Source organism: Meriones unguiculatus, chromosome 5, assembly GCF_030254825.1.
Source record: "Meriones unguiculatus strain TT.TT164.6M chromosome 5, Bangor_MerUng_6.1, whole genome shotgun sequence".
NCBI classification, from domain to species: Eukaryota; Metazoa; Chordata; class Mammalia; order Rodentia; family Muridae; genus Meriones; species Meriones unguiculatus.
This window is the reverse complement of record NC_083353.1, coordinates 20,723,471-20,795,559: the sequence shown is the minus strand read 5'-3', so window position 1 is coordinate 20,795,559 and position 72,089 is coordinate 20,723,471. Positions and strand designations below refer to the sequence as shown.

Here is a 72,089-nt window from a genome sequence, read left to right as displayed (position 1 = left end):
AGCAGACATGGCTGGCAAGAGGGAACAGGGTAAAAAAGGGAGCAAGGAGAGTAATGAGGGTTGGGATCAGATGTGGGGAGGGCAGAAGCAGGAGGAATAGAAGGCTTGCAGAGAGAACAGAAACCTTCAGCAGAGGCATCTCTGTGATAAGCTGGAGACCTATGACAGGTTAGGCTCCTGGGATGATATGAGGGTGACTCCTGCTAAAATTCCTAGTAATAGGGGTCATGGAGACTGAAGAAGCCACCTTCTAACTAGACAAGACTCCTAGCTGTGAGTGGGAAAGACCAACCCAGTACAAAACTTCTACAAAAAATTGACCCTGCATACAAGATATGTAGGGGAAAAAAAGCAGAGATGGCATTATGTTCAAACAACAACTGCCCCTATCTGAGATTTACCCCATAGGAGACAGCCAACCCCTGACACTATTAAAGAAATGCTGTTATGCTTGTTGACAGAAGCCTAGCATAGTTATCCTCTGAGTCGCTCCACCCAGCACCTGTAAACATTGGGTGGAGTGCAAGGAGTCTTGTGGAAGAGTGCATTAAGAAAAGAAGGACCAAAAGGGGAAAGGAACTCCACAAGAAGACAAAGAGATCCAACTAACCAGGTACCAAGATGGCCTCTGCAGAATGAAGCACCAACCAAGGGCCTTGCATGGTCTGTAATTTGGTCCCTTGAACAGATAAAGTCAAAAGGAGGCTTAGTCCTCATATGGGTTCCCTAGTGAGGGAAATATGGGATGACTCTGACATGGCCTCTGCTGCCATTTTCCCATGTCAGGGCTAGCTCTCTGGTACAAAAGTGAAGAAGATATGCTCAGTCCAGATGCAACTTGATATGCTGGGGCTAGTGGATAGGAGGTGCTCCTCTTGTCTAAGGAGTAAGGGAAGGGAGATAGGGGAAAGAGGGAGGAAGGGTGGGATAACCTGGAGAGCAGGGAAGGGGCTTTGGCTGGGATGTAAACTGAATAAATAAAAATGAATTAAATTTAAAATTATAAGAGACCATGGCTGTGGAGGACATAAGGCCTAAGACATAACCTACCATTGCTGTTTTTTGCATGGGCATGGCATCAAAATGCTCTGTAATCCTTATATGTATCTTCAAAGAAGGGTGCTATTATTAGCATTCATTCTAGAAGCATATTTAGTTTGTAGACATTGGATAAAGCAGAGTTTCACAACTGGTCAAACTACTGAGAATGATAACTGTGGGATGCTCATACCTAAATGGGATGTCTCCCTCCCGACAAATCGAGGACTTCATAGAAGAAGAGGCAGAATGAACATAAGGACCAGAATTGTGAAGGAGTGCTGTGAGACAGTGCCTTTTGGGAATGACAAGACCCTTGCACTCATGAACAAATTGCCAGGGTGGATACTTGCACAAGACTTGAGCCATCAAGACCTTCTCATGCAAGGGGAAGCTGCAGATGTGAGCTTCATCCTTCACTGAGTTACCTCACTCAGGATGATCTTGTCTAGTTCTATTCATTTGCCTGCAAAATTCATGATTTCCTTGTTTTCAATTGCTGAGTAGTATTCCAATGAGTAAATGTACCATTTCTGTATCCATTCCTCAGTTGATGTACACCTCGGTCTTTTCTAGATTCTGGCTATTACAGATAAACCTGCTATGAACATAGTTGAGCAAATATCCTTGCTGTATTATTGAGCATATTTTGGATATATGCCCAGGAGTAGTATAGCTAGATCTTGAGGTAACACTATTCTTAATTTTCTGAGAAAGCACTAGACTGATTTACAGAGAGGTTGTACATGTTGCCATTCCTACCAGCAATGAAGGAAGGTTCCCCTTTCTCAGACTCTGTTCCAGCAGGTGTTGCATTTTCATATAAAGCTTTTTCATACAAAAAAATATGAGGCATTGAACCCATATTTTTTTACTGTGCTCTGCAAATTCTTTTATTGCTTTTTCAGGCAGAAGGGGGAAGTATGCAGGGTCAGGTCAGTGTTTGTGCTGCAGACAGCTGGAGAGACTCTGAAGGAGGTTTTTATTGGAGGCTGAAGCACTGTGGGAGGATAGCTGTAACCCTGCTGACAGTAATAAACTGCCAGGTCTTCAGCCTGCACACTGCTGATGATAAGAGTGAAATCTGTCCCAGATCCACTGCCTGAGAAGCGATCTGGGACCCCAGTGTGCTTGGTGGATGCATAGTAGATCAGCAGGTTAGGGGATTGCCCTGGTTTCTGCTGGTACCAGGACAAGTAGTTCTTTTGGTTTCCGGTGTTTAAAAGACTCTGACTGGACTTGCAACTGATGGTGACCTTCTCTCCCGCTGACACAGCCAGGGAGGATGGAGACTGGGTCATCATGATATCTCCACTGGTACCTGCAATAATGAGGAGATATTGAAAATGCATACATACAATCACAGATTATGAAATGACAATTGAAATTTGTTATTTAATACAGAACCCAGGATTCAGAGTCAGGCAGTTGTCTGTGAGTTTGAGGCCAGCCTAGTCAACAAAGTGAGTCAAGGACAGCCAGGGGTCAATTACACAGAGAAACCCTGTGTAAAAAAATAAAAAAAAGAGAAAGAGAGAAAGAAAAATTAAAAAGAGAGAAATTTAAGAAATTTGTATTTAAATGTCCTTAGCATATTCTAAAGAAATTATTATGTAAGAAATGCTACACTCTGGTACCCATTCTAAATTTCTTTCATACAGATATGTGATTCTGAAATGATAATAAATTAAATTTCTCACCAGACACCCAGAACAGCAGCAACATGAGGACGTGGGTCTGTGACTCCATCTTGCTCCCCCTGCCTATATGATCCTACTCAGTTCACATGGAAAAGGGCTGGTTTATAAATTCTGAGCAGCTGTGCTGTGCTGGAGAAGCCCATGCAAAGCAGTCAGCAAATACAAAAGCATATGTCTGGGCATCACAGAAAGTGAGCAGTTAGCAGCTCTCAAGCAGAAATGTACAAGGTGCTTGAAAAGCACCTTTGGGTTAAAATCCAAAACAGCAGTTGACTTTTGCAGAAACTTTAGGAGTTATCTCAGATTGACAGTCCTAGGGAGATGATGTGTTCAAGAAATCACCACCACAAATAAAGAAACAGAATGGGAAAACATGCAATAAAAGAAAGTAAGGGCAGAGGTGAGGAAAGAATTGCAAAAGAGGAAACTGGGGCTAAATTTGTTCATTGCCTCCCCTCCACAAAGCCACTCATACTGAGGACAATGAACAGGGTCACAGATATGTGGGCTTCTGTTTCCAGGCTACACATGGGGCACAGATAAAGAGAAACCAGAAATTCTGTTGAAATTCTAAGAGATATCAATTTAATCCTGTCACCAGACAAGCTTTAATCTCACAACAAAAGTAAACCTAGCAAAAACTAAGTATTTCCCAAACAACTTTGTGGAATTAAAAAAAAGAGCTCTAAAGTGAGAGAATGGAAGGAGAATTAAACAATCCAGATTTCCTCATAAAATCATCCCTGTAGACCAACCTTGGCTAGAGTGTTTAATCCCAGAAATTCATCTTCTAGGGTAACTTAGAAATTAGCAATATGTAAACCGGGTTGTGATGGTCTTGCCTGCACAGTAACTAGATTTAAAAGCACATCTCTCAGTTTGTTAATATGGTGGATAACATTGATGGACTTCCGTATATTGAACCACCCCTGCATACCTGGGATGAAGCCTACTTGGTCATAGTGGATGATATCTTTGATGTGCCCCTCAACTGAAAATGGATACAGAAATTATGGTACATCTACACAATGGAATATTACTTAGCAATGAAAAATAAGGAAATGAAATTTGCATGTAAATGGTGAGATCTGGAAAGGATCATCCTGAGTGAGCTGTCCCAGAAGCAGAAGGACACACACGGTATATACTCACTCATATAGACATATAATATAGGATAAACCTACTAAAATCTATACACCTAAAGAAACTAATAAAGAGGGAGGACTCTGACTTTTATAAAATGCTCAATCCCCATCCCAATAAGCAAAGAGGATGGGCATCAGAAGAAGAAGAAAACAGGAAACAAGTTAGGAACCTGCCACTGAAGGCCTCTGAAAGGCTCTGCCCTTCAGACAATCAAAGCAGATGCTGAGACTTATGGCCAACTGTTGGGCAGAGTGCATGGACTCTTATGAAAGAAGTGGGAAATAGTAAGATCTGGAGAGGACAGGAACTCCACAAGGAGGGCAACAGAACCAGAAAATTTGAACACAGGAGTCTTTCCAGAGACTCATACTATAACCAAGTACCATGCATGGAGATAACCTAGAACCCCTGCACATAGTAATGGAAAGAGGAATTGCCTCTGACACCAACTGATTGGCCTGCTCTTTGATCACCTCCCCCTGAGGGTGGAGCAGCAAAACCAGACCACAGAAGATGACAATGCAGCCACTCCTGATGAGATTTGATAGACTAAGATCAGAAGGAAGGAGAGGGGGACCTCTCCTATCAGTGGACTTTGGGAGGAGCGTGGGTGAAGAAGGGGGAGGGAAGGTGGGATTAGGAGGGGAGGAGGGAGGAGTTTATGGGGGGATACAAAGTGAATAAAGTGTAACTAATAAAAGTTAAAAAAAAAAAAACAAAACACACATCTCTCCAGAAGGGGTAGCACAGCATGTTTTTAAATATTATTTTAAAAGTTTTTTAAGATTTATTTATGTATTTTATGTATATGAACACTCTGTTTTCATGCACACCAGAAGAGGAAATCAGATCCCATTGCAGATGGTTGTGAGCCACCATGTGGTTGCTGGGAATTGAACTCAGGACCTCTGATAGAGCAGTCAGTACTCTTCACCTCTGAGCCAGCCACAAGTTTCATTTGTTTTGTTTTGTTTTTACCTGGAGCTGGCTTACAGTTTCAGAGGTTTAATCCACTGTCATGATGGTAGGGAGCATGGGGCTATGCAGCAGACATGGTAAAGAGAAGTAGCTGGGAGTTCTACATCCTGATCCTCAGGCAGCAGGAAGACAGAAACACTAGGCTTAGCTGGGCTTTTAAAATCTCAAAGCCCACCCCCAATGACACACTTCTCCCAACAAGGCCACATTTTCTAATCCTTCTAAAGTAGGGCCACTCTCTGATGACCAAGCATTTAAATATGGGAGTCTATAGGGTCCATTCTTATTCAAACCACCACAGTCCCCATCCTGATCCCCTCTGAAAGGTTCTGCCATGCAGACTATCAAAGCAGAAGTTGAGACTCATGACCAAACTTTTGGCAGAATATAGGGAATCTTATGATAGAAGTGGGAAATAGTAAGATTCGGAGAGGACAGGAGATCCACAAGGAGGGTAACAAAACCAAAATATTTGAACACAGGGGTCTTTCCTGAGGCTCATACTCCAACCAAGTACCATGCATGGAGATAACCTAGAACCCCTGCATAGATGTAGCCCATGGTAGTTCAGTTTCCAAGTGGGTTCTATAGTAATGGGAACAGGGACTGCTTCTGACATGAACTGATTGGCCTACTCTTTGATCACCTCCCCCTGAGGGTGAGCAGCCTTACCAGGCCATAGAGGAAGACAATGCAGCCACTCCTGATGAGACCTAACAGACTAGGATCAGAAGGAAGAAAAAGAAACTCTCCCCTACCAGTGGACATGGGGAGGGGCATGCATGGAGAAAGAGGACAAAGGGAGGGATTAGGAGGGGAGGAGGAAGGGAAGTAGAGGGGGGATAAAAAGTAAAGAAAGTGTAATTAAAAATACAAATTAAAACAAAACAAAAAACAAACAATGCTTTGCAAGGAAAAAAAAAAACCCACTAATCAAAGTGGACTTTGAGCTTAAATTGGATCTCTTCACCGAAAGACCAATTATGACTTATGTCTTAAATAGATACATGCCTGCAAGTATGCCGAACTCACTGAATTTGGAAACATTTTTTTCCTCATTAAATGTAAATTATTTGTGAGTAAAGACCAAGAGAATATGTCCTAAGCCTAAAATCATTATGTATCTCAGTACAGGGGTCAACACATGAACGAGCCATCTTCCTACTACATCCAAACACAAATGGTTTGCATGGGAGTGAGTGCAGAAGAACAGCCTAGTCCAGGGAGAAGAGGGACAGCATTTTTATTTTTTGCAGGATAATTCTTGGGGCAGTGCTCTCGGGAGAACAAAGAAAGGTTAGGAATTTTATTCTGGGAAGCTATATGTACTCATGCAGGAAGGCATGTGGAACACAGCCCTTTTAAAATGAAGAAATAATCATTAGATCTTTATAAAAATTTATTCACAATTTATTAATTACATATTCAGATTGAAGCCCCTTTGTAAACTCTGCCATTCCCACCATCTTCCCTTAACACCCTTCCCTTAGTCCCCTGAAAGGGGGAATTCTCCTCTGTTTCCTTCTGCCCATAGCGTGTCAAGTCTCATCAGGACTGCTTGGATACTCTTCCTCTGTAGTCTGGCAAGGCTGCATCATTAGGTGTAAGTGATCAGAGAGCAGACAACTGAATTTATGATAGAGGTATACCCTGCTCCCCTCACTCAGAGATCCACATGGACTTGTATGAAAAAAATGTCAAGTGTCTGAAGAAGCAAATAGAAGATACCAGAAAACAGAAAAATATCCCATGCTCATGGCTTGGCAGGATTAACATAGTAAAATGACATCTTACCAAAATACCAACAAAGTTCTTCACAGACCTTGAAAAAAAATTCTCAGCTTCATATGGAAGAACAAGGAACCCAGAATAGCTAAAACAATCCCGTACAATAAAAGATCTCCTGAAGGTATCTACATACCTGATCTCAAGCTGTACTAAAAGCAACAGTAATAAAAATTACATGATACTGGCATAGAAACAGACTGGTGTATCAATGGAATCGAACAGAAGACCCATAAATAAACCCACACACCTATGTACACATGCTTTTTGACAAAGATGCCGAAACCATACAATGGAAAAAAGATAGCTTCTTCAGCAAATGGTGCTGGTCTAACTGGAAATCCACATGTAGACAAATGCAAATAGACCCATATATATTGCTCTGAACAAAATTAAAGTTCAAGTGGCTGAAAGATCTCAACATAAAACCAGGCACACTAAATCTTTTTGGGGAAAAACATTGAACTCATTGGCACTGGAGACAATTCCTGAAACAGAACAACAAGGAATATTTTTAAATAATTTTTAAAAAATTTAATATTAATTACAGTTTATTCACTCTGTATCCCAGCTGTAGCCTCCTCCTTCATTCCCTCTCAATCCCACGTTCCATCCCTCATCTCCTTGCATTCCCCTCTTCAAGTCCACTGATAGGGAAGGTCCTCTTCTTCTTCCATCTGAACCTAGTATATCATGTCTCATCAGGACTGGCTGTATTCTGTTCCTCTATGACCTGGTAAGGCTGCTCTGCCCTCAGGATGAGGTGATTAAAGAACCAGCCACCAAATTCATGCCAGAGACATTCCCTGTTCCCCTTAACAGGGAACCAACTCAAATAATATTTTTTTAAAGACCAATAGACCATAGCATCAGAGAATGTTATGATCCAAAGAGAAAGTCTTTGAGCATGAATAAAAATGTAAACAATAACAAAAATAAAGGACATTGAAAGTTTCATATTAGTGAATTATGAAAAAGATGTATAAGCAATAAATTCTAGACTCAGTATTATGTACAAAGTACAAGAAAAAGCAAATAAATAGAAATGTGATGGGCAAAGAGCAGTGTTTGTGTATTCTGGAAGTCTAAGGATAGAAAGGTTTCTATACATCTGGGATGCAGATGGCTGAAGCAGAAAAGAGAATGTTTTATTCTTGAAGAATTGTTTATGGATCGGAGGTAAGTGGCAGACCAGAAGTAACATGGTATAGGGAATATATCAGGAGTATGTAGTGACCTACGATGGAGGGGGCTGGCTGAGAGTGCAGAGATGGGGAGTGGAGATGGGCAAGTTTCTCTTAAAGTGAGGTATCTATGGATGGTATGAGAGAAAATAAGAGATAGGTGACTTGGGGAGAGGAGTGTTGTGCTTTGGAAGGTGAAGCCTGTAACCTCTGGAAAAGAAAAAAATTGAGGAGTGAGATCAGACTGAATATTAGAGAGAGAAGGACTGTAAAGAATGAGGTTATCTATATACTGAAGCAGGTGAGAGGAAAAGGAAGAAGGAAGGCCAAGTCTACAGTAATGCTTGGCCAAAAGATTGGGGACTGTCTCTGAATCCCCGTGGAAGGACAGGTGAGGTATCTGATCACAGGGGTCTTTTCTGAGACTGATACTCCAACCAAGGACCATTTGTGGCTATAATCTAGAAGCCCTGCTCAGATGTAGCCCATGGCAGCTTAGTATCCAAGTGGGTTCCAGGTAAGGGAAACAAGAACTGTCTCTGACATGAACTCAGTGGCTGGCTCTTTGACCACCTCCTCCTAAGTGGGTAACAGCCTTGCCAGGACACAGAGGAGGACAGTACAGCCAGTCCCGATGAGATCTCATAAGCTAGGGTTAGATAAAAGAGGAGAGGAACCTCTCCTATCAGTAGACTTGGAGAGAGGAATGGGAGGAGATGAGGGAAGAAAACTGTGATTGGTAGGGAATCAGGGAGAGGGCTATAGCTGGGAAACAAAGGGAATAAACTGTAATTAATAAATAAGGAAAAAAAGGAAAAGAAGAAAAACTAAAAACAAATTAATACTGAAAAGTGAGTGGTGTGGTCAGCAGTGATAGAGGATAGCCTAAGGATGTAAAGAGACAGCAGTTAATGAAGCAAAGATCTTGGACTAGGTGTAAGGTTCTGTTAAGTTTTGTGTTTGATTTATTTTTTTTACTGTTAATATGTGAACATTGTAGGGTAAGGAGGTAGAACATAGAAAGTATGGGTTTGAGAACTACACAAGGGTAGTTAAGGGTAGGGAGTATTGAATTTGGAGATGTATGCAGAAGGGTGTGTAAGTATAATAGAGAAAGCTTTATGATGCTCAACAGGGGAAGGAGAGGTGGCATCCCATACAGTGGGATTGCTTAAAGAAGTGGGCAGAGGATGAGAAGGGCTTGGGGGTTGAGAGACTGGAAGTGTACAGAGTCTGAGGAAGGAAGAGGAGGGACTCAGGAGTATCCTGGGAGCTGTTATCAGGGACAGAAAGGCAAATATATGTGAATTCCAGGGAAGACATCTTTTCCTAGTAAGGGAATAGGACATTAGGAAATGAGGAGAAAATATCCCTGAGAGGAGAAATTTAAGGAAGAAATCTGGAGGGACCTGGAGGACTGGTTGTATATTCTGACTATGAGTGAGGGAGAGGAGTGAGTGGAGCCCCAATAGTAGCATAGAAAGAAGGAACAAAATCTGAAACAACTCTTTTACACTTTAAGTTACTCTCCCAGATGTATGAATCACTTTCTCAGGCTTTCATATCTTCAGACCTTAACACATTTTCTTGTCCTAACTTCAGACCTATATGTCTTAGACCTGCATAACTTGTATCCTTTCTTTTTTCTTGACATATATAACTTAGTTGCCTTTGCCACATTACATTTAGAAACTCACATCTTTCTTAGTGAGAAGCTTGTCAGCAAGGTATACTGTATTTATGAGGTAGACTGACCAAACAGCTGGATGTTTGCTGCTGTTAGAGCTACCATCAAGGTCATCTGAAATCTAAGGAGGATCAATTTGAGTAGAAAGTAAAATTTAAATGATTTTTGTCTCACTTAAAATGACAGAGATTTACTTAGACAGTCGGTTGAAGCGTATCAAGTCTCATCAGGAATCTTCCTGTCTGGCCTGACAAGGCCACATAATCAGGGGAAAGTGATCAAAGAGCATGCAACCGAATTCATGACAGAGGCAGCCCCAGTTTTTCTTACTCAGGAAACCACATGGAGACTGAGCTGCATGTTGGCTACATCTGAGCAGGAGTGGATTCTGACAATAGAACAAAACAACAGTTTACAGACAGGGAAGTTCCTCACCAACCCAATATCTAACTGAAGGCTAATACCCAGAATGTATAAAGAACTCAATAATTTAAACACCAATAAACTATATAATCCAATTAAAAATGAGGTACAGAGCTAAACAGAGAATTCCCAACAAATGGATATGGAATGGTGAGGAAACAAACAAACAAAAAAAAAATGTTCAGCGTTCTTATTTATCAGGAAAATGCAAATCTAAAAGACCAGGAGATTCTACCTCATGCCTAAAAATATGACTAAGATCAAAAGATCAAGTGTAAACACACTTTTGATGGGGAGCATGTAGAAAGGAGAACCCTCTGCCATTGCTTGTGAGATGCAAACTTGTACATCCACTTTGGAAATCAACCTGGTGCTTTTTTGGAAATTTGGGAATAGTGCTTCTTCAAGATCCAGCTATACACCTCCCGAGCATAAACCCACAAGATGCTCTACCATACACCATGGACATTTGCTCAACTATGTTCATTGTGGCTTTATTGTAATAGCTAGAATCTGGAAACAATTGAGACGTCGCTCAGCCTGGAAATGGACACAGAAATTGTGGCACACTTACACAATGGAATACTACTCAGCAATTAAAAACCAGGGAATCATGAAATTTGCAGGCAAACAGATATGTCAGGTACCCAAGAAGCACAAAGAATATTTGAAAAATTTAATTCTGAAGGTTAAAATTGCTCCTGCACCCCACATAATATACACCACAGCCATGACATGGAAGCTCAGAATAACAGAACATGATGATTCCATAATGGCAACCAGGAAATCATTGTGATACTCTTAAATACTCTATGGAATTCTGTGCTAATCTTAACTGCCATAGGGTGACATAAGTGCAGGTGTCCTCTGAGCAGTAAATCAAGCTGTTCTGAGCTGATTTGCATGTTGAGATATTAGCTACAGTGCAGATTGTTCAAAGCATCATTGCAGGCAGTTTCACAATGCCCAAGAAGCAGCCTCCAGTCCAGCTCTCAGAGATGGAGTCAGCTGCTCTCCTGCTGTGGGGACTGCTGCTGTAGGCGTCAGGTGAGAGGTCGCAGTTTTGGGAACATCCCCTGTGACCATTAATGTTTCCCATGCCTTGCTGTCCTGATGATCAAAATTATGGCGTTTATGCAGTGCAGGCACAGGTCCCACTAGGATGAAAAAATATGTGATGGAAAGATAATAAAGATAGCAAAATGGAGTATAACCTGTGCTTTGGAGAGAGGCAGAATTAGGTTCACGATGATAGTGAGGACCAGCCTGATGTGAGTGGTCTGCACTGCCCCCTGAGGCTGTAGTGATGTTTGGACACATTCTGCCACTAAGGGACATGTCTTGGTCTATGGTTCTACTGCAGCCTGGTTCGGTGATTCAGTCTGTGGCCATGCAGAAGTCAGTGGTCTGTTTCACAGCCTGAAGCGATGTGGAGGTCTGAGGGTTGTGCTGCATTGGGGGCCACATTAATGTGACTATCATGTACTGTCCATGCTGCCACCTGAGCCCATGGTAATGTACATGCTCTGGGTGGCACAAATGGTTTTGTCTAGTTTTGTGGTCCTACTGCAGCCGGGTTGTGTTCATGATCATTATTGTCCCCAGATATCATGTTGAAGCCCATGATCCATGCTTCCGCTGATTGTAAAGATCAAGAAAACCTGCATTTATAGTGAAATGGATGATTGCAGACCTAAGTGAGAAAGAGGCACATGAAAGGCTGCTATGACAACCTCTAAAGCCATTTCAACACCCCCCCCCCCCAAAAAAAAGCAGTAGGGTAAACCAGAAGCCTTTGAAGGAAACTCATTCTTTTTAGTTTTGTTGTTGTAATTTACATAGACTACAGTCTTTCCTCTGTCCACTCATTTTAGGTCTCCCCACCTTCCTTCTGCCACACCCCCAACCATTCCTCCTCTGTTTATCTTCAAAAAATGGCAGAACTTTTAAAAAGTGTGATAAGTATGCTAAAGTTAGCTCTTCACAATTCACGGTTTCTGGTTCGGAGTGCCGGAAAGCAGCAACTCAGTTCTCTTTAAGAGGTAATTTAAAGGTTTTCTGTGGAAGATTCTACCCCTAGCATATTAAAGGACATAGTTAGATTCATAGACAAACTTTGGGAAGAGTGCCTGAATCCTTATGGAAATAGAGGGAGATAGAGAGACTGAACTACAGAGCCAAAATTTATGTGGGCCCAGAGGGGCCTGCAGAGACCAATACTACTACTAAGGACCATGCATGGAGAGGACATAGACACCCTGTTCAAAGGAAGCCCATTGCCTGTTCAGTTTCCAAATGGGTGCCCTAGTAACAGGTACAGGGGTGGTCTCTGACAAGATCTCAGTGACTAGCTCTTCGATCACCTCCTCATGGGGGGTGCAGCCTTCCCAATCTCCAGAGCAAGATGATGCAGCCAGCCTTGATAATGGTCAGATAGAAGGGGAAGATTTCCTCCCCTATCAGGGCGAGAAAAGGGAGGTTGGGTGGGACTGGGAGGATGCAAGGGAGAGGACTGCAGAGGAGATACAAAGTGAAAAAAAAGTATTATATAAGTATATAAAATAAAATTATATTCTTTTTAAAAAAAGAGAACTTAAAGAGAATCGGGTCACTGAGAGTTTGTCCATGCTTCAGTGAATATATAGAAAACATAAATTGAACTTGATATTAATTTCTTTTTCTTTTTTAATTTTAATTTTTAAGTTTGAGAGAAATAGGTCACAATGATTGGAGACAGGAAGGACTGGAAAATAAGTGTGGTGGGGTACATAACATGGAATTGCCAAAGATTCAATAGAAATATAATGTTGAAAATTTGTAGCATTTAATCGTTGCCATTTTAACAGCTTCTCGGAGTGCAGCTCATGGCTGCTGTCCTATATTCCAAATAGGAATGTTCTCTACTGGGATGCTTACAATAAATATGTGACAACAATGTGTGTTTGTGTGTTTTTCATTTCAGGTTCCACTGGTGGCATTTTGCTGACCCAGTCTTTAGCCACATTGGCTTCTTTCTCTAGGGCAGAGATACACTTTCACTGCAGTGCCACTGAACGTGTGAATTCATTTAACTGCAGTTTTATGCAGCGCTATCAACAGAAACCAGGAAATCCCTCGAACCTCTTCATGTATGCAGCATCCAACCTAGCATCTGAGATCCCTGCCAGGTTCAGTGGCAGTGAGTCTTGGACAGACTTCAGCCTCACCATCTATCCTGTGGAGGCTGATGATGCTGCAACCTATTACTATCAACAGAGTAGAGAGTTTCCTTCCACAATGCTCCAGGGCTAAAGAGAAACCTCCTTAGGCTGATATTCACTGAAGCTCAGTCTTTGAACTTTCTCTTAGATCTTTACTGTGGAAAGTTAGGAGTTGTGTTATCAAATAGGGTGAAGGTATGGGACAAATATTTCTTAAAATATCATGTATTTTTCTCATTATGTATGCTTTATAATTTTGCAATTCTCCTACTTAATAAAGATCTCCATGATACAATTTTCAAGGCAATTTTATGTTCAATACACAGACCAACAATCATTTAAAAATTGTAGGAGACTATCCTTTAATTATAACCATAGTTCCTCCAAATAACCAGAGCTTTGAACATTGAAGGTTGTTCTTGCAGACATAAGTGGATATTTTTAGCCTATGTTACATTTCCACTTCTATTTGTGTGATATTTCACAAGTTCTTCTTTAGCACATCATACAAGCATGCCTCCTGCAGCCAATTCTTCTGCTAATATGTGATCTGTTTCTCTGACTCCATCCCAGATGCTCATCTATAGTTTTAGACTGACTAGCTGTCCTTTTCAACCTTTTCATCCTTATTCAATGCTCATATTTTTCTCTATAACATCTTCACGATGTGGTAGATTCTTTTCTTGTATTCTTTGACTTTTTGATGTCTTCTCAGGTGGCAGAGTGCAAAGTCTCACTGTGTATCCTGATCTGTAAATTCCTCTTTGTTGCCAAGTGACCTCCAGCCTGCAACTCACATGCCCCTTTACCTTAACTGCTGGATTACATGACATTATTCACAGCTCCTTTTCATTTTCCACATATTCAACCTATGCAGGTGCATGAATATTAGAGAAACAGGCATGCTGAGCCATGATCATGGCTCTCACATTCTCTACTTGGACATTTGTCTCCTTCCCATGAGACTGAGAAAGCGCAACAAAATGATACATAGCATTTTTTCAGATGAATATTGCAGAGGTTTTTAAGTTCACAGCCCTAAGTCACAATAATGAAACTTTATTTTCTCATTTTCTCTAACTCAGTGTCTTCTGAGAAGAACACCTGTAATCTGGGCAGGGTATGTCTGGATCCTTTCCTCGGGCTCACATAGGCCACAGTTAAGGTATTATTAAGGTTTTTTTCTTGCTACACTAACTCCAGAAACCGTCTGTGTAGCATAAAAATGTGTTATGCAAGCATAAAATTATGCAAACAGACGAGGAGACATGTTTCCTACAGGAATTAGCGCCCTGGAAGTCCCTAGCAAAAATACCCTATTGGAATAAGACATGCTCTTATAATCCTTCTTTCTCAGATGGGACACTGGAATTGATGATCTCCTTTTTTGCTGTTTCCCTATGATTCTTGAAACAGTACAATTAACTATTCAAGGAAACATTTCTAATAGATCACTAAAAGCTTTAGCAAATAAGAGTAGAAGGAAAATAAAATTTTAGGAGAGGTAATAAATCAGATTCAGCATCAGGAATTGCTTGTGGAAAAACCAAACATTGTAGGTAGTAAAAGGACAAGAGTTTTAGGGCTTTCTAAAGAAAATGTTTAATCAGGATCTGTTAGGATAAATGCTCTGGATATTCCCACTGCAGTAAAGCTACTACAAAACCATTACCTAACACAGGTATTTATGATGAGGCAGAAAGAAGATAGGCAAACATAGGAGGTCAAAAAGTTTTTTTTTTTTATTATACTATAAGTTTTACAGACAGGCTAGCTCAAGCATCTTATCTCTAAGGAAAGATTGTAAATCCTTAGCAAGCCAAACAGGAGAAATTCCTCTCAGTGCTTAACTATAGGGTGGTTGTAAATCTTTAGCCAACTTGGTTGGGAGGGCAATGATAGCCCCTGGCCTTCCACTCACTAATTAATCCACTAGTTCTATGTTTGCTGTGCTTAAGAGGCTGTTAGGCCAAGATTTTTGTAGACACTGCTTCTACCAGGTTACTCTTTCAGTTAAAATGTAAACTTTGTATTGTTGGTAAAAAGTCTGAATGCTCCAGGAAATATGTCAACTTCAGGTGCTTCTTTATGTAATTACTATATGTGTTGGCTTGACTTCAATAAATTGCAGAAGATTGAAATCAACATTAACTGGTGTAGTCTCTGTCATTTCACCTATCTATGCCTTCCTGATACCCAAATTCTCTGATTTTCCTGCAAATGCAGGGCACCCAACAGGGCTGGTCCATGGCACGTTCTCATCTGCTGACTCAAGAAAATCTTCTTGTAAGACTGGTGAGGATTTGGTGCAATCTTTTTTTTGTTTTGTTTTGTTTTCATTTTGCAATAAGGTCTTACTTGAAACTTATTCAAAAGTCTGTGACTCTGAGAAAGTCCTGACTCAACCACTCATATTGCTATGAGTAAAAGCCTGATCCTTCCTGTGCAATGGTTTTCACAATTGCTGATGGAGCATGCATTAAGAAAATCATCAAGAATATGGAAGATTTCAAGACTACTACTAATCAGCCTGGTCCAGGTGAAGGTGGCACAACTCTATCTCCAAACACAGAAAAATAAATTCTAATTAAAATGTATAATGAGGGTTTTTTTTTCTGAAAGAAATCTATACATTGAGTCAAAGATTAAAAATTAACACTTTATGTGATTTCCATTTTTAATATAGCTGAGAAAATGTCTATGCACACATACACTTTTTAATTTTCTATTCATTTGTTGAAAGACACTTTGTTGATTTAAGGTCATACTATTGCATATAGTGCTGCAATAAACATGAATATGGAAATATATCTATTTTGTGCTGATTTATATTCGTTCAAGAACACGCCTAGTATAGGAGTAGATGAATTACATTCCATGTTTCTTAAACATCCTCCATATTCATATATCCAAGGGCTGTACCAATGTGCAGTCCCTTCAGAAGCTTATACTGCTTTCTTTTTCTGTATATTTTACTATTATTCATAGTTGCTTTTATGATTTCCTTTTTATTAGTTATTCAAATGAAGTGATTTTTATGGTTTTGCTTTGGTTTTCATTTCACTGTAAAAATAAGAAGTATCTTCAAGCCACAAAAGATCATCTAAAAGCACTACCCATTTTCAAAAGACCACATGATTTTGATATACTGGAACTTTCCTTATGTTTACAAATATCTATTCATTTAGAAGAGATTGGACAATGTACATTACTCTCCTCCATATTGTCAGGCTGATGATGGTGTAGCTGAAGGCACCATTAAGACTTTGCATGGGGGGGCAGAGCCAAGATGGCGACTAGCACACACAGTTTCTGAGTGGTGGGATACCTGATCTTCTGAGTTGGAGAATGGAAGGACCCCCAACCCAGGAAAACCACAGCGAGGCTTTCTGAACAACAGGGAACATCGCAGGAGGTGAAAACTTTGGCGTCCGGTCACCCAGAGACTTGCTTGGGGAAGGAGAAAAAGGATCCTTTGTTCTTGCGGCACTCCCTTCCCCCAGACCTCCCTCCTCCTCGGCACAGCAGCACAGCGGACTCATCTTTCTCAGCGCAGACCTAACTGCCTGGGGTATACAGCCGCTGAGATGGAGCCCCAAGCACTTTAGCGGCAGACAAAAGCCAGCAGTATGTGTCCCGGAGTCCCAGATTCTCGCAGCGGCTGCACCACCCTCCCAGGGCGCGAATCTGCTAGACGCCATACTAGCTCTGCAGGATCGCCATCACTGACGGTATAGCCCGCCCAATCCCACAGTGACAGAGAATACACTATATACTCACCAAAACCAGGCAGAAACGTCATACAACCTGGACACACCAGGCGCTGGGCCTCCCAAGCTTGGAGAGCACAACGAAGAGATCCCAAGACTTCCCAGAAAGCATTGGGACTAGCAACCCAGTCTCCAGTTACAGAGGGACATGGCAGTGGAGCAGCACTGAACTGGTGGGGCACCACAGCCCTCCAGTTTAAGACTAACCAGGGCCAAACCAGAGAACAGAGAGCCTGGTTACCCCATCCCTGCTGAAGTGACCACCCTGAAATCTCCAGCTGCAGCAAGACCTCAGAACCTGGCAGTGACAGCAGCACAGAACTGGAGGAACACATCAAAGAAGCAGGGCCAAACCAGAGAGCAGAGAGCCCTGGATACCAAGATCTCTGCCAAAAGACCTGCCTGTAAGTGAGTGCACCCTTGAGAATCTGCAGTTCCCCAGATCCTGAGTCCTTCTAAAACAGAAGCCAGGCATCGAACCCCCTCCCACCCACATACCCACTTTGGGAAACAGAGGGGCACTAGGGACATTGAAGTTCCTGCCCTGTGGGTCTAATTGAGGAGTTAAGGCAGTTAATGCCAGAAATTGCGCTGTGATCATCATTAGCGCCTGCAACATATACAGTGCAGAGCCCCTCCCACACACTCAAGGGTTCAACATTAGCCATCACTCTGTCCCTCAAAATACACGTCCACGCACACTTACACACACACACACACACACACACATACATACACGCTTGCATTTGCCCCGTTTGCGCCTGCGTACTTTCCTCCCACAGGTACAGCTAGTCCTCAGCACATGCTGAGAGTGCTCAGCTTCCTGAAGAACTCTCCAGACACCAGAGAGAGACAGCACCAGTCTGATCTGCAGAATCCAAAAACAAACAGGGAAGGTTTCAGATAAGCCAATGGCCAGGGGTAGGCAAAAGAACACTTCCAACATAAATCAGGACATCATGACTTCACCAGCAAACCCCAAAATCGATGGATACTCCAATTCAGCAGAAGCACAGGAAAATGATTTTAAAGCCATGCTTGCCCAATTATTTGAGGCTCATAAGGAGGAAATGAACAAGTCTTTCAAAGAGATGGCCAGTCAATTGGAGGCAAAGAAAGAAGAAATAGACAATATCCTTAAAGAAACACAGGCAAACATAGCCAAACAAATAGATACACAAGTAGAGGAAAAATTAGTGGCATATAAGATGGAAATGAAAAAAGAAATAGAGGCCATCGTAGAGAGACAGGAATCCAAATTCAAACACATGAAAGAAATGGTGCAAGGCATGAAAACAGAATTAGAATCAATAAAGAAAACACAAAATGAGAAAACCCTTGAGCTGGAGAACTTGGAGAAAAGATCAGGAACCACAAAAGTAAGCATCACCAACAGAATACAAGAGATGGAAGAGAGAATCTCTGGAGCTGAAGACACACTTGCAGAAATGGATACTTCTCTCAAAGAAAAAGTAAAATCAGAAAAGTTCCAATCACAAAATAGCCAAGAAATCAAGGATGCTATGAAAAGACAAAATCTAAGAGTAATAGGAATTCACGAAAAAGAAGACTCCAGACTCCAAGGTCCAGAAAATATTTTCAAGAAAATCATAGAAGAAAATTTTCCCAACTTAAAGAAAGAGATGTCCATAAATATACAAGAGGCCTACAGAACTCCAAATAGACTAGACCAGAAAAGAAACACATCACGTCACATCATAGTCAAAACACTAAATCTACAGAACAAAGAAAAGATATTAAAAGCAGCAAGGGAAAAAGGCCAAGTAACATATGAAGGTAGACCTATCAGAATCACACCAGACTTCTTATCAGAAACTATGAAAGCCAGAAGGGCCTGGGCAAGTATCATGGAGACTCTAAGAGATCACAAATGTCAACCCAGACTACTATACCCTGCAAAGCTTTCAATCAACATAGATGGAGAAAACAAAATATTCCATGACAAAACTAAATTTATACAATATCTACACAGCAAACCATCCCTACAGAAGATACCAGAAGGAAAACTCCAATCCAATGAAAACAAATTCACCCAAGAAAACAGGGCATACAGATAATGTCCCAACAAAAATGAAAAGAAAACAAGCAATGAAACAGGGTTAGATCACTGACTCCTTTACAAAAGGAACTAACATGCATTGGTCACTATTATCTATCAATATCAATGGACTCAACTCACCAATAAAAAGACACAGGCTAACAGAATGGTTAAGGAAACAGGATCCAACATTCTGTTGCATCCAAGAAACACACCTATGCAACAAAGACAAACACTACCTCAGAGTAAAGGGCTGGAAAACTGTTTTTCAAGCAAATGGTTCCAGAAAACAAGCTGGAGTAGCCATCCTAATATCTAATAAAATAGACTTTCAACCCAAGTTAATCAAAAAAAGATAAGGAGGGTCACTATATTCTCATCAAAGGAAAAATCCACCAAGAGGACATCACAATCTTGAATATCTATGCCCCAAATACAAGAGCACCAACATTCGTAAATAAAACATTATTAAAGCTTAAATCATACATTGATCCTAATACCTTAATAGGGGGAGACTTCAAAACTCCACTCTCACCAAGGGACAGATCAACTAGACAGACACTAAATAGGGAAATAAAAGCACTCACAGAATCCCTAAATCAAATGGACCTAATATATGTCTACAGATCATTTCACCCAAACTCAAAAGAGTACACCTTCTTTTCAGCACCACATGGAACCTTTTCCAAAATAGACCATATAGTGGGTCACAAAGCAAGCCTCAACAGATACAAAAGGATTGAAATAATCCCTTGTATACTATCTGACCACCATGGACTAAAGCTAGACATCAACAACAACAGAAACAACAAAAAGCCGACACGCACATGGAAACTGAACAACTTACTACTCAATGACAGCTGGGTTAAGGAAGAAATAAAGAAAGAAATTAAAGACTTCCTAGAATTCAATGAAAAGGAAGGCACAACATACCCAAATTTATGGGACACATTGAAAGCAGTGCTCAGAGGAAAATTTATAGCACTAAGTGCCTGCAAGAAGAAATTCGTAACATCACATACAAACAATTTAACGGCCCAACTGAAAACCCTAGAAAAAAAAGAAGCAGATACACCCAAGAGGAGCAGACGGCTGGAAATAATCAAACTAAGGGCTGAAATCAATCAACTAGAAACAAATAAAACTATCCAAAGAATCAATGAAACAAAAAGCTGGTTCTTTGAGAAAATCAACAAGATAGACAAACCCTTAGCCAAACTAACTAAAAAGCAGAGAGAAACTATCCAGATCAGCAAAATCAGAAATGAAAATGGGGACATAACCACAGACATTGAGGAAATCCAAACAATTATTAGGTCATACTACAAAAGCCTATATGCCAAAAAATTTGAGAATCTAAATGAAATGGATAATTTTCTTGACAGATTCCATCTACCAAAACTAAGTCAAGATCAGGTAGAAAGATTGAATAGCCCTATATCTCCCAAGGAAATCGAAGCAGTCATTAACAGTCTCCCCTCCAAAAAAAGCCCTGGACCAGATGGCTTCAGTGCAGAATTCTACAAGACCTTCAAAGAAGTGCTAACTCCAATTCTCCTCAAGCTATTCCACAAAATAGAAACAGAATGAACACTACCAAACTCATTCTATGAAGCCACAGTCACCTTAATACCTAAATCACACAAAGACCCAACAAAAAAGAGAACTTCAGGCCTATCTCTCTTATGAACATTGATGCAAAAATACTCAATAAAATACTTGCAAACTGAATCCAAGAACACATCAAAGATATCATCCACCATGACCAAGTAGGCTTCATCCCAGGCATGCAAGGGTGGTTCAACATACGGAAATCCATCAATTTAACCCACTACATAAACAAACTGAAGGAGAAAAACCACATGATCATCTCCTTAGATGCCGAAAAAGCATTTGACAAAGTCCAACACCCATTCATGTTTAAAGTCTTGGAGAGATCAGGGATACAAGGCACATACCTAAACATAGTAAAGGCAATATATAGCAAGCCTATAGCTAACATCAAACTCAATGGAGAGAAACTTAAATCAATCCCACTGAAATCAGGGACAAGACAAGGCTGTCCATTGTCCCCATATCTCTTCAACATAGTACTTGAAGTCCTAGCCAGAGCAATAAGACAACTAAAGGAGATCAAGGGGATACCAATCAGAAAGGAAGAGGTCAAAGTATCACTATTTACAGATGATACGATAGTATACATGAGCGACCCCAAAAATTCAACCAGAGAACTCCTTCAGGTGATAAACACCTTCAGCAAAGTGGCAGGATACAAAATCAACTCAAAAAAATCAGAAGCCCTCCTATATACCAAAGACAAAAAGGCTGAGAAAGAAATTAGGGAAACAACACCCTTCACAATAGCCACTAATAACATAAAGTACCTTGGTGTGACTCTAACCAAGCAAGTGAAAGACCTGTTTGAAAAAACTTCAAGTCTCTGAAGAAAGAAATCGAAGAAGATATCAGAAGATGGAAAGATCTCCCGTGCTCATGGATTGGTAGGATTAACATTGTGAAAATGGCCATACTGCCAAAAGCAATCTACAGATTCAATGCAATTCCCATCAAAATACCAATTCAATTCTTTACAGACCTTGAAAAAATGATTCTCAGCTTCATATGGAGAAACAACAAACCCAGAATCTCCAAAATGATCCTGTACAACAACGGATCATCTCGAGGTATCTCCATTCCTGATCTCAAGCTGTATTACAGGGCAACAGTAATAAAAACTGCATGGTATTGGCATAGAAACAGAAAGGAGGATCAATGGAACCGCATAGAAGACCCAGAAATAAATCCACACACCTATGAATACTCGATATTTGACAAAGAAGCCAAATCCATTCAATGGAAAAAAGACAGCATCTTCAACAAATGGTGCTGGACCAACTGGATGTCTACATGCAGAAAAATGAAAATAGATCCATATTTATCACCCAGCACAAAACTAAAGTCAAAGTGGATCAAGGACCTCAACATAAAACCAGATACCCTAAATGAATTGGGAAAAAAAAGTGGGGAACAGCCTAGAACTCATTGGCACAGGAGACAACTTCCTGAACAGAACACCAACAGCACAGGCTCTAAGAGCAACAATCAATAAATGGGACCTCATGAAACTGAAAAGTTTCTGTAAAGCAAAGGACACCGTCATCAAAACAAAACGACTGCCTACAGATTGGGAAAGAATCTTCACTAACCCTTTATCTGACAGAGGACTAATATCCAGTATATACAAAGAACTAAAGAAGCTGAAAAGCAGCAATCCAAGTAATCCAATTAAAAAATGGGGAACAGAGCTAAACAGAGAATTCTTGACAGAGGAATATCGAATGGCAGAAAAACACTTAAAGAAATGCTCATCCTCATTAGCCATCAGGGAAATGCAAATCAAAATGACCCTGAGATATCACCTTACACCCATCAGAATGGCCAAGATGAAAAACTCAAGCGACAACACATGCTGGAGAGGTTGTGGAGAAAGATGAACCCTCCTCCACTGCTGGTGGGAATGTAAACTGGTACAACCACTCTGAAAAGCTATCTGGCGCTTTCTAAGACAAATAGGAATAGTGCTTCCTCCAGACCCAGCTATACCACTGCTAGGTATATACCCAAAGTTTGTTCAAGTACACAAAAAGGACACTTGCTCAACCATGTTTATAGAAGCTCTATTTGTAATAGCCAGAACCTGAAAACAACCCAGATTTCCATCAACGGTGGAATGGGTACAGAAATTGTGGTATTTTTATACAATGGAATACTACTCAGCAATCAAAAAGGAAGAAATCATGAAATTTGCAGGCAAATGGTGGGATCTAGAAAAGATCATTCTGAGTGAAATATCCCAGAAGGAGAAAGACAAACATGGGATATACTCACTTATATAGACCTATAAGATATGATAAACATAATGAAATCTATACACCTAAAAAAGATAATCAATTGAGCGGACATGGGGTAAGATGATCAATCCTCATTTAGAAAGACAGATGGGATGTGCAATGAACGTATGACAGGAGTCTACTGAGCGCATCTGAAAGACTCTAACTAGCAGTGTTTTCAAAGCAAAGACTCATGACCAAACCTTTGGCAGAGTACAGGGAATCATAAGAAAGAAGGGGAGTTAGTCTGATGGGGAAAGGATAGGAGCTCCACAAGGACCAAATATATCTGGGCACAGGGTCTTTTCTGAGACTGACATTCAACCAAGGACCATGTATGGATATAACCTAGAACCTCCACTCAGATGTAGCCTGTCGTAGCTCAGTAACCCATTGGTTTCCCAAAGTGAGGGGAACAAGGTCTATTTCTAACAGGATCTCAATGACTGGCTCTTTGGTCTCCCCACCCCCGAAGAGAGGAGCAGTCCTGTTAGGCCACAGAGGAGGGCTTTGCAGCCATTCCTGAAGATACCTGATAAAACAGGATCAGATGAATGGGGAGGAGGTCCCCCCTATCAGTGGACTTGGAAAGGGGCACGGTGGAGATAAGGGAGGGAGGGAGGGACTGGGAGGGAATGAGGGATCGGGACACGGCTGGGATACAGAGTTAATAAAATGTAACTGATAAAAAATAAAAAAAAAAGACTTTGCATGGATGAAACTGTGTTTCCTATGGTGCATAGAACTCATATATAACTTGATGACCTATTTTTATTTCTTTCCCACAAGTTCAGAAAAATTTCTACAATGTTCCAAAAAGAAGTAACACATGATGGCAGTTGAACTTTCTAAGTAGTGAGATTTCCATTTTAGGTTAAAGCATTGTATGAGGAGATTATTTTACACCATAATAAATGATGACAACCACTGCTTCCAATCTGCTGATATTGAAAAAGAAATATGCATGTTTCTTGATCCACTGCCTCAAGATCCATTGTCTGTCAAGATCCCTAGAATCCAGTGTGTGGAATACCCCTGGGTTGTATGTTGGAACTGTGCTATCAACTGTGAAATGTTCATTGTAACATCAGGACTATAGGTATATAAGCTTGATGTAGAAGACAAATATTAGTGCATAAATAAGAGTATTTGAATCTCATTTGAGGCTATTAGAATAGTCAGAAAGTATTCACTTCAGGTATTTGTGTGAAATATTATTTAGAGTTCAAGGGTATGAGTAGAGAGCAGTGTGTTTCTCTTAAGCTACAACAGTTTTGACCTTTGGATCTAGAACAGCTCTCAATGTCCATGCAATAAACTGCTGGCTCCCCATGGCCTAACTTGGGGAAAGTGACTGGGTCAGAGAGGCAGAGCAGAACCTCACATTCACATATGGTACTTCTCCTACAATGCGGCACGAAATGTAATTTTTTATTGTCTGAGAAATAAGTCTTGAACTCCCTCCACTGATTTTCTTTTTAAAATTCCTAGCCAGCCATTTTTGTCTTTTTTCATGTTTTATTTTTATTTACATTTTTATTAATCACAATTTATTCACTTTATATATCCCATGTAGCCGCCTCCATCCTCACCTCCCAAACCCACCCTCCCTCCCTCTTCTCCACCCATTTCCCTCCCCAAGTCCAATGATAGGGTAGATCCTCCTCTACTTCCTTCTGATCATTGTCTAACAGGTCTCATCAGGAGTGGCTGCATTGTCTTCCTCTGTGGCCTGGTAAGGCTGTTCCCCCCTCAGGGGGAGGTGATCAAAGAGCAAGCCATTCAGTTTATGTCAGAGGCAGTCCCTGTTCCCATTACTATGGAACCCACTTGGACACTGAACTGCCATGGCCTACATCTCTGTAGGGGTTCTAGTTTATATCCAAGAATAGTCCAAGGTTGGAGTGTCAGTCTCAGAAAAGACCCCTGTGTACAGATTTTTTGTTTCTGTTGCTCTCCTAGTGGAAATCTCCCTTCCAGATCTTTCTATCTCTACCTTTTCGCACAAAATTCCCTGAACTCCACTCAAAGTTTGGCTATAAGTTTCAGCATCTTCTCTGATACCTAGCAGGGTAGAGCATTTAAGAGGCCCTCTGTGGTAGCCTCCTGTCCCATTCCTTGTTTTCTCCCTCTTCTGATGTCCATCCTCTTTGCCATTCTGATTGGGATTGAGTATCTTAACCAGAGTCCTCCTTCTTGATTAGTTACTTTAAGTGTAGAGATTTTTAGAATGTTTATCCAATTTTATATATCTAATATCCACTTATGAGTAAGTATATCGCCTGGGTGTCTTTCTGCTTCTGGGATACCTCTCTTAGGATAATATTTTACAGTTCCCACCATTTGCCTGCAAATTTAATGATTTCCTTGTCCATAGTAATGCTTGGCCAAAAGGATGGGGACTGCCTCAGAATCCCTGGGGAGGGACAGGCAAGGTCAGTTGTTAGGATTGTTGAGTATCAGGATACATCTATGTGAAGACAAATGCATGTTGAGACATTAACCAAAGCCAACAGGTTGCTCAAAGCACCTTTACAGGCAGTTTCCCAATTCCCAAGAAGCAGCTTCTAGTCTAGCTGTCAGAGATGGAGTCAGCTGCTCTCCTGCTGTGGATATCATGTGAGAGGTTGCAGTTTTGGGAACAGCCCTGTGGCCATTGCTGTTTCCCATGCCTTGGTGTCCTGATTATCAAAATTATGGCAATTAGGCAGTGCAGACACAGGTACCACTATAATGAAAAAATACGTGATGGAAAGATGAGAAAGACAGAAAAACGGAGCATTACCCTGTGGAGAGAGGCAGAACTGGGTTCTTGATGGCAGTGAGGACCAGGCTGATGTGAGTGGCCTGCACTGTCCCCTGAGTCTATGGTGATGTTTGGACTCATGATGTCATTAAGGGCCATTTCATGGCCTATGGTCCTATTGCAGCCTGGTTCTGTATTTATGTCAGTGGCCCATGTTGCCACTAAAAGCCATACAGATGTCCATGATCTGTGTCATAGCCTGAAGCCATGTGGAGGTCTGAGGGCTGTGCTGCTGCTGAGGGTTACATTAATGTGTCTAGCCTGTACTGCCTGTGCTGCCACCTGAGCCCATGGTGATGTAGGTGCTCAGGGCTGCCCCGATGGTATTTTCGAGTTTTGTGGTCCTACTGTAGCGAGATTGTGTTTGTGATCATTATTGCCCCCAGAAATTATGTTGAATTCTAAGATCCATGATCCCGCTGACTACAAAGATAAAAAATACCTGCTTTTTCAGTGAAATATATGATTGCAGGCCTAGGTCAGAAAGAGGCACATGAAAGTCTGCTGTGAAAACCAATACACCCATTTCAAATCCCATGCCCCCCACAAAGTAGTAACCTAAACAGGAAGCCATTGAAGCAAACTCATTCTTTTTTGTTTTGTTGTTGTTGTTATATACATACAGACTATAATTTCTCCTCTCTCCACCCACCTTCCTTCTGCCACCCCCCCAACCATTTCTCCTTTGTGTCTCCTCAAAAAATGGTAGAACTTTTAAAAAGTGTGCTAAGTATGCTGAAGATATCTCTTCAGAGCTCATGGTTTCTAGTTGGTCCTCAGGAAAACAGCTACTCAGTTCTCTTTAAGAGAGAACTTAAAGGTCCTCTGTGGAAGATTCTACTGACCACGGTATTGAAGGAAATATTGAGACTCACAGCCAAACTTTGGGCAGAGTACCTGAATCCTTATGGAAAAAAAAGGGAGATAGAAACACCTGGAGGGAACAGGAACTCCACAAGGAGAACAACAGAGCTAAAATATCTGGGCCCAGCGGGGCCTACAGAAACCAATAAGGACCAACTAAGGACTATGCATTGAGGTAACTTAGACCATCTGTTTAAAGGAAGCACAGGCTGTTCAGTTTCCAAGTGGGTTCCCTGGTAAGAGGTACAGGTGCTTTCTCTGACATGAACTTAGTGGCTGGATCTTTGATCACCACCTTCTGTGGGGTGCAGCTTTGCCGGGACACAGAGGAAGATAATGCAGCCAGCCTTGATGAGACCTGATGAGCTACAGTCAGAGAGAAGGGGAGGAGGTCCTCTCATAACAGGAGACTAGGGAAATGGCATAGGAGAGAAGAGGGAGAGGAGGTGGGACTGGGAAGGGATGAGGAGGGGCCTGCAGAGGGGATACGATCTGAATGAAATATAATAACTAAATATATAAATAAAAATTAATTATTTTAAAAAGAGAGAGCACCGAAAAAGAAGCAAGTCACTGAGAGTTTGTCCATGCTCCAGTGAATATATAGAAAATATTAATTGAACTTATATTAATAACTTTTGCTTTTGTAATTTTAATTTTTAAGTATTAGGGGGTTGGAGACTGGAAAGACTGAGCAATAAGTGTGATGAGGTATGTAATATGAAATTGCCAAAGATTCAACAATACATAATGTTGAAAAATCATAGCATTTAATTAGTGCTAAGTTTTTCTTTTTTTAATGGCTCTCAGAGTGGAGCTCATGGCTGCTGTCTATATTCTAAATAGAAATGTTCTCTACTGGGATGCTTATAATACATATGTGATTGTAAAGTGTGTTTATCATTTCAGGTTCCACTGGTGATATTGTTCTGACCCAGTCTCCAGCTTCTTTGTTTTCTTTCTCTAGGGCAGAGATATACTTTCACTTCAGTGCCACTGAAAATGTCAATTTAACTGCAGTTATATGCAGTGCTATCAACAGAAACCAGTACATCCCCCTAACCTCTTCATGTATGCAGCATTCAACCTAGCATCTGGGGTTCCTGCCAGGTTCAGCGGCAGTGGGTTTTGGACAGACTTTAATCTCGCCATCCATCCTGTGGAGGCTGATGGTGCTGCAACCTATTACTGTCAGCAGAGTAGAGAGTTTTCTCCCACAATGCTCCAGGGCTAAAGAGAAACCTCCTGGGGTTGCTGCTCCCTGAGGCTCAGTCTCTGAACTGTCTCTTACATCTTTACTATGGAAAATTAGAAGTCTTGTTTGAGACAGAGGTTACTTAAAATGATATGTATTTGTCTCACGATGTAAGCTTTATCATTTTTCAGTCTCTTAATAAAGAACTCCATGATACAATTTTCAAGATATATTAATGTTCAATACACTGAGCAAACAATTATTTAAAATTTGCAGGAAAGTATCCTCAGTCCCTCAAAATAAACAGAGCATTGAACATTGAAGGATGGTAGTAGTTTTACAGACATAAGCTAATATTTTCAGCCTATGTTACATTTCCACTTCTATTTGTGTGATATTTCATAAGTCCTTCTTCAGCACGTCACACAAGCAAGCCTCCTGCAGCTGATTCTGCTCATCTCTGATCTGTGTCTCTGTTTCCATCCCAGATGCTCATCTACAGTCTTAGACTGACTACCTGTCCTTTCCTCCTTATTCAATACTCATATCTTTATAATATCTTCAACAATTTGGTAGATTCTCTTCTTGTATTCTTTACCTTTTTGCTGTCTTCTCAGGTGGAGGGGTGCAAAGTCTTACTGTGTTTCCTGACCTTCTTTGTTGGCAAATGACCTTGAGCCTGCAACTCACCTGCCCTTTTCCCTTAACTGCTGGATTACATAACACTATTTGCAGCTCCTTTTTATTTTCTACAAATTCTTCAATGCACGTGCATGAACTCTAGAGGACCAGGCATGCTGAGCCATGATCATGGAACGTTTAATTTCTAACCTCTACCATTTGTATATAAACCTTCTTTGGCTTTTGTGTCCTTTCCATAAGATTTGGAAAACTCAACAAAATAATACTTATCATTTTCTCAGATGAATATTGTTGAGATTTTAAAGTTCACAGTCCTAATTCACAACAATGAAACTTTATTTTAATGTTATCACTTTCTTAGTGTTGCACAAAAAGTTAGCAACAACTCAGTGGTTTATGAGCAGAACATTTGTAATCTGGGCACGGTATAGCTGGATCCTTTCCTCGGGCTCTCATAGGCCACAGTCAAGGTATTATCAAACCTGCATTTTCATCTGCTGACTCAAGAAAATCTTCTTGTAAGACCAGTGAGGATATTAGTACAACCTTTTTCTTTCTTTTTTTTTTTTCTATAGGGTCTCACTTGAAACTTAGTCAAAAGGCCATGACTCTGGAAAAGTTCTCAACCATTCATATTGTCATGAGTAGAAGCCTGATCCTCCCTGTCCAATGGTTTTCACACTTGCTCATATACATTAAGGAAATCATCAAGAATGTGGAAGATTTCAAGACTGCTATTAATCAGCCTAGTCCAGGAGAAGTTGGCTGAACTCTATCCCCAAATACAGAAAAATAAGTTCTAATTCAAATGTGCAATAACTTTTTATGAAATAAATCTACTGAGCCAGAGGAAAAAAAATAACACATTATATGATTTCCATTTTTTAATTATTTTTATTAATTACAGTTTATTCACGTTGTATGCCCCCTGCACTTCCCTATCTCCTCCCCTCCCAATCCCACCCTCTCTCTTCCCCACCCATGTACCTCCCCCAGTCCACTGATGAGGGAGTTCCTCTTCCCCTTCCCTCTGATCCTAGTCTATCAGGAGTGGCTGAATTGTCTTCTTCTGTGGACTGCTAAAATCACCTCTCAGGGGGAGGTGATCAAAGAATAGGCCAATCAGTTCATGTCAGAGACAGTCCCTGTCCCCATTACTATGGAGGCCACTTGAATACTGAACTGCCATAGGCTACTTCTGTTCCGGAGTTCCAGGCCATCTCCATGAGTGGTTCTTGGCTGGAGTATCAGTTTCAGAAAAGACCCCTGTGCCCACACTTTTAGGATCTGTCACTGTCCTTGTGGAGCTCCTGTCCTCTCCAGGTCTTACTGTCTCCTACTTCATTCATAAGATTCTCTGCACTCTGCCCAAAGTTTGGTTATGAGTCTCAACATCTGCCTCGATACCCTGCAGGGCAGAACCTTTCAGAGGACCTCTGTGGTAGCCTCCTGTCCTGTTCCCTGTTTTCAACCTCTTCCGATGTCCATCTTCTTTGCCTTTCTGAATGGGGATTGAGCATCTTAGCCAGAGTCTTCCTTCCTAATTAGTTTCCTTAGGTGTACAGATTTTAGTATGTTTATCCTATATTATATGTCTATATGAGTGAGTATATACCCTGTGTGTCTTTCTGCTTCTGGGATAGCTCACTCAGGATGATCTTTTCCAGTTTCCACCATTTTTATTATCACTAAGTAAATGTCTTTGAACATATACTCTTATTTTCTATTCATTTGCTGAAAGACACTTCATTGATTAAGTTCACACTATTGTAAATAGTGGAGCAATAAATATAGATATGGGGATATGTCTATTTTGTGTTGGTTTATATTTGTTCAAAAAAAATAGTTAGTGTAGGAGTAACTGTCTTATATTCCATATTTCTTAATCATCTTCCACATTGATGGTCCCAGTTGCTGTACCAGTGTGTGGTCCCTTCGGGAGCATATACTGCATGCTGTGTCTGTATATTTTGGCCATTAGTTATAGTTGCTTTTATGATTTCTTTTTTATTAGTTATTCCAATGAAGTGATTTGTATGGTTTTCCTTTGGTTTCTATCTCACTGTCAAATAAGAATCTGCAAGCTACAAAAGGTCATCTAAAAGCACTACCCATCATCAGAAGAATACTTGTTTTTGATATCTTGGAACTTTCCTTGCCTTTACTCACATCTATTCATTTAGAAAAGAATAGACAATGTGTATTCTGTTCCATATTGTCAGTCTGAGGATGCTGTAGCTGAAGACACCATTAAGATTTTGCGTGGGTGGAACTGTGTTTCCCAGGGGGCATAGAACTCATCTGTAACTTGTTGATCTATTTTTATTTCATTCCCAGAAGTCCGGAAATTTTTCTATGTTGTTCCAAAGACAAGTAATAGTGATGGCTATTGGACCATCTAAGTAGTTAGGTTTTTATTTTACATCAAAGCACTGTGTGAGTAGATTGTATGGCTCTTTCACCATAATAAATGATGATAACCTCAGCCTCCAATAAGCTTATTTTGAGACTTAAATATGCATGTTTCTGGAACTATTACCATGGAGACTGTCAAAATCTGTAGGGTACCATCTGGAAATGGATGAATCAGTCTCTGTGGCCCATACCTGGCTTGTATTTCAGAAGTGCTGTATCACCTGTGAAATGTTCAATGCAACATCATGCATATAGGTCTATAAGTTTGGTGTAGGAGACAAACATTAGAGCATAAAATAAGAATATTATTTGAATTTTATTTGAAGCTAATTTGAATAGTCAGGAGGTATTCACTCCAGGTTCATGTGAAATATTATTTACAGTTCAAGGGTATGAGTAGAGATCAGAGTGTTTCTCTTAAACTACAACAGTTTTGATCTTTGGATCTGAAATGGCCCTCAAAGTCTATGTTATAAACTGATTGGCTCCCAACAGCCTAGCTTGGGGAAAGTGACTGGGTCAGAGAAGCATAGCAGAAGCTCACGTTCTCATGGGGTCCTTCTATATACCAAATGTATTTTTGTTTGTCTGAGACATAGGTCTTAAACTCTCTCTACTGATTTCCTTTTTAAACTTACCAGCCAAGCTTTTATGACTTTTGATCAGACTTCTTTTCCCCATGATGGAAAAGGATATGGTGAGGGCCATTTTGTTCAGTACATTATAAGACATAGCAACAGAACAGTATCCCTTTTTAAGATAGTCATTTATTCTCTGCTGGATTTGGTGAGAATGTGGAATAGTATCTAAAGTACATTTGGTGAGAATCATTACTGAAAAGAAAAAGAGCATAAATCAGTGAATGAAATGTTACAAGCAGAAGGATTAAGTATTGCGGGTCTATTAGTAAAGTGACCATAATTATCAATGATATATATATTTAACTTTTATTTTATGATTTTAATTCATGTATAACAAATTGGTAAATGATTGAAGTAGGCTATATGCTAATTATATGTACATGTACACTTATTTTGAAACATCATAGATAGTATAACCTCATTAATCTGTTAATTTTTTATCAACACTTTTCCTTTATTTCTAAATATTAAAAAAACATGACAGAAGAGATTCATAACCTACCATCCCCTTATTGAAATTTCATTGGCATTAGGACTATAGTGGATGGTAAATTTGGCATAATCTAGAATCATCTAGAAGATAAGCCTCTGGGCATACTTGTGAGATATCTCTATGAAGGTCAGTCTTTGGGAATGTCTGGGAAGGGTCATCTTGATTAGTTGAATTCACCTAGAAAAGCCCTTATAACTCTGGACAAGACTGTTCTCAGCATGTGGATATTGACCTTCATAAAATGGAGAGAGTGGCCTGAGCTCTAGCATTCGCCACACTCTACTTCTCAGTTGTGTATGTGATGTGAGCAGCTGCTTCATGTTCCTTCCAGTTTGTCTTCCACACTGCAATATGCTTGAACTGTGTTCACAAACACATCATGTTCCTAAATAAGGATCAAAGTTTCCTTGACTTGCTTTTGTTAGAGCAGTTTTTTTGTTGTTGTTGTTTTGTTTTGTTTTTGTTTTTCATAACAAAAAGAAAGGTCCATTCTTATTAACCTGAAAGTGGCTTCTTCATGATGTAGTTGTTCAGGAAATGGAAGCTTGCCACCTCTCCAGGCAAGAAGGAGAGGAAGATTGGATTCTGCATCATTATGACATCCCCCCTGAACCCTGACCTAAGAAGAGACAAGGGCAAGATTAAATACAAACACGGTATTATTCCCATGATTTACTTCTACTTGTATTAAATGAAAGTATTTTCATGTGTAAGTAATTTTGTTTCTATCTTAGTTTCAAAGAAGCACAGACTTTACAAGGCAAAAGGAGCCTTTAGGAGTCATTTACACATCCTTCTCTTTCCACTGCCCCTGTCTTCCTGGGTCCAAGGCTTCAGGAGCACATACGTCTTTATTTTTTCATGGATCTCCCTCATTCTCCATCATATCTATTTACTCAGAAGGCTGATGTTTGAGTTAAAGATATGTCTAATTGTTTTTGCATCCTGTCTGCTCTTCAGAGGATCTAGATTCAATTCCCTGCAGACATGGTAGATGACAAAAATCCATAACTCCAGTTCCAGGAGATCTGATGCCCTCATCTGGCTTCTGCAATCACCATATACATACATCGGGTACAGGTATACATCCAGCCAAAATAGTCACAGACATAAAAATGTAAAAAAGAAGAACCTCACATCATTTGTCTCTATTTATCTACCAGTATGCCATCCACAACTCTTGAAGCTGAAAGGTCACTAATGGGTTTCTCATTAGTACATCTAGGGACAGGTGTCAAAGAGCACTCATCTCTGACAGGTTGTATTAAAGTCTCTAATCTTGTCCTCTCCTGCTGACTCAGAGAACATGCTCTCCAGAGAGAAGCAGTACCTGTGGGCTTTCGGCTCCTAAAGCAGGACACCTTTTGTTCATGTCTGTCACTCTGTATAAGGACCTCCTGTATCCTGAATGCAGAAATAAACTTCTATATCCTCAGGTACCATTCTACTGATTTTAACTAAGAATAGTATGTCAATGTTTTATCTGAGTTATTGGAAATCTCTCCATGTCTACTATGTATTGGGTAGACATAGCCATTCATCCAGAGAATAAAAGATTCTATGTGCTGGAATAGAAAAGCTGAGTTCAGCTTTGTACTGTCCCAGGATAATTTGCATCTCAGACTGATAGTCCCTGATCCTCCATCCACATTGGTGTACATGGAAGAGGGTGCTGTGTCCCAGGATCTTAATGGACAACAGCTGTAGACTTCCTGAATACAAGGGCATAGCCAGCAAGTTATAGTCCATTTCTAATCAAAGCCAAGAGAAACTAATGCACCACGGCACACTGTTTAATGTTGATAAGTAACTAAGGACTGTTGGGCTTTTTATGTTATACATAACATAACTTGAAATGTTTGCCTCTTTAGACCCCATGCTCTTCCCTGGCATACTGTGAGAACTTCAAAGAGTCTGTGGATTTGTAAGATCCTTGACTCCATTTGTCCAATCTGAAGGAGCAGCTGTAAACATCATGAGAGCACAGTCTGAGCTCACTGCTGCTGTCTCATGGAAAAGTGTAAAGTTTACTGAAGACCAAAGGCATATGACAACTTGTTAGACAGTGACAAGAGCAGAGCTCCTTGTCTGTCTTATTGTTGACTTTGAGATAAGTAAGTTCCTATATCCACATATGGTCTACCTCTGTCATATAATGTTGTGTTATCAGTTCACATATGCGTAACAGAAATTATTTAAAGTACCTTAGGATGGCTGCTCCCACTTCTAGAGAGACTTGCCTGTTCACAATCTCAGAAGCCTCTCCAGGTCATATATTAACTCCCCCTTCTTTTGTATGATTCCCTGCACTCTGCTGAAGGTTTGGTTATGAGTCTCAGCATTTGCTTTGATACACTGCTAGGTAGAGTCTTTTAAGGGCCCACTATGGTAGGCTCCTGTCCTGTTACTTGTTTTCTCCTACATCCAATGTCCATCTCATTTGTCTTTCGAAGTGAGGATTGACCTTCTTACCCCGGGTCTTCTTTCTTGTTTGTCTTCTTTAGGAGTATAGATTTCATTATGTTTATCCTATCTTATAAGTCTAAATAAGCGAATATATACCATGTGTGTCTTTCTGCTTCTGGGATACCTCACTCAGAATGATTTTTTCTAGATCCCACCATTTGCCTACAAATTTCATGATTTCCTTGTTTTAATTGCTGAGCAATATTCCATTACCATAATTTCTGTATCCACTCCTCCCTTGATGGACATCTGGGTTGTTTCCAGGTTCTGGCTACTACAAATAAAGGTGCTACAAATATGGTTGAGCAAGGATAGTAGCTCCACAGGACCAAATATATCTGAGCACAGGGGTCTTATATGAGAATGTTTCTCTAACCAAGGACCATGTATAGATAGAACCTGGAACTTCTGCTTGGATATAGCCCATGGTAGCTGAGTAACCAACTGGGTTTCCCTAGTAAGGGAACAGGGACTACTTTTGACATGAACTCAAAGGCAGGCTCATTGAACTCCCCACCCCCCAAGGGAGGAGAAACCCTGCTAAGCCACAAAGGAAGACTTTGCAGCCAGTACTGAAGATGCCTGATAAAACAGGGTCAGATGAAAGGGGAGGAGGTCCTCCCCTATCAGAGGACTTGGAAAGGGGCAGGGAGGAGATGAACGAGGGAGGGTGGGCTTGGGAGGGAATGAGGGAGCAGGATACAGCTGGAATACAGAGTTAACAAAATGTAACTAATAATAAAAATAAAAATAAAGTACAAAAAAATTCCCTTATTTTGTAAACTTAAAAAACAATAACAAAAACAGTCTCAGAGGCCCATCTTAATCCAGTTTCAATACTACTAATTTCTAAATTACACGAATATTTGTATTTCTTGAATAAAAATTCATGGCAGTTTTCATTTACAGGAATGACATCTTGAAAAATATGGTTTCCACTTTTATTTCTTTTTATTTTATTAGACCTCTCTTTCAATTTACTGATACTATAGGGATACTGGATAGTTTCTGCTGGATTTCCTTTGCTTTAAGATTAAAGTAGCTCTGATCACACTCTTAAATAATTGTCCACTAGGATATCCACAAAGTGAATTCTGGATTGCTCTTTGCATCTTAGTTACTTGTTTATAAAAAAACTAGAGCCCAAGTATCTGAGGCCCTGTTCTTTGTCTTTAGTATAAGATAGGCTTTGGATATGAGTAATACTGAACACATTTGTCTTCAATTATCTCTTTTCATTTCATCTTTTCTTCCTTCTACCCCTTCTCTCCTTTTTTTCATGCTTTCTTATGCTGTTTCTTTTGTTGTTGTTGCTGTGATGTTTTTGAACCTATGCTATCATTTCCCTAAGATTGTCAGTATGAGGTAGCTCTACTAATGTTTTTACAGAAGTCAATTTATTTAAATATGTCGTGGATTTTAACTCAGATCTGCGAGTAGAGCACTTAGTGCTTTTCTGTTTGAAAGCTGTAAGGCAATCTTTTTCAGTAATTGCTCATCCTCCCTGTAATAGTATTTTTGACTGTTGACTGACAACAGCTACACTCAAGGACACTGCACAGGCATTTGCTTATGCATTTGCTGACTGCTTTGCATGGGCCCCCACAGCTAAGCCCAGCTGTTGAGAATTTATTTTTTTTTCTTTTTTTTATTATTTTATTTTATTTTTATCAGTTACATTTTATTAACTCTGTATCCCAGCCGTGTCCCGATCCCTCATTCCCTCCCAGTCCTTCCCTCCCTCCCTCCCTCATCTCCACCGTGCCCCTTTCCAAGTCCACTGATGGGGGGACCTCCTCCCCATTCATCTGATCCTGTTTTATCAGGTATCTTCAGGACTGGCTGCAAAGCCCTCCTCTGTGGCCTAACAGGACTGCTCCTCCCTTCGGGGGTGGGGAGACCAAAGAGCCAGTCATTGAGTTCCTGTTAGAAATAGTCCCTGTTCCCCTCACTTTGGGAAACCAATTGGTTACTGAGCTACCGCAGGCTACATCTGAGTGGAGGTTCTAGGTTATATCCATACATGGTCCTTGGTTGAATGTCAATCTCAGAAAAGACCCTGTGCCCAGATATATTTGGTCTTTGTGGAGCTCCTATCCTTTCCCCATCAGACTAACTCCCCTTCTTTCTTATGATTCCCTGTACTCTGCCAAAGGTTTGGTCATGAGTCTTTGCTTTGAAAACACTGCTAGTTAGAGTCTTTTAGATGCAAAAATATGGAACGCTTCACGAATTTGCGTGTCATCCTTGCGCAGGGGCCATGCTAATCTTCTCTGTATCGTTCCAATTTTAGTATATGTGCTGCCGAAGCGAGCACTGTTGAGAATTTATAAACCAGGCCTTTGCAGTGAGAACTGAACTGCATCAGACAGGAGGGGGAGCAAGATGAAGTCACAGACTCAGGTCCTCATATCCCTGCTGCTTTGGGTGTCTGGTGAGAAACTCAAAATATTATAATCTTTATATAGTGACTTCTTTGTAGATAAGAAGTTTAGAGTGTGCCAGTCTCAATATTTCTTATGTAATAATACTCTGACAAAATTATAGTACAAAGGTGTTAAATGGCAAATTTCAACTGTTTTTACGTTCTGTGTTTATATCTATGTGCATGTTCATTGTGTGTTCCTGATTGCAGGTGCCTGTGCAGACATTGTGATGACCCAGTCTCCATCCTCCCTGGCTGTGTCAGCAGGAGAGAAGGTCACCATCAGCTGCAAGTCCAGTCAGAGTCTTTATTACAGTAACAACCAAAAGAACTTATTGTCCTGGTACCAGCAGAAACCAGGGCAGTCCCCTAAGCTGCTGATTTACTGGGCATCCAGTAGGCACACTGGGGTCCCTGATCGTTTCACAGGCAGTGGATCTGGGACAGATTACACTCTCAGCATCAGCAGTGTGCAGGCTGAAGACCTGGCAGTTTATTACTGTATGCAGGGTTACTTCCCTCCCACAGTGCTTCAGCCTCCAACACAAACCTCCTTGAGAGTCTCATCAGCTGCCATCACCACACACAGCCATGGCTGTGCATACTTCCCCTTCAGCTTGATAGCAGGTGTGACTGAAAACATGATGAAAAAGTTTGCAGACCCCTTACAAAATTATGGATTCAACGATTCTTATGTCTTTTGGTATAAAAACAAACCTTTATATAAAAATGCAAAAAGAACCCAGTATTATCTTTGTATTCCTTCTGTAACACATGACTACAAACTCTGCTCTTCAGTATTAGAGATTTTTCTTGTTACAGTGTTGGAGTTCTGATATCCAACATAGTGATGATGACTGAAAACTTCATTTCAATTTAGAGTAATAGGGAAAAGTACGTTTCTTGGTTTTTCTAGATTGTAGAATACTTTTCTTTGTTTTTTCTTTCTTTTCTTTCTTCCTTCCTTCATGCATTCCTTCCTTGTGGTGCCCATATCTGCTGCTTATTGTTTTACTTTCCATAAGAGCTTTGAAATATTACTACATTTTATTTAACTAACTTTGTCTGCATGCCTGTGAGTGTGCATTACTATGTCAGTATGTGCATATTTATAGGTGCAAATATGACATGGCATATTTATGGAGGTTGGAGGACAGTTTAGACCTGACTCTTTTTGTGTTTGATTTCTGGAATCAAACTCAGATTTGACATCAGCCTTGGTGGAAAATGTCTTTGCCATAAGAGTTATGTTGTTGTCCCTTAAAGTATTTTATGGATGTTAACTAATTGAACAAACTTTTCATGAAAGCCATGTCTTTCCAATGTATCATGTAATTTGACCATATGCACTAACCTTCATTTTGCTTTCCCTTTCCTTGTATTTCTTCTTTCATGTCAGGAGGCATTCAGGGAAAGGTATTCATGAGACATCTGGGATTTCTGGAAGGCAACATATGTTTGTTTGTTTGTTTGTTTGTTTTCCCAAAGTCTATACTAGAGGTAAATCTGAGGTAGAGACTGTGCCTCTAGAATTTCTTACTCTGACTTTCTTACTTTGGTCCTGCTATTACAGTATTTCTCAAAACTCTGGTATGGTGTGAAAGAGGCTTCACTGCCATCATTCCCTGGGTATTTACCCATCTTGGTTGAGGAGATCGCCTACAGGATCTTTGTGAATATATACTGCTGTTCAGATGAATTAATGATTTCATAGGGCCTGACAATCATTTTATACATTTCCTGTTTTGATTTAAACATTTGAAGTTAAGAAGTTAGATAGTTGATAGAAAGTTATAGCTACAATAAAAACCTCTATGAGCCTACAGATGCCAAGTACATATATCTCACAAGAGACAGGTAAGGCATGACACAGACTTATTGTCCCAAAGACTTGCCACTCTTTTCTCTCTCTTCTCTCTTTCGTGCTTTGCCCAGAGACAGCCTTTTTCTCTCTTCCTCTACTAAAAGCTCCCCTGTGAAACCTGTTGGTGGTGTGATTTATGAACCAGATGTAAAACTCCACCATGCTATCCTAAAAATGTACTTGCATGTAATCATGTCCATCCTTTTTTATACATATGTTGCATGAATGCATGTCAATTTGTCTGTTACAAGCAACTTTTTTGTTTTGTCTACTGATGTGTGTATAAATATGTACAGGACTAATGAGTGATCATTGGGCTGATACAATGAGAATGTCCACAACAGTTGGTCAGGAACAAGATTTCCCTGAGGGAAGCCTGGATGTGCTGCAGCTTCTACAGAGAAGATGCTAGTTAAAATCAATGCTATTATCAAAAGTTTAATAAAGTCCAAGCCTCTGCCAGCTGGTAGCCATTTGGGCCTTGCTTTCCAAACACTGACAATTAAGCTTTGATTGTGCTGGCCTCCTAGGAAGGACTCCATGGTACAGACTCCACTGTCTTGAGTGCAATCTCAAAGACAGGATATGCTATTCTGGACTCAGTACATAGTGACAAACTGTCTAGAATCCCTTCTTGGCTCCTGCAGTCAAGTCCCTGGCTTCCAGCAAGTTGCTGTGCAAGCTAGCTTCATTGAAAGAATAGTGCTAAGATTCCTTTTATATAGTTCTAGTTGTTTCTCATCGCTAGAGCAAATAGCGCCAACAAGGCTTCCCCTAGGCCAAGGCCTCCTTTTCCAGCAGTCAAAAGCTTTATGGCCCAGGCTCTAGCATTTGGAAGTAAGTAAACTGAGTGAACAAGCCAGGGGCCCTTTTTCAGTCTAATTAGGGCTGCCTGCTGTTAAAAAATAGAAGCCCCAATTTCTTGGCTCCCCTGGTCTCCTTGTTGAGCTCCTGCCCCCCCCACCCCAGGTCATTCTCTAGTCCTCTTTTATAAGATTCCATGCACTCTGTCTAAAGTTTGGCTGAGTTCAGTATCTTCTTTGATACCCTCATTAGTAGAGTCTTTCAGAGGCTCTCTGTGGAGGGTTCCTGCACTGCTCCCTGTCTTCTTCCACTTCTGATGCCTATACTGTTTGCTCTTCGGAATGAGGATTAAGCATCTTCCTTAGGGTCCTCCTTGTTGTTTAGATTCTTATATTCACATCCATCATCCAGATCGGCTTCATTTTATAATCACCCAACTGTGACTTCATTTTTATTAACCCATCAAATGAGCCTGCAGGGACTGATGATTGAATGAAGGACCATGCATGGAGAGGACTTAGACACCCTGCTCAGATGTAGCCCATAGACAGTTCATTTTCCAAATAGGTTCCCTAGTAAAGTGAGCAGAGGTTGTCTCTGACATTAACACAGAGGCTGTCCTTTTTATCACTTCCCCTTGGGATGTACAGCCTTACCAGGCCATAGGGGAAGAAGATACAGCCAGTCCTGATGAGTCCTTATAGGCTAGGGTCAGATAGAAAGCAAGGAGGACCTACCCTATCAGTGGACTAGGGGAGTGGCATCGGAGAGAAGAAGTAGGGAGGAATTGGTAGGTAAAGAGGGAGGGGGCTACAGCAGGGAAGCAAAGTGAATAAATTTTGATAAAAAATAAAAATGAAAATGAATTCCAAAGAATAAAACAAATAAATGATCTTAAAAAGAAAATAAAAGAAAAAAAAAACTTAACTAAATAGTGGTTTCTGCAGCTTAAGAACCAAAAAGTAAAGTTTCAGTTGTCAAGGCACCAGATCTTAAGTCTGCAGGTTCAGGTTCAAATTCAAGGCTCCTCTCCTTTTGAATTCTTGTGACCATTGGCCCCAAGTAGCAAGGCTGCCAGCCAGAAACTTTAAGAGTTTAAGTATAAAAAGAGAAAGGTCGGAATCTATGCCTTTCCATATTCTGATGAAGAACTTATTTAACATTTAATTTGGAGGTATGGCAGGAACCAAGTGTGTTACAGACTACATGAAATTGCTGGAGATCTCCAGATACATCTAAACTGAGTGGTTCTCTGAATGATTCTGTTCGAGGAACCCTTGAGAGTAGGTCAGTAAATTTAGAAAATCCCCAAATTAACCAAAAAGGGGTACTTAAACCAACAAATATGAATCGTACTACAGAAACACAAGCTCATAAAAAGTCAAGTGGGAAATAATCCCTCCAAAGGATCATAATTCCCTCAAGATTTCAACTAAAAAATACTGAAATAAGTAAAAATTTTGGGTGAATATTTCAAAAATGTACTCATAAAATGATGAATTACCACAAAATGTACAAACAAAAAAATATTCAGTCAAAGCTGGGAGGAAGGCTGGTGATATATATGCAAAAGTAAGCACATGATTTCCTCTGTATTTTCTTTAATTTTTCCAATTTTAACTTCAGATCTTGCAGCGTTTTGTTGATTTCCTTCATCTGTTTGACTGTATTTTCCTGTGTTTCCTTCAATTTCTTCACCTCTTTGTTTGAACATTCCTCTGTTTCTTTTATTTCTTTCAGTGACTTAATTATTTCCTCTCTGAAGGTCACAAACTATTTGGCTGCATTTTCCAGTATTTCTTATGAATGGCCATAATCTGTTTGACTTTATCTTCATCTAATTCTTTATGCATTTTGTTTGTTTCCTCCATTATCCTCTTCATAAACATAGATGTAAGGTCACCTTCTTGAATTTCACCTTTTGTTAAGGTGTCCAGGGCTACTTGCCCCTTGATAACTGGGTTCTGGAGATGCCATATTGCTTTGCCTTTTGTTGGTTGTGCTTTTATGCTGACCTCTACCCATAAGGCTGTCTCAAGTATTGCCTGCTAAATATCTGGTGCCTTCTAGAATCCTGGGGTGGGGAGAATCCCCTTGGCAGGGTTCTGATGGAGTCCTGCTCAGCTTTTTGGGTATGGTCAACTGAATGGCTGTGCTTCTCAGGAATTGTCTCAGTGTACCTCAGGACCTGTGTGGTAACTGGTGTTCAGGAAGGCATTCCTCTCATCAGGAGAATTCCTGGAGATGGCTGTCCTGCTGCTGGGTTTCTTGCTCTGAATATAGTGAGCTGCTGTTGCTGCTCTTATGCTGTGTTTGCTGGGCGCAACCGTCTTAGAGAACCAGGGAGCCCATGGTTTTCTCAGTTTAGCTATGGATAACTGGTCGTACCTTGGCACAGTATCTGAGGGCTGCTCCAGTTGCTCTCAGGCTTCTGTAAGTCTGAAGTTGGAGCTTTGTACTCCAGTACCCCAGCAGTAATCAATGGCAGGTTAGCATGTCACTCATGCATGCAGTAGGAGGTCAGAGCCTAGAGCCTGTAGGAACTTGGAAACTTTTCTGGAGCTGGGTGTCCTGAGGTTAGAACTGATGATTCCCTCCTGACAGGGACACCCAGTCTGTGCTATTTGGGAGTCCACAGTTTCATCTTGGATGGCAAGTAGAACAAGCAGGCACAGGTGCGTGGCTCCACCTTGCTGTCCACTAGGCGCTTGGTAGCTTGGACGCCTACAGGACCTGGGAGTTTTTCCCAATAACTTTTTGGGGAGAGGGAGGTGTAGGCTGAGTGTTCTGAGGTGAGACCTGCTGTTCTTCTCACCATGGGGTTTCCACCCAACAGAGAAATTCAGTTTCTGGTGTCCTGGTACCCTCAGTTCTGTCTGGGACTTTGAGTGGAGCATGCAGGCAGGACTCTGTACTGGAGGATGTGCACCCCACTCTGTGCCTGCTAGCAGCTGGGGGCCCACCAGACCATGGGTCCTCTTGCAGGTATTGTCTGGGTAACCTGAGGTCTGTCCTGATCCCTTCCTGCACCATGGGGTTTTCTCTCAAAAGGAAATCCCAGTCTCTGGTTATGGGGCCCACCCACAGTTCTGTCTGGGATAGTGATCAGAGTATGCTGGCATGTGGCTCTGGGCTGGCAACTGAGTGCCTGGCGGGACCCAGGACCTCTTCGCAGTTTAGCAGGGTGACCTGAAGCCAGTTGAATTCCACACCTTGGGGTTTCCTCTCACCTGGGAAACATGATCATTAGTATTTGAGGACCCCGAGTTTTGTCTGCTGGTCACTGTAAAGACCCTACTGTGCTGCTGGTCAGAAAGAGTGTCCTCCCAGCACTGCCATCTTGGATCTGCCTCCCCCAACAAATTAATTTTAAAATAAATTAATGAAATGTACAATGAGGTTTTAATGAAACAAATATATTTATGTATTGAGCCATGAAGGAAATTTAACACATCATGGGAAATCCATTTTTAATATAGCTTTTTAAATGTCTTTACACATATGCACTTCTTTTTATTATCTCTTCATTTATTAATAGACATTTCATTGATTTATTTCAGACTATTTTAAATAGTGCAGCAATAAATATGGGTATGGGGATATATCTATGCTGTGCTGATTTATATTTGTTAAAGAACATAATTAGTGCAGGAGTAGCTGAATTATATTCCAGGTTTCTTAAGCACCCTCAATATTGATATCCCCACTTGCTGTACCAGTGTGCAGTCCCTTCAGAAGCATATAATGATTGCTTTGACTGTATAGTTTACATTATTTATAGTTGCTTCTAAGAGTTTCATTTTATTAGTTATTCAGTTGAAGTGACTTATATGGTTTGTCTTGGTTTCATTATCACTGTCAAAAATGAGAAGAATCTTCAAGCCACAAAATATCATCTGAAAGCACTACCCATCTTCAAAAGAGCACATAATTTTGATATCCTGGAACTTTCCTTACTTTTACTCACATCTATTCATTTAGAAGAGAATGAACAATGTGCATTCTTCTGCTCTGTATTGTCAGGCGAGGATGGTGTAGATCATGGCACCATTAAGGCTTTGCCTGGATGAAACTGTATTTCCCACCGGGCATAGAGCTTATCTGTAACTATTTCATCTATTTTTTATTTTTTTCACAAATTTCAGAAAATATTCTATGATGTTCCAAAGACATGATGGCAATTGTACCATCTAAGTAAGAGGTTTTCATTTTATGTTAAAACACTATATGAGAAGTTGTATGTCTTTTCCACCATAATAAATGATGACCTCTCCAGCCTATATTCAGCTGATTTTGAGAATGAAATATGCGTATTTCTTGAGCCATTGTCACAGAGGCTGTCAAGATCACTAGGGTCCAGTTTGGAAATGTATGGATCAGTATCTGTGGCCCATGCTTGGCTTGTATGTTGGAAGTGTAATATCAACTGTGAAATGGTCAATGCAACATCAGGCATATAGGTCTATAAGCTTGTTGTAGAAGATAAACATTAGTGCATAAATCATAAGAATATAATATTAAACATTTTATATTGAGTAATTTTAAAATATATTAAAGATGGAGGAAAATCTTCATGTCAATGATATGGGTATGCTTGCTTATTTTAATAAAAGAATTTCACCTTGTCTCATATTTGATTTTGTACTGTGTGGCACAACTTTAACATATATAGATAGGCATTGTGAATGTATAGTCAAAAATGCTGAGATTTGTACTTCACCTAAAAATACTGCAGAAAATGGCAGAAATATGGTTGGGGCATTTCAGGAAAGATTGGAAATTCTGTGGTTTCTCCTTGCACATCTTCCCACATGTACCTCTGCCCACACTGGGAAGTTTGAGACTGCTGTTCAAGGAATTGCACATATTACCACACTACTTCTATGCAAAATCTTCATCAGAGACCAGGTCCTGCTTGTCAGCTCTCTCTCAAGATATAGGTCTAAATCCACAGGCACATTTGCATTTGAACTAAACACACTTGGGCAGCAGCAGTGTCCCTCAGCTCCCTACAGGTACCCATTCACCTCATTTCTTGCCTCTAATCTTGCCAGGGATCCAAAGCATCAGCAACCCTAGGAATTGAGTACAAAGCCTCATTTTGAGAACCTGAACTAAGTGTTCCAGAGGAGTTAAAGCAAGGTTGCAGATGAACTTTTACTTCACACTTGCAAGGGAGACTCAGGCAACAATATGCAAATCTGCAGGTGGGTGAGGTGAGAGAGCTAGACAAAGGGAGGAAGCCCATGGGGTGAGGAGAGTGATGTAACATTCATTTTGTGATGGAAGATCAGTTGATATAAAATCCCTGTTGTGTGAAGCAGTCTGGAGAAGCCCATGGTGAACTTTTGAGATCTTTGGGGAATAGAGGGTACAGACAACCATACCATTGTATGATAGTGTAAAAAGACCAAGGTTACGTGTGTGTGTGTGTGTGTGTGTGTGCAAGTACTCAAAGGCCATGGCTCCCTTCAGTCTGTAATAACAAGAAGCAAGTCTTTTCGGCAACAGGAGCTGACCATCAATTTTGGGATGACAACCAATAGCCAGAGTTGCCTGGGAGTTCCCATGCCAATAACTCATTTGGATGTTACCCATTCCTGGCAATGGAGGTTTCACTTAGAAGAGAAAGATGTCTAGTTGGGGTTTTGTCTCTATTGTTATTTGATGATTCCATTTAGATATTTCATATAAGTATATGAATATGATAGGAAGTGTTTGCTGAAGTAGTTTTCTTTATGAGACCTCAAATGGAAATTAGTGGTAGCTAAATCTTCCTTTATTCCCTCTCTTACCTTCCTATTTCCTTACCATATAATCTCATTGAACATGGAGATCTTGTACAGGTGCCTCACTAGAGCCTTATCCCTTCTGACTACTGTTCATTATGGTGAAAGATACTCTGCATACTATCAGAGGAGAAAAGTAACCACCAACCCAGTTATAAACCCTGTGACCTACAATGATTTGGGGACTTACCAATTTTTTTTCTAATTGGATTTAAGGCACACTTCATGAGGTGGAACCCATCTAAACACTGCTCAGGTGGCCAAAATCCAAGAATAGATAGGCCATGGGCATTGGGGAAACCGAGAGTATAGTTTTGTTAAAGGAACACAGCAATGGAATGACTCCCAATGACATTCTGTTATAACAGTAGATCAGATTCTTGTTCATCCCTCACCAGAGAAGATTCTTCTCTGGTAAATGGGAACTAAATATGGAGACTTAGAATTAAACAAAATAGAATTGGTGAGAGACCCTGGAGAATTCTGTCCTAAATGGAACAACTTCATTAAACCCTTCCGCAGAGGGCTCAGAGATCTCTGGGGAAGAAGAAGCAGACAGATTTGGAGAGCCAGAGGAGGATGACATTAAGGAAACCATCTCTTCCAGACACAGCAGGACCAGTGCAAGTATGAACTCACAGAAGCTGTGGCAGCATACACTGGTATAGTACAGGTATAAGCTAGATGGGGTCCCAGTAATGAGAAGGGGAAATGGGCATGTGCCCCATCTCTAACAAAAAGAGAGATATAATTTTGGGTGGTTGTGTCTCTGCATAGATTAGTCTGGACTAGTGCTTGCTTGGTATCCAAGGCTGCGCTCAAACTCATAATCCTCCTGCTTCTGTCTCCACAGCTCTGGGTATATATATGTGAATCTCCACTTCTTGTGATAATATTTTATTTATTTTCTGTTTCTTGTATTTTGTACATAATACTGGGTCTCTATTTTACTTCTTATATATTTTTTTCATAACTCACTAATCTGAATCTTGAGAGGTCTAATTATTTCTGTTATTTTTATTGATTTTTATTCATGGTCAAACATTTCTTTCTTTGAATATCAACATTCTCTGATGTTGTGTTCTATTGGTCCTTATAAAATTATTGCTTGATTTAAGAAGGCTGCACCCCATTCTGAAGATATGTTTTTGTTTTAATCTATTTACTATATATGTGAGACCATGATAATCCAATTTAAATACTGCTAATTTCTAAATTACCCTAGAATAGAATTTCTGGAATTGAACACTCTAGGCAGTGTTGGTCTACAGGGATGATTTCATGAAGAAATCTGGTTTGTTCCATTAACCTTCCATTCTCTCACTTTAGAGCTCTCTTTCAAATCCACAAAGTTGTGGGAAAATTAATTGGTAGTTTCTGCTGCATTTACATTTGCTGGGAGATTAAAGCTTCTTTGGTCACAGGATAACAATAATGTCTCAGAATTTCCACAGAATGATTTCGGGGATTCTATTTTTATCTGTGCCCCACATGTAGCCTGGAAACAGAAGCCCACATGTCTGAGACACTGTTCATTGTCCTCAGTATGAGTGACTTTCTGGATGGAAGACAAAGTACAAATTTAACCCCAGTTTCCTCATTTCTGCATTTCCTCTTTCTTTTACTCAACCCTTAAGTTTGTTTATTGCATGTTTTCCTATTTCATATTTCTTTTGTTGTTTTTGTTTTGATTTATCTTTTTATTCTTTTTTCTTATTAATTACACTTTATTCACTTTGTATCCCCTCTGTAGCTCCCTCCCTCCTCCCTTCCAGTCCTTCACTTCCTCCCTTTTTCTCCATGCATGCCCCTCCCCAATTCCACTGACAGGGGAGGTCTTCTTTCCCTTCCTTCTGATCTTATTCTATTAGGTCTCATCAGGAGTGCCTGCATTGTTTTCCTCTGTGGCTTGGTAAGGCTGCTCACCCTTCAGGGGGAGATGGTCAAAGAGCAGACCAATCAGTTCATGTCAGAGACAGTCCCTGTTCCCATTACTGTAGAGCCCACTTGGATACTGAAATGCCATGAGCTACATTTGTGCAGGGCTTCTACATTATCTCCATGCATGGTACTTGGTTGGATATCAATCTCAGGAAAGAACCCTGTTCACAGTTTTTTTTTCTGTTGCTCTCCTTCTAGAGTTCCTGTCCTTTCCAGATCTTACTATTTCCCACTTCTTTCATAAGATTCTCTGCACTCTGCCCAAAGGTTGGTCATAAGTCTCAGCATCTGCTTTGATAGTCTGCAAGGCAGAGCCTATCAGAGGCCCTCTGTGGAAGGTTCCTGACTTGTTCCCTGGTTTCTCCTTCTTCTAATGTCCATCCTCTTTGCCTTTCAGAATGGGGATTTAGCATTTTCGCAAGAGTCTTCCCTCTTGATTAGTGTACATATTTTAGCAGGTTTATCATATGTTATATGTCTATATGAGTTAGTATATAACATGTGTGTCTTTCTGCTCCTGGGAGAGCTCATTCAGGATGATCTTTTCCAGTTCCCACCATTTACTTGCAACAAATGGTGCTGGTCTAACTGGATGTATATATGTAGAAAAATGCAAATAGAACCATATTTATCACCCTGCACAAAACGAAAGTCCAAGTGGATCAAAGACCTCAATATAAAATCAGACACACTACTGAGCTTAGAAAAAAAAGTGAGGAAGAACCTTGAACTCATTGGCACAAGAGACAACTTCCTGAACAGAACATCAACAGCATTGGCTCTAAGAGCTACACTCTATAAATGGGACCTCATGAAACTAAAACCTTTTATAAAGCAAAGGACACTGTCATCAAAAAAAAAAAAGGAATGCCTACAGATTGGGAAAGAATTTTCACCAATCCTATATATAACAGAGAGCTAATATCCAGTATATATAAAGAACTCAAGAAGTTAAAACACAACAAATCAAGTAATCCAATTAAAAAATGGGGAACAGAGCTAAACAGAGAATTCTCAATAGAGGAATGTCAAATGGCAGAAAAACACTTGAAGAAATGTTCAATGTCCTTAGTCATCAGGGAAACACAAATCAAAACAACCCTGAGATTTCACCTTACACCCATCAGAATGGCTAAGATCAAAAACTCAAGTGACAACACATACTGGAAAGGTTGTGGAAAAAGGGGAACCCTCCTCCACTGCTGGTGGGAATGTAAACTTGTACAACCACTCTGGAAATCAATCTGGCGCTTTCTCAGACAATTAGGAATAGTGCTTCCTCAAGATCTAGCTATCCCTCTACTAGGCATATATCCACAAGAGGCTCAAGTACACAATAAGGACATATGCCCAACCATGTTTTTACCAGCTTTGACTGTAATAGACAGAAGATGGAAACAACCCAGATGCCTCTCAACTGAGTAATGGATACAAAAATTGTGATATGTTTACACAATGGGATATTACTCAGCAATAAAAATCAAGGAAATCATGAAATTTGCAGGTAAATTGTGGGAACTGGAAAAGATCATCCTGAGTGAGGTATCCCAGAAGCACTAAGACACACGTGCTATATACTAACTCATAAGTGAATATTAAGCATGTAATATAGGATAAACCTACTAAAATGTGTACACCCAAGGAAGATAATCAGGACGGAGGACTCTGCCTAAAATGCTCAAACCCCATTCAGAAAAGGCAAAGAGGATGGACAACAGAAGAAGGAGAAAACAGGGAAGAGGATAGGAGCCTGCCACAGAGGGCCTCCGAAAGGCTCTACCTTGTAGGGTATCAAAGCATATGCTGAGACTTATGGCCAACCTTTGAGCAAATTTCAAGTAATCTTATGAAAGAAATGGGAAATAGTAAGACCTGGAGAGGACAGCAACTCCACAAGGAGAATACCAGAATCAAAAAATCTGAGCACAAGGGTCTTTTCTGAGACTGATACTCCAATCAAGGGCCATTCATAGAAATAACCTAGAACCCCTGCACAGATGTAGCCCATGGCATTTCAGTGTCCAAGTGTATTCCATAGTAATGGGAACAGGGACTGACCCTGACATGAACTGATCGGCCTTTACTTTGATCACCTCCCCCTGAGGAGTGAGCAGCCTTACCAGGCTACAGAGGAAAACAATGCAATCACTCCTGATGAGACATGATAGATTAGGATCAGAAGGAAGGAGACAAAGACCTCCTCCTTCAGTGGACTTGGGGAGGGGTATGTGTAGAGAAATGGGAGGTAAGGTAGAATTGGAAGGGGAGGATGGAGGGAGCTATGAGGGGATACAAAGTGAACAAAATGTAATTAATAAAAATTAAAAAAGAAAAACAAGTAACTTAAAATAATAAAATGAATTAAAAATTAAAAAAACGAAGGGGGGAGCCAAGATGGCAGTGCCGGGAAAACAGCGCATCTGAGGAGCAGGACAGCACTTTCCACGCAGAGACCAGGAGACTGAACTCGGGGCCCTGAAACTACATCAATCGAGTTTCCCAGGTGAGGGGAGGCTCCCACGGCGTGGGAATCGGTCGGGTCCACTCACGGCTACCCAGCCAGAACCCAGAAGAGATCCCAGGTAACACAGGCTTTGGGTCTCCGGGCTGGAGCCGCAAGCAGGCGTGTCCCAGCCACATTCCCAGGCTGATCCGTGGGCACGAGGGTACCTGAGACTGGGAGTCCCAGTCGCGGGGGGACCCCACGGGAAGCAGGGTTGCGGGTCTGATCGCAGGTCACCCAGTCTCTCCCCGGAAAGTCTCTGGCGCCATCACAGCTGAGCTCCTGCCGCACACAGGAGCTTTGCCCTCAGCTCAGCAGTACAGACAAGCTGTGCGCCCCAGTACAACAGGGACTGGGAACCCCTGTCCAGAGAGGACCCCACAGAGAAGGAAGAAACTGTGCTGCTGGGGTCACCTAGGGAAAGTCTAGCAGATTGCAGATTGCAAACAGACAGAACTGAGTGTCCCAAGACACCAGAGCAGTACTCACCCGCCACAGATTACCACAGCTGATCACTAAATTTACAGCAAGAAACCCAGAAGGAGGGCAGCTGTCCCCAGGACTTCTCCCAGTGAGAGGAGAGCCCTCTTGACTAATCAGAACCACAGTTACCACCCAGGTCTCTATGCCTGAGGTGAGCTGTAGCAACTCCTGAAAAACACCAGACATCCAGGGACTATACCCAAAAAGCTGGGAAGGCTTCCTTGAGGAAAAACCATCTTCCTGCCAAAGGGATTCTCTCCACTACAAGAGTCCAGGAACAACCAGAAACTAAATTCAAACAACTAAGATAGCCCAATGGGTAGAGGACAGCGTAAAAATTCAACCAACAAAAGCCAGAGCATTATGGCATCTCCAGAACCCAGTTATCCAGGGGCAAATAGGCCTAGACACCCCAGCATAAATGAAATTCAAGGAGACGACCTAACATCTATGCTCAAGAAGATGATAACAGAGGAAACAAATAAAATACGAAAAGAAATAGAAGAAGCTGAAGCCAAAAAGTATGTGGCCTTTAGAGAGGAAATGCTTAAATCACTGAATGAAATAAAAGAAACAGTGGATTGTTCAAACAAACAGCTGAAGGAATTGATGGAAAAACATGAAAATACAGTCAGACAGGGGAAGGAAACCAACAAAATAGCTCAAGACCTGAAGATAGAATTGGAAAAATTAAAAAGAACACAAATGGAAGAAATTGTGGAGAGAAAGAACTTAGGGGAAAAAGCAAGAACTACAGAGGTTAGCATAACCAATAGCTTACAAGAAATGGAAGAAAGAATCTCAGGTGTGGAAGATACAATGGAAGAAATAGATGTATCTGTCAAAGAAAATGTGAAATCTAAAAAATTCCTGACACAGACCATCCAAGAAATTCAAGACAACATAAAAAGACAAAACCTAAGAATAATAGGAATAGAGGAAAAAGAAGATTCCCTGCACCAAGACCCAGAAAATATTTTCAACAAATTCATTGAAGAAAATTTCCCCAACTTAAAGGAGAGGCCAATAAGAATACAAGAGACCTATAGAACACCCAATAAATTAGACCAGAAAAGAAAATCCTCCCGCCACATAATAATCAAAACCGTAAGTATACAGAACAAAGAAAAAATACTAAAAGGTGCAAGAGAAAAAGGCCAAGTAACATATAATGGCAAACCCATTAGAGTCACACCTGACTTTTCAACAGAAAGTATGAAAGCCAGAAGGGCCTAGACGGATATCATGCAGACCCTAAGAGAACACAGATGTCAGCCCAGGCTACTATAGCCTGCAAAACTCTCAGTCGTCATAGACTGAGAAAACAAGATATTCAATGACAAAAACAAATTTCAACAATACCTACAAACAAATCCAGCATTACAGAAGACACTGGAAGGGAAAATACAACCCAAGAAAGTTGCTACATTCAAGAAAACACAGGAAATAAATAACCCCACTACAGTAAAACAAAAAGCAACCAAGCACACAACCTGATGACCACAGCCAACATCAAATTCAAAGGATCTAACAGCCACTGGTCATTACTCTCTCTCAATATCAATGGACTTAATTCTCCAATAAAAAGACACAGACTAACAGAATGGATGTGTAAACAAAACCCAGCAATCTGTTGTATACAAGAAACACACCTAAGTCACAAAGATAGACATTACCTGAGGGTAAAGGGATGGAAGACGGCTTTTCAAGCAAATGGACACAAGAAGCAAGCAGGAGTAGCCATTCTAATATCTGATAAAATAGTCTTTCAACCAAAATTAATCAAAAGAGATGGGGAAGGACACTTGATACTCATCAAGGGAAAATTCCACCAAGAAGACATCACAATCCTGAATATCTATGCACCAAATACAAGGGCACCCACATTGAAACATTGATAAAACTTAAACCACATATAGATCCCCACACAATAATAGTGGGAGACTTCAACACCCCACTCTCAACAAAGGACAGGTCAACAAAACAGAAATTAAACAAAGAAACAATATCTCTAACAGAGGTCATGAATCAAATGGACCTAACAGACATTTACAGAACCTTACACCCAAACACAAAAGAATTTGCCTTCTTCTCAGCACCTCATGGAACCTTCTCCAAAATAGACCACATAGTTGGTCACAAAGCAAGCCTCAACAAATACAGGAAGATTGAAATAATCCCTTGTATTCTGTCGGATCACCATGGAATAAAGCTGGACCTCAGTAACAACAGAAATAGCAAAAAGCCTACACATACATGGAAACTGAATAACCTGCTACTAAAAGACAGCTGGGTCAGGGAAGAAATAAAGAAAGAAATTAAAACCTTCCTAGAACTCAATGAAAATGAAGACACAACATACCCAAACTTGTGGGACACAATGAAAGCAGTGCTAAGAGGAAAGTTCATAGCACTAAGTGCCTTCAAGAAGAAATTTCACACAGCGCATTCAAGCAACTTAATGGCTCACTTAAAAACCCTAGAAAAATAAGAAGCAGACACACCAAGAAGGAGCAGACGGCTGGAAATAATCAAACTCAGGGCTGAAATCAATCAATTAGAAACAAATTAAACAATTCAAAGAATCAATGAAACCAAGAGCTGGTTCTTTGAGAAAATCAACAAGATAGACAAACCCTTAGCCAAGCTAACTAAAAGGCAGCGAGCCACCATCCAAATCAACAAAATCAGAAATGAAAAGGGGACATAACTACAGACACTGAGGAAATCCAAACAATCATTAGGACTTACTTCAAAAGTCTATACGGAACAAAATTTGAAAATTTAAATGAAATGGACAATTTTCTTGATCGATTCCACTTACCAAAGCTAAATCAGGACCAGGTAAATGAATTAAATAGTCCTATATCCCCCAAGGAAATAGAAGCAGTCATCAAAAGTCTCCCATCCAAAAAAAGCCCAGGACCTGATGGTTTCACCGCAGAATTCTACCAGACATTCAAAGAAGAGCTAACACCCATTCTCTTCAAACTATTCCACAAAATAGAAACAGAAGGAACATTACCAAACTCATTCTATGAAGCCACAGTCACCTTGGTACCTAAACCTCACAAAGACTCAACAAAGAAAGAGAATTTCAGGCCAATCTCCCTTATGAACATTGATGCAAAAATACTCAACAAAATACTCGCAAACTGAATACAAGAACACATCAAAGATATCATCCACCATGACCAAGTAGGCTTCATCTCAGGTATGCAGGGGTGGTTCAATATACAGAAATCCATCAATGTGATCCACAATATTAACAAATTGAAAGAAAAAAACCACATGATAATCTCCCTACATGCTGAAAAAGCCTTTGACAAAATCCAACATTAACTCATGTTTAAAGTATTGGAGAGATCAGGGATACAAGGCACATATCTAAACATAGTAAAGGCAATATACAGCAAACCTATAGCCAACATCAAACTGAATGGAGAGAAACTTAAAGCAATCCCACTGAAATCAGGGACAAGACAAGGCTGCCCACTCTCTCCATATCTCTTCAACATAGTTCTGGAAGTCCTTGCTAGAGCAATAAGACAGTTGAAGGAGATCAAAGGGATACAACTTGGAAAGAAAGAAGTCAAATTATCACTATTTGCAGATGATATGATAGTATACGTGAGTGACCCCAAAAACTCTACCAGGGAACTCCTACAGCTGATAAACACCTTCAGCAAAGTGGCCGGATACGAAATTAACTCAAAAAAATCAGTAGCCCTCCTGTATACAAAAGACAAAAGGGCTGAAAAGAAATTAGGGAAACAACACCCTTCACAATCGCCACAAATGACATAAGGTACCTCGGAGTAACCCTAACTAAGGAAGTCAAAGACTTGTATGAAAAAAATTTCAAATCTCTGAAGAAAGAACTAGAAGAAGATATGAGAAGATGGAAAGATCTCCCGTGCTCATGGTTTGGCAGGATTAACATATAAAAAGGGCCATCTTACCAAAAGCAATCTACAGATTCAATGCAATGCCCATCAAATTACCAACACAATACTTTACAAACCTGGAAAGAAAAATTCTCAACTTCATATGGAATAACAAGAAACCCAAAATTGCTAAAATAATCCTCTACAATAAAAGATCTTCTGGAGGTATCTCCATCCCTGATCTTAAGTTGTACTGTAGAGCAACAGTTTTAAAAACTGCATGGTACTGGCATAGAAACAGAATGGTGGATCAATGGAACCGAACAGAGTACCCAGAAATAAACCCACACACTTATGGACACCTGATCTTTGACAAAGACGCCAAAACCATATGATGGGAAAAATATACCATCTTCAAGAAATGGTGCTGGTCCAACTGGATGTCCACATGTAGAAAAATGAAAATAGATCCATACTTATCACCCTGCACAAAACTGAAGTCCAAGTGGATCAAAGACCTCAACATAAAACCAGACACATTAAATCGGCGTGAAATAAAAGTGGGGGATACCCTAGAACTCATTGGTACAGGGGAAAACTTCCTGAACAGAACTCCAACAGCACAGGATCTGAGAGCAACAATCAATAAATGGGACCTCATGAAACTGAAAAGCTTCTGCAAAGCAAAGGACACCATCATCAAAACAAAGCGACCTCCTACAGATTGGGATAGAATCTTCACCAACCATTTATCTGACAGAGAACTCATATCCAGTATATATAAAGAACTAAAGAAGCTGAAAAGCAGCAAACCAAGTAATCCACTTAAAAAATGGGGAACAGAGCTAAACAGAAAATTCTCTGTAGAGGAATACCCAATGGCAGAGAAGCACTTAAAGAAATGCTCAACCTCACTAGCCATTAGGGAAATGCAAATCAAAAAAAACCCTGAGATTTCACCTTACACCCATGAGAATGGCCAAGATAAAAAACTCAAGTGACAACACATGCTGGAGAGGTTGTGGAGAAAGGGGAACCCTTCTCCACTGCTGGTGGGAATGTAAACTGGTACAACCACTCTGGAAATCAACCTGGTGTTTTCTCAGACAACTAGGAATAGTGCTTCTCCAAGATCCAGCCATACCACTCCTAGGCATATACCCAAAAGAGGCTCAAGCACATAAAAAGGAAATTTGCTCAACCATGTTTGTAGCAGCTTTATTTGTAATCGCCAGAAGCTGGAAACAACCCAGATGCCCCTCAACTGAAGAATGGATGCAGAAAATGTGCTACATCTACACAATGGAATATTACTCAGCAATGAAAAATAAGGAAATCATGAAATTCGCAGGTAAATGGTGGGATCTGGAAAGGATCATCCTGAGTGAGTTGTCCCAGAAGCAAAAAGACACACATGGTATATACTCATTCATATAGACATACAACATAGGACAAACCCACTAAAACCTGTGCATCTAAAGAAATTAAGCAAGAGAGAGGACCCTAACTAAAATGTCCAATCCCCATCCGGAAAGGCAAAGAGGATGGACATCAGAAGAAGAAGAAAACAGGAAACAACCTAGGAACCTACCACAGAGGGCCTCTGAAAGCCTCTGCCCTACAGACTATCAAAGCAGATGCTGAGCCTGATGGGCAACTGTTGGGCAGAGTGAATGGAATTTTATGTAAGAACTGGGAAATAGTAAGAGCTGGAGAGGACAGGGTCTCCACAAGGAGAGCAACAGAACAAGAAAATTTGAACACAGGGAACTTCCTAGAGACTCATTCTCAAACCAAGGACTATTCATAGAGATAACCCAGAACCCCTGCACAGATGTAGCCCAGGGCAGCTCAGAGTCCAATTGGCTTACATAGTAATCTGAAGAGGGACTGCCTCTGACACGAACTGACTGGCCTGCTCTTTAGTCACCTCCTCCTGAGGGGGAGCAGCCTTACCAGGCCATAGTAGAGGACAATGCAGCCACTTTTGATGTGAACTGATGGACTAAGATCAGAAAGGAGAGGAGAACCTCCCCTATCAGAGGACTTGGGGAGTGGCATGCACACAGAGGGAGGAGGGAGGGTGGGATTGGGAGGGGAGGGAGGGGCTTATGCGGGGAAGCAGAATGAATAAAGTGTAATTGATGAAAAATTTTTTTTAAAAAAGGAAAATATAATTTAAAAACCTTAAATGACTTTCAAAAGTTGAGGAAAACATGGAGTTTGTCAATTTACATGGAGCACTTCTTGCCCCTGGGGGCAATGGTCTCCTGAACCTACTCAGACCTCGGACACCACCACTGCTAGTTCTAGAACTGATGCAGGATGTTCCAACGATGGGATTAAGGCCTCTCATAATATTTCCTATAAGCCCACACCTGTTTGCTTATATCCCCCATTTTTATTCATTATTAGCCAAATAGAGCCAAGTAATTGTGGTGATGATACTTGCTTTTTTGCCCAATGCTGTAATGCTAGTAAATTTACTAGCTGGTTACTCGCATGCCTGTGCCCGTTGATGCCCCTCACGCTATGACTCTCTTCAGACAGAAAAGGGATCTTGGAATTACAGCTGCCCTTGTTACTGCCATCTCATTGGCGGCTGTTGAAGCTACCTCGGCGGCATTAGCCAGGAGTCATACTGTGCAGACTGCTCAGACCCTGAATAACCTTTTAGCCAATGTAGCTCATGCCTTAGATGTACAAAAAGGAATTAATGCTCAACTAAAAGGAGGCTTGATGGTGTTCAATCAAAGGATTGACCTCGTGCAGGAGCAAATTGATACCCTATAGCAAATCGTTCAACTTGGCTGTCAATGAAAGTATGCTGGACTTTGTGTCACTAGCATACAACATGAGAATTTTCCCTGTGCTGCAAATCTGTCTAAACAATTGTCTACCTATATTTTACGTAATTGGACTGGAAAATTCGATACTATGATGGAACAGCTGAGAGTGGCCATTGTCATGGTAAATTCTACCAGAGTGGACGCAGGACTAGCCACAGGATTATCATCATGGATTGCTGCAGCCATGAATCATCTGAAGGAATGGGCGGGCATGAGAGCGTTAGCAGGCCTTCTGGTGTTGGTCACCTTGGTTTGCCTGTGGTATATATGCAAGATTAGGGTCTCACAACAGCGTAATGCAGTCATGACCATTCAAGTCTTACAGCCATTGAAACAGGACAGTCTCCCCAAGTATGGTTGGCTACCATAAAAAGCCAAAATATTATGCTCAGGATGCGAGGCTAAGCACTGCACTCAGGGTCAGCCGCTTTGGACCCAGAGAAGACCATGTCTGATTGCATGCGGGTTGATGCCCCAGGTCCCGCCTCTGAGAAAAAGGTATCGGACGGGTCTGCTGCTCTTTGGGTGGATGACACCTAAATGAACATCAGTACAAAGTCCCAATTTATTCCTAATATCAGAGATCAGACCTCTACTCTTGCCTGATGTGTCTAAAACAAAAAGGGGGAACTGTAGAGAGTTGCGTAATGTCGCGCCTTAAAGATGGAGCTGGTTTCTGCCTTCCACCTTCCCGATGGTGAGTGCTCTCTGTCAGGAACAACTCCACATTTGGCTAAGGCTGAGGATCTGGCTTGCTTCCATGTATGTGGACCTATCTGCATTGCCCACGTGGCATGCTGAGGTTCCCTACCCAGAGGCTATTTAAGCTGTGGGCTGGCTTTCCCCAGGGTCAGATGATTGTTCAAGGTTCCTGAATAAACTGCATTGAAAAAAAAATAAAAACAAAACAAAACAAAAAAATAAGACAAATGGGCTGAGAAAGAAATTCCTTCACAATAACCACAAAGGACGTAAAATACCTTGGTGTGTCTCTACTCAAGCAAGTCAAAGTCTTGCATGAGAAGAACTCCCAGTCTTTAAGAAAGAAATAGAAGAAGGTATCAGAAGATGGAATGATCTCCAATACTCATGGCTTGGTAGGATTAACATAGTAGAACGGCCATCTTGTCAAAAGCAATGCACAGATTCAATGCAATTCCCATCAAATTATCAACACTATTTTTTACCGACCTTGAAAGAAAAATTTTGAACTTTATATGGAATAAGAAGAAACCCAGAATTGCTAAAACAATCCTCTAGAATGAATGATCTTCTGGAGATATCTCCATCCTTTATCTCAAGCTGTACTATAGAGCAAGAGCAGTAAAAACTGTATTGTACTGTCATAGAAACCATCTGGTGGATGAATGAAATCTAATAAAAGACCCAGAAATAATCCCACACACTTATGGAAAGTACATATTTTAATATCAAATTAGGCTTCAAACCAATTCTAATCATTAGAGATGGGAAGGATACTACATACTTCTCAATGTACAAACCCAACAAAATGTCATTCCAATTTTTAATTCTAGCCTCAAACACAAGATCATCCAACTTTGTAAAATAATTACTACTATAGTTTCAATTACACATGGACGTCCACACATTGGTAGTGAAAGATTTTAACATCCACTCTCACCCAGTAGATAGATCATAGAGATAAATAGTTCATGATAGGTAAACATGTTTTTGCTAAAATTTAAGTTGGAGGTTTTAGTTTGTTCACATCTGTTAAGTGTTTCATGAGGAATGTGGTCTTTGATAGGTGGAAGTAGTTGAATTATTTGAATTCTGAGGACTTTGAATGGTATAAATATGAGCACTTAGAGGAAGAAGGCTCAGCTGCTTGGAGGAGGACTGTTTGCTGCTGGTTCATCTGGCTTCTGCATTTGCTATTTGCTGATTTTCTGGTTACTTGGACTTCTGGATTTCTGGAAGTCTGATATTGGTATTGTCTCCAAAAGAATCATGAGACCATACTCAGAGGAAAGAAGCAGAGGGAGCTATGGCCCCTGTTCCCCCTATCCTTCTTTCCCTCTTATGCTGTGTTGAAGAGTTAAAAGGATGTAGAAGCAATTTATAACCCTAAATAAAGAAGGTTTGTTTTTCTTAGTGAGGATTGATCATCTAAAGACAAAGAGGATGGACATGGAAAGAAGGAGAAAAAAAGGCAACAGTACAGAAGCCTACCACAGAGGGCTTCTGAAAGACTCTACCCAGTAGTGTCTCAAAGCAGATGCTGAGACTGCAGCCAAACTTTTTGAAACGTGCAGGGAATCCTATAAAATAAGGGGGAGATAGTAAAACCTGGAGAGGACAGGAGCTCCACAAGGAGAGCAACAGAACCAAAATATCTGGGCACAGGGGTCTTTTCTAAGACTGATACTACAACCAAGGACCATTCATGGATATAACCTAGAACACCTGCCCAAAAGTATCTCATGGCAGCTCAGTGTCCAAGTGGGTTTCCTAGTAAAGGGTACAGGTGCTGTCTCTGATATGAATTCAGTGACTGGCTCTTTGATCACTTCCCCCTGTGGAGTGAGGCAGTGGGCAGTCTTACCAGGCCACAGAAGAAGACAATGTAGCCAGTCCTGATGAGACCTGATAGGCTAGTGTAAGATGTAAGGGGAGGAGGACCTCCCCAGTTAGTGGACTGGGTAATGGACATGGCAGAAGAGTAGGGAGGGAGGACAGGATTAGGAAGGGATGAGGGAGATGGCTACAGTGGGGATATAATGTGAATAAATTGAAATAAAGAAAAAAAATAAAAAAAAAAACAAACACACAAACAAAAACAGGTTATGCTATAGGATTGGATACTGAGGTGGTTGAGACACAAGCTCTCCTTATCCACACCATTAATCAACAGGCCAAACTAAGAGCACTTACCCATACCTTCCTTTTGGCCCAGGGACAACCCCTTAAAATCTATGCAGACTCAGAATATGCCTTTCGTATTCTTCTCTCCCATGCTGCCATCTGGAGAGAGTGTGGGTTACTTACAGCTAAGGGAAGATCTGTAACCAAGGCAGGCCAAATTATAGCCATGCTAGAAGCCTCCCACCTTATCATAGCCAATAGTCCCATTGGATGGATGATTCAATTATTTTCAAAGGAAATAAACAGGCTGACAAGGCACTTGGAGCTTCAACACTTCAAGGCCTAGACTTGTGTCATTCTCCAAAGGACAGCCTTATACTATAAACCCACATCTCCCCTTTCATCTCCTGACCCTTGTCAGATTCTGTCCTATCTGCATCAGCTCTTTCATCCTAACAGCCAAGCCTTGTCTAACTTTGTTAAGACCAACCTGAAACTCACCCCTGAGGACTTGTGTCTAAAGACTATTATTGCCTCTTGTAAAATCTGGTAAATTTCAGATCCTAACCCAGGATATCATAGCCCCCATTTCCATACCCACCAGGCTAGAGGCTCTCTTCCCTGGACTGACTAGCAATTTGGTTTTTCCCACATGCCAGCAGTCAAATGTGTCCATTATCTTCTGATCTTGTTGGACACTTTCTCACAATGGGTGGAAGAATTTCCCACTACTAATAAAAGAACTCAGACAGTTTCTGATCTCCTTTTCCATGAGATTATCCCACGTTTTGAAATCTGCACCTCTCTCCAGTCAAAGAGTGGTCCTGAGTTCACTTCTCAGGTTTCCCAGACTTTATCTAAAGCCCTTCATATTCCTTCATATTTTCAGACCCTATATCAGCCTAGTCCTCAAGAAAGACAGAGAGAACTCACTGATCCTTAGAAAAATAACCTTGTTAAACTATCACAAGAGCTTCATCTTGCTTGGGTTTTTACCCCTGGTGCTTTTCAGGCTATGAGCTCTCCCCGAAAAACCTCTGTCCATCTTGCCCTTTCACCTCATGTATGGACAACCGGCTCTAACTTTTTGTCTTTCAGCTAAATCTTATCCTCTTTCTGACCATTTACTTACTCCCTTACACTGTTGTCTCCATTCTCTTCTATGGAACTCTGCTGACTACTGTTTACTATGGCCACAATAAACACCTTTCAATCTCCTATTAACATCAGGAACCTGGTCTTTCTCTCCCCACCAGACCAACACCTCTCATCTCTTTCTCCTAAATGGCAGGGCCCTTTGAAGATAATTCTTGTGAGCACCACATCTGCCAAGCCTGTGGGCTTCTCTCATTCAATTCATCTGTTTCAACTCAAGCTTCTTACTCCCCTTCCACAAGATAGGGAATGCCCCCTCATACATATTAACTCCAACAGGACCCTGTTCCCTCAAGCTCCAGAGGATGCCAAGACTAACCACCTTGTCTCTGGCTCCAGAGGAATAAGGCCTTGCTGCATCAGTTGCATTTGACTCAAATGGATTGGTATGCATTCTTCCTTCTCTCCCTCTTGTCTGTTTCTGCTCAGGGTAAGTAATCCCTATATAAGGAGATTCGAAGTTCAAGAAACAGTCATTGATAAAAACAGTATCTCAAAATAGGTTTAGGAAATTGCTCTATGGGAGACTGTCAGGAGCAGATTGAAATACCAGTCACCCCCACATCTACCCTTCCTCTCTTATTTGAAAGAATTTGTGTTTGTTTCCTCTATGATCACTCAAAAGATTATTGCAGGAAATGGCTGAATAGATATGGAGACAGCCCATACTGTTCTTGCCAGATCCACACACCAGCACAAAAGAAGCTCCTTCACCTGTATAGAAAGACTCTCTACTTCAACATTCAAGACACTTGGGATCCCAAATGGGAAAACTCTACCACTGCCACACAGTGATTTGCCAATAAGTACAACCCAGATCCAGAGAAAATACATCTAATTACCCAATCCCTGGTGATGGGAGAATTAAAGAAGGTCTACCTGCTAGTTGGTCAGAAGTTTGCATGCTGGTGCTCCTCTTCCGTGAACTGGTTGTGATCAATGAAAAGGAGCTTACTGATCCCAGTTGTGGATGCAATAGCTGCCTGGTGGGATAAGAGGGCAAGGCAAATCCAACCTCTCATGGCTGTTGCATGAATCACAGCAGCTGTCCAACCTGGACAGCAAGACTAGATGCGTCACTAATTTTATATTATCGGCTTTCTTTCCAGTTCAGCCACCATCTCCAGAAAATGGCTGAGAAAATACTAGCTCTCCAAGGACAGATAGACTCACTGGCAGCAATAGTACTTCAAAATGATAAGTTTGTGTTGATGAATATTAAAATTTAATGTTGACTTATATTTTAGTTAAACTACAGTTATTGTTAAACCATTTGTATACCCAAATCACCACACAGAGGCTAGTATTTAGAGCACAAGGGTGGGCAATAATTATTCCATCCTAATTCTCCAAGCCTGCATAGCTTTTTCCCATTCAGATTTAAAATATTATATTTGCTTTTTAGTCATATCTTAGGTCTGGTTCATTTCTCCTGGTGTTTCCTAGTCCTTAGTCCTCCCCTCTCAGATCTCTCCTCCCACTTGCTTCTTTCTCCTCCCTTCCAGACTAGGATATCCCACCCTATTCTCTTTATTGTTCAGCATTGGCTGGTTGTTTTTATTTGCAATACAGAGAACAAATGGTAGCAAGTTTACACTTGACACAGGTGATGCTTAGAAAAAGCAATGTCCAGATTGAAACCAGATAGTGGGGTAGAGAAATCAGCATTTGAATGAACAAGGGTAAATTGTATACATTCCACAAGAACATTATACAAAGATGATTGGATCTCCTAAAAAAAAATGTAGTCTTTGCATATTCTTCCAAGAAGAATGCTGTTTTTATGTCAAATAGTTTGGTATATTAAAAGGCAAAATCCATCAACTCCAGACATATCTACAAAACCAAAGGGAACCGCTCTAGACCTCTAATTCCTGGGCCTTTGAAAGCCTCATATGGAAGTGGATTCTGCCCTTCCTCACACCTCTTTGTCCTGTCTTCTACTTTGCTTCAGGCAGCCTGTTTATTAACTTCTCTACATTCCTTCAACACAGAAGCAAAAATTCTCTAACCAAACCATTAATTAGTTACTCTTACAGGATTATCAACCTCTGCCAACACAACCAGATGACAATGACCGCCCCCCCTCGAATTCTTGGGGCAGTACCACAAGAATGGCCATGCTCCTAATCAGCAGGCAGTAGCTTGAAGAGCACAAGTTGCCCCTAAGCCCTTCCCATCATCACCCTCCTTCCTAGTTCTTCACTTTTTAATTAAACAGAGGGAGGAATGTGGGGATCAGTAAATAGGCATCTCTCTCTGTTTGATAGTTCTTGAGGAGATCCAAGAGAATTTAGATTGGTTATATAAGGTTAATTTGGAACAACTGTTATTTGAATGCAAGGTCTGGTTGTGTTGGAGAGAATATAATTTCTTAAGCTTTGATTGCATCAAAATAGTCTTGTCTTTAATGGATGTTTAGGTAGGTTCTTTTAATTGAGATATTTTAAGACCATGCAAGATTGGGAAGGGTCTTGACAGACAGTGGGGGGAACAGTCTGTAAAAGTTTTATTTCTTTTTTCTGGGGGGAGGGTTTGATGTGGGAAGGTTGAAAGCACTAACTTTTTGTTCCCAAAGGGTGGCTTAGATGGCCAAGGATGCAAGAAGCCAGAAGTGGGGATAGGGCATTGGTTACTATGGTATTGTTAGTAAGAGGGACTGTGACTAAGCAATGGCTTAGAAGAAGAGGCAGAGAGAAAACAGTAGGAGGCACTAATGAGTTGAGTAAAGAGTTTGTTGGATGACCTTGACCCAAGTGAGGGTTTAATCATATGTCTGTGTGTGTGTGAGAGAGAGAGAGAGAGAGAAAGAGAGAGAGAGAGAGAGAGAGTGAGAGTGAGACAGAGACAGAGAGAGAGGGGCAGAGAAAGAGGAATGGCTTGGGTTTGGTTACATCTTGTAAATAGGTGTAATCTTAAATTAGGATTTAAGATTTGTTTAGTGTGTTTGATGTCTAAGACATCTAGGCAATTAATTTATGGGAGTCATTTGGCAGCAAATGCTTGAAAATCATTTGAGCAGAGAAAAAGTAGGAGTGTGAGAAGAAAAATGAGGTTTGTAGAGAATGGGTGATCTCAGTAACACAAGAGACAGAAGTTGAGGATGAATAATAATAATGGGGGGGTCAGTCTGATGTGCCAGTCTGACAGTAAGGAGCTGACAGCCATATAAAAATTATAAGAGGGGTAGCTATCGGACCTTCCTGTGTGTAAAAGGAAAAGACAGGAGCTCTTTACAGACTTTCAGTCAGGGGTGTAGAGGGTCTGGGCAATGTTGTGGCAAAAAGTTTAAGTGTGGAAGGATTGGGGCAAGGAGAGGAGAGGAATATGACCAATAAATCTTTGATAAGACAAGTTTGGAGAGATAAAATCTGAGAAGGTGGAAGGGGAGGTGGAGCCCTTTGTAAGTTAGGAATTGAGGGAGACAGTGCTGAGAATAGATTAGGAGAGGGGAACTTGGAGCTTCTGCCTTTACCCTCAGCTTTAGCAGCTGTGGAGGGTGGGATGCCAGTAGGGAACCATAGCTATTTGCTAGCTTTAGAGCTAAGCAAGAGTGTGTAGACAAAAAGGTCAGCTGTAGACTATTCTGTTTAGAGTTGTGAGGAGGTAGGCAACAGGGGCTAAGAGCAATGTTTGTATATTTTGAAAGTCTAAGGATGGAAAGGTTTCTATATATCTGGGATGCAAAAGGCTGGAACAGAAGAGAGAATGTTTTACACTTGAGGAATTGTATGTGGCTGGGAGGTAAGTGGTGGTCCAGAAGTAACATGGTATGGGGAATATATGGGAGTATATAGAGATCTATGATGGAGGAGGCTGGCTGAGACTGTAGAGATGGGGAATGGAGATGGGCAAGGTGCTCTTAAAGTGAGGTGTCTATGGGTGAGGAAATTGAGGAGTGAGGTCAGATTGGCTAGAGAGGGAAGGATTGAGAAGTAGGAGGTTATCTATATACTGAAGCAGGCAGGAGGAAGAGGGAGAAGGCAGGCCAAGTCCATAGTAATGCTAGGTCAAGTGGATGGGGACTGTCTCTGAATGCCTGGGTTTGGATAGGTGAGTTGTTAAGATTGCTGAGTTTCAAGATCCATCTATGGAAGACAAAAATGCATTGAGAGTGGACATCCATGAGTATTAAGATACTGTCTTTAAGATATAGGACTGAGGGGCCTGGAGGGGGTGATCAGAGGTTAAGATCACCAGCTTCTCTTCCAGAGGTCATGAATTCAATTCCACATGGTGGCATACAGCTATCTAGAATGAGATCTTTATACATTGTAAATAAATAAATCTTTAAAAAAACTATTAAAAAATATAGGACTGAAAATGGAGTGGTGTGGTCAGGGATGATAGAGGATTGCTTAAGGATTAAAGACTTAAGGATGTAAAGAGACAACAGTTAATGAAGCAAACATCTAGGACTCGGTATAAGGATCTCTTAAGAATTTTTGTTTGTTTGTTTGTTTTGTTCTGATTTTTTTTTGACTGTTAATATGTGAGCATTGTAGGGTAAGGAGGTAGGAATGATGGGCTTGAGGCTGATTATGGGTAGGGAGTATTGAGTTTGGAGATGTATGCAGAATAGTCTATAAGTATAATAGAGAGAGGATTATGATGCACAGTGAAGGAAGGAGAGGTGGCATTTTGTTGTGGGTTATTAATATTTAAAATTGATTTATCTTTTAGTTAAGCAGTTGTTATTCCTAAACTCTAAAAGTGGTATTCCAGCAGTATTCCCAAATCACCAGACAGAGACTAGGATTTATTTTAATTAACCTGGAGCACAATGCTGGGCAATAGTTATGCCATTCTAAACCTCCAAGCCTGCTTAGTTTCCTAACATTCAGATTTCACCCATTATACTTGCTTTTAGTCATATCTTAGGTCGTATTGATATCTCCTTGTGATTCAAAGTCCTCTCCTGCTGATCCCCTGCACTCCTTCTCCTCCCACTCCAGACCAGGATGTCCCACCCTATTTTATCTATTGCTCAGCATTGGGGCTGGTCATCTTATTGACAATAGAGAGAACAAATGGTGGCATGTTTACACAAACTTAAGACAGGTGATCACAATGCCATATCCAGATTGAAATCACCTAGTGGGGTAGAGAAATCAGCATTTGAATGAAGAAGTGTAGATTGTATTCACCCCACAGAAACATACCAGAAGCAACCAACCCATACAGTGGGATTGACTCAGGAAGTGGGCAGAGGAGAAGATGGGTTTGGGGACTGGGAGACTGGCAGTATACAAATAGAGTCTGAAGAAGGAAGAGGAGAGACACAGGAGTTTCTTGGGAGCTGTTATCAGGGACAGAAAAGCAAAATTTATGTCAATTGAGGAGAAGACATCTTTTCCTACTAAGGTAAGAGGACATTAGGAAATGAGTAGGAAAATTCCACGAAAGGAGCCATTTAAGGGAGAAGTCCGGAGTGGACTGGAGGACTGGTTGTGAATTCTGACTGTAGATGAGGGAGAGGGGTGAGTGGAGCCCCAACAGTAGCATAGAGAGAACGAAAGAAATTTGAAACAACTTTATACACTTTAAATTATTCTCTCACATGTATAAATCACTTTCTTAAGCTTAGTATCTTCAGACCTCAACACATTTTCTTGGACTGTCATAACTTCAGACCTATATGTCTGAGACCTGCATAACTTGTATCCTTTGTTTTTTCTTGACATATATAACTTACTTGCCTTTGTCTCATAATGTATAGAAACTCACAGCTTTCTTAGTGTGAATCCTGCCAGTAAGGTAAACTGTACATAAGAAGTAGACGGATCAAGCAGCTAGAGTTTGCTGTTGTTAGAGCTACAACTAGACACCAAGGTTATCAGAGAGCCAAGGAGTATAAACTTGACTAGAAAGTAAAATTTAAATGTTTTTTTTTATCACTTAAAATGACAGAGACTTACTTAGACATTCAGTTGATACATACCTGGTTCATTGCAGAATATTAGGATGAGATGTTTAATTTTAATTGAATATGCTAGTTAGGTGAACCAAAGGGTTGTTCTGATTGCTGGACTTCAATACTTTGATAGCTGGACTTTGGTAGTCAGCCTCAGGAGAAGGAAGTGGCCACATAAGAGAATATATATTGGGAGAGTAGTTTCAAGAATGTAATCCAATGGTTAAACAGGGACATTAGCTAGAAAGAAGCCCTGGCTGCAGAGAAGTTCATAAAAATCTTAGTAAGTCAATTGGTAAGGCATAATATTTTTTTCAGTGTGAAGGTCCATGGTTTGAATCCCCTCTTCTCCCTATTTGAGTTTTTGTCCTGCATAGACAACTCTGCAAATGCCTGTCTCAGTCTTTTCCCATGACCATATCAGAAGCTGGCTTTTGATATATGGGCTTATCTCCTGTCAAATACCTGGAAGCAGAAACATTTGCCTTTCCCTTGCTTTGTACACAGTGTTCAACCTTTGGCAATGCCTTCAGTTAAGGTATCATAAAGAAGGGAAATGCCTATTATGAAAAAGCTTCACTTTCCAACTAACCTGGGTTTTGTTTTAAGGGCTGTGGCTCTGTATAGAATTGATGGTGAATGCCCAGAGGGACACAAAGTCCGTCATCACTCTCCAGCCGGATTTCCTAGTAAAACCTGCCAGAATATCTGATACTCTGACCAAAGACTGGTACTCTTAAGCTAGATGCTGATTAGCAGGAATCAAGCATTCTGAGCTAGCATTATAGTTACATGGTAAAATATGTCTGTGAAGGCTTCAGGTAGGTTCACTGAAAGGACTCAGGCCAGCTTGAGAGCAGTGTGCATGGCTCTGGCAGGCATTATCCGTCTCCCCGGTTACCTCTGCCTTGCTACAATCCTTTAGATTACATTCCTGAAGCTAGCTCCCAAGTCTCTTATCTTTTTTTGGTCAATCTTTCACCTAAGGCTGACTACCAAGGTTCACCAAATTAGCATGTCTAATTAAAATTAAACACCTCATTCTAACATGGGTACATTTTTAAACTGTCATTTTCCCATGTGCCATGTCTGTCTCCTCTGTGAGACAAACAACCCTTACCACTCTCCCTTGAACATCCCCCCTCTCCCTTGTTCTCTTCTTCCTCTATCTTCCGTGTTTGTCTCTTATTCCTGCACCCTGTTCCTCTGGGCAAACAAACTTCTGCACTGAGAACTTGTCTTGAGAACTTGGTCTTGGGGTTTTGAGGAAATCCTTTTTCTTTCATTCACTTGTTTGGAGTGAGAAGATGGAAAGCCCTGCCTTATCCTCAGTGATGCCTGTTCATTCCAAATTTAGGTTTCCAGCCTCACTCTTCATCCTGTGCTCACTGTCTTCCCCAACCCCCGCCTCCTTTAAGATTAAAGCTTCTTAGTGAAGCCAACTTGCCTTACTAGTCTAACCATGATGCATTCTTTTTTACTTTATCTTATTAAACCTGGCTGTTTTCTTGGTAAGAAGTATCACAGTGCAAACATGTTGTTGTTATGAAATACAATAATAATAATAATAATAATAATAATAATAATAATAATAATACGGGATAGAGAGATAGAACAGTGGTTAAAAGCCCTTCTTGCTCTTGCAAAGGACATAGGTTTAGATTTCAGGATTCATATGGCATCACACAACCATCTGCAGCTCTACTTCCAGGAGATCCAATATACTCTTCTGGGATCCGAGGTGGACAGGGACAAATGAGGTACACAGAAACACATGCAGAAAAACTATATCTGCACATAAAATAAACACAAGAAAAAATTTTTAACTCTTCTTTTAATTTTTAAAAAAAATACAGTTTATCCCAACTGTAGTCCCTCTCCCCCAACTTCTCCCAGTCCCACCCTCCCTCTCTCTTCCCCTAAATGCCCTTCTCCTATCACACTGTAATGGGGAGTTCCCTTCCCCTGCCATCTGACTTTAGCTTATCAAGTCTTATCAAGACTGCCTGGATCCTCTTCCTCTGTTGCCTAACAAGCCTGCATTGCCAGAAGGAAGTGATCAAAGAGCAGGCAACCAAGTTCATGACAAAAACAGCCCCTGTTCCCTTTACTCAGGAAATCATATGGAGCCTGAACTGCCTGTCGGCTTTATCAGAGCAGGGGTGGACACCATAAACAGAACAACAACAACAACAACAACAACAAAAAAACAGCCTACAGACAGGGAAAAGATCTTCACCAACCCAATATCAAACATAGGGCTAATATCCAGAATACATAAAGATCTCAAGAAATTAGACACCAACAAACCAAATAATCCAATTAAAAATGAGGTACAGAGCTAAACACAGAATTATCAACAGAGGAATATCAAATGGTGGAGAAACAAAGTAATGTTCAACATCCTTAGACAACAGGGAAAAACAAATCAAAACGACTCTGAGATCCCATCTTACACCATTCAGAATGGCTAAGATCAAAACCTCAAGTGACAACACATGCTGTAGAGGATGTGGAGAAAGGGGAACACTCTTCCATTGCTGGTGGGAATGTAAACTTGTACAACCAATTGGAAATCAATCTGGCACGTCCTCAGAAAATTGGGAATAGTGCTACCAAATGATGCTCCACCATACTACAAGGACATTTTTCTCAACTATGTTTATAACAGCTTTATTCATAATAGCCAGAGTCTGAAAACAAACTAGATGTCCCTCAGTGGAGGAATGGTACATCTACACAATGGAAAACTACTCAGCTATGAAAAACAAGAAAATCATGAAATTTGCAGGCTAATGGATAGAACTAGAAAAGATAATCCTGAGTAAGCTATCCCAGAAGCAGAAAGAGACACATGGTATAGACTCACTTATAAGTGGTTATTAGACATAATATAAGATAATCATGCTAAAATCTGTACACCAAAAAGAAAAAAAAAAGCTAAGCAAGAAAGAGGACCCTGGGTAAGATATTCAATATTCATTCAGAAAGGCAAATGGGATAGACATTGGAAGGTGAAAATAGGGAAAAAGACAGGAGCCTACCACAAAGGGCCTCTGAAAGACTTTACCCAGCAGGGTATTAAAGCAGATGCTGAGACTCATAACTAAACTTTGGGCAGAGGGCAGAGAATCTTATGAAAGTAGGGGGAGATAGAAAGACCTGGAAGGGTCTGGAGCTCCACTAGGAGAACAACAGAACCAAAAAAATCTGAGACTGATACTCCAATCAAGAACTATTCATGGAGATAATGTGGACCCCCTGTACAAAGGAAGCCAGTGACAGCTCAGTCTCCAAATTGGATCCTTGGTAAGGGGAACAGGGGCTGTCTCTGACATGAACTCAGTGGCTGGCTCTTTGATCATGTCCCCCTGAGGGGACAGCAGCCTGACCAGGCCACAGAAGAAGAATATGAAAGACAATTCTGATGAGACTTGATAAGGTAGGGTCAGATGGAAGAAGAAGAAGTCCTCCACTATAAGTGGAGTAGAGGGGGTCTGGGAAGAGATAAGGAAGGGAGTAAGGGACAAGAAGGGAACAAGGGTGGGGCTTCAGCTGGGATACAAAGTGAATAAATAGTAAGAAATAAAAAATATATATATTAAAAAGAAAAGAACAGATCATCAAGAGTGTGGTAACCCAAAACCACAAAGAACTTTTTTAAAAGTTCCATTCTGAGGGATGAAAGTACTCCTGTACCCCATATACTTTTCAGGAGAGCTCTGACATGGAAACTCAGAATAACTGAACATGATGTTTTCATGACACTAGCCAGAAAATCATCATGATATACTTAAAGTATCTAGGGAAATCTTTGCTAATCCTAACTGCCACAGGATGACACAAGTGCAGGTGTCCTTTTAGTAGTAAGTCAAGCTGTTCAGTGCTGATTTGCATGTTGAGACATTAGCCACAGTGCAGACTATTCAAAATATCTTTAAAGTAGTTTTCCAGAGTCCAAGAAGCAGCCTCCAGTCCAGCTTTCAGAGATGGGGTGAGGCTTTCGCATCCCGTGGGTACTGCCTCTGTGGGTGTCAGATCAGAAGTAGCAATTTTGCAAACATCCCCTGGGGCCATTGGTATTTTCTATGTCTTGCTCTCCTGATAATCAAATGATGGCATTTAGGCAGGGCAGGCATAGGTGCCACTATGAGGAACAAATATGTGATGAAAAGATGAGAAATACAGAAAAACAGAACATTACCTGCACTGTGGAGAAAGGTAGAATTGCAGCCATGATGACAGTGAGGACCAGGCTGATGTGAGTGGTCTGCACTGCCCCCTGATGCTATGGTGATGTTTGGACCCAAGAAGCCACTAAGGGCCATGTCTGGGTCTATGGTCCTACTGTGTTTATGTCTGTGGCCCATGTTGCCACCAAAGGCAGTGTAGATGACTGTGGTCTCCTACAGGGCTCATTAGAATCCTCGAAATCTCATGAGGAACACCATGTTAACAGTAAAGGTTTAAAGAAAAAAAATTATCACTTGGCAAAAAGCCAAAGAAATAATAAAAAGTGTCCTATCTGTTTTCTGTCCCATTACCAGCTGGGAGTAACCCTAGGGGTACCAAAAGAAATAAAATCTGGCAGATGGGTGTGTTTCATTTTGCATAATTTGGAAGAAAAAGATATGTCAACCATACCATACTTACTGATTGTATAATTATACATTTGTTAGAAATAATGGCAATTATGGGGATACCTGCTGAAAATCCTTCTGCATATGTGTCCAGTAAGATGAAGCAGTTCTTTGCATATTATAATATAAAGCACACTACTGGTATACCACACAATCCTACAGGACAGACAGCTGTAGAAAAACCTAATTGTACTTTAAAAAAAGATGCTTATTAAACAAAAAGGGAGAGTAAAGACCCCCAGGGATAGGCTGAATAATGCTTTGTTAACTTTGAGATTTCTTGATGTTGGTGGAAAAGGAACAATAGCAGCTGAAAGACACTGGGTTATAAAAAAAAATGTAGAAATAGAACAACCCATTTATTATAAGGTCATATTGACAGCAGAATGTAAACCTGCAATTCTTTTGAAATGGTAATATGGTCATGCTTATGTATCTACAGGGAACAAAAAAAAATATAGTGATCAACCAAACTTTTAAAGATTAGATTTGACCAGGAAAGGCCTCCTACTACCTAATACTTGAATGTTTTAATATTGTAAATGAATCTTGCTGGCTTCTTGGTCCTCGTGATGCAAAAATGTACCTATAATATTATTTTTTAAAGTTTGTTTATTCCAAAGCAAA

At 40.7% G+C, this 72,089-nt stretch overlaps 1 non-coding gene and 2 gene segments (V, D, J or C); 1 reads left to right on the top strand and 2 right to left on the bottom strand.

Annotated features, from left to right (window-relative positions):
* Window positions 1–1,931: 1,931 nt before the first annotated feature.
* On the bottom strand, window positions 1,932–2,802 carry LOC110544332 (immunoglobulin kappa variable 4-1-like). The segment is given in 2 exon segments: window positions 1,932–2,359; window positions 2,739–2,802. Coding segments are annotated over 2 exon segments (477 nt in total).
* Window positions 2,803–36,592: 33,790 nt separating this feature from the next.
* LOC132654436 (U6 spliceosomal RNA) lies at window positions 36,593–36,699 on the bottom strand. Its single transcript, XR_009592085.1, has one exon. It is a non-coding gene; the product is annotated as a U6 spliceosomal RNA (small nuclear RNA).
* A 54-nt stretch (window positions 36,700–36,753) lies between these two features.
* LOC110540615 (immunoglobulin kappa variable 4-1-like) lies at window positions 36,754–60,977 on the top strand. The segment is given in 3 exon segments: window positions 36,754–36,816; window positions 37,018–37,334; window positions 60,852–60,977. Coding segments are annotated over 3 exon segments (492 nt in total).
* The last annotated feature ends 11,112 nt before the right edge of the window (window positions 60,978–72,089 follow it).